General features: G+C 37.3%; 1 protein-coding gene and 1 long non-coding RNA gene across 2 annotated transcripts; both read left to right on the top strand.

The window, feature by feature from the left end:
* The first annotated feature begins 24,077 nt into the window (after positions 1-24,077).
* LOC138870386 (uncharacterized) lies at positions 24,078-27,719 on the top strand. The gene is made up of 3 exons (XM_070148186.1): positions 24,078-24,399; positions 25,045-25,407; positions 27,619-27,719. Exons 1-3 carry the CDS (start codon positions 24,078-24,080, stop codon positions 27,717-27,719), a joined length of 786 nt encoding a protein of 261 aa, XP_070004287.1.
* A 35,143-nt stretch (positions 27,720-62,862) lies between these two features.
* On the top strand, positions 62,863-67,323 carry LOC104244553 (uncharacterized). The gene is made up of 3 exons (XR_011400517.1): positions 62,863-63,077; positions 64,661-64,728; positions 65,268-67,323. It is a non-coding gene; the product is annotated as an uncharacterized lncRNA (long non-coding RNA).
* Positions 67,324-72,089: the final 4,766 nt, after the last annotated feature.

The raw sequence follows: 72,089 nt of genomic DNA, 5'->3' as shown, positions 1-72,089 counted from the left end.
ATACTAGACTAAAAGGTCGGGGAAATGCCAGTTTCCGAGCTATGCCACAAAAGAAGAGGGATATCCCCAGCAGAAAGGGATTATCCCCAGCAAATAATATCATCCCCAACAAGTTGTGGAGCGCAGAGCAAGGAAGGAGAAAAGGAAAAGCCATCCCAGTAGGAGTATCACAACCAACCACCACGTTTTAAACTAACAAATTTTGTTTGATTTGAAACAGGTAAAGGAAATGGCATTGATGACAGAAATGCATGCCATAAGGGAGACTGTCAAACTGGGGCAGAAAATTTTCCTTTCATTTGGAAAATTTTCTGGAAGTCAGGTACCCATTCGAGGAAGAATAAAGATAGCACCAGTCTCAAGGGAAGTGGTGTTTGAACCAGTGTTGCCCCAACATAATAAGTTTAAATGGAGGAAGTATTCCCCAGCAGACAGAATAAAGGGATGACACTTGTGCTCAGAAAAGCAAAAAGCCATTATCATCCCCAGCAGCTTCCAGAAGAATGAAGCATCGACTTGAAGGGATAAAATTCCCCAGCAGCGTTATCCTCAACAACGTTATCCCGAGAAGATAACACTTTTATCCCCAGTAGTGTTGAAAAAAAAAATTGAATTTGAAGGAGGGGAAGAAAGGAGACTTCCCCAGTAGTATTATCCCCAGCAATTAGGCGTCCACCTGGAGAACAGAATGGTGATTTGTTGGTTGAAGTTGGGAGCCCGCCCATATAACAGAGGAATACATTCAGTCTTTTCATTTCAAAAAAAAAAGAGAAAAAGAAAGAAAAAAAACAACCGAAAAAAAGAAAAAGGGGGAAGTAGTTTGCAGAGGAATGAAACATCTTACTCAAAAGGAAGTAATTTTGGAAGGAGTAAGATAACATATTTACTCAGCAGAGTTATCCACAGCAGTGTTATCCCCAGTGGATCATCGAGATGTAGAAGCATCCTCGACAGAGTTTCGGGCAACCCAGAGTGGGTAAGGAAGAAAAGGAAAAGTCATCCCCAGCAAAATAATCTCCAGTAGTTTCGAGGGAAGACAACACAGGTAAGTAAATAATTCAGGAAGAAGGAAATGGTTCACGCATAGGAGACGCACTTCCTAAGTGAAGATTTCATTAATAGGAGATGCATTTCCTCCTAAGTTTGTTTTTACCCATAGGAGAGGCATTTCCTCCTAAGTTTAGTTTTTACCCATAGGAGAGGCATTTCCTCCTAAGTTTAGTTTCACCCATAGGAGATGCATTTCCTCCTAAGTTTAGTTTCACCCATAGGAGACGCATTTCCTCCTAAGTTTAGTTTCACCCATAGGAGAGGCATTTCCTCCTAAGTTTAGTTTCACCCATATGAGAGACATTTCCTCCTAAGTTTATTTTTACCCATAGGAGACGCATTTCCTCCTACGTTTAGTTTTACCCATAGGAGATGCATTTCCTCCTAAGTTTGTTTTAATTTCACCCATAGGAGATGCATTTCATCCTAAGTTTGTTTTAGTTTCACCCCATAGGAGATGCATTTTCTCCTAAGTTTAGTCTTACCCATAGGAGAGGCATTTTCTCCTAAGTTTATTTTACCCATAGGAGAGGCATTTCCTCCTAAGTTGTTGTTGAAATCAGGAGTCCGCCTGGAGAACAGAGACATACATTTCAAGCATTGAAGTTGGGAGCCCGCCCAGATAATAGAGGCATACATTTCAGTCCATACATTTCAAGCATTGAAGTTGGGAGCCCGCCCAGATAACAGAGGCATACATTTCAGTCTTTACATTTCAAGCATTGAAGTTGGGAGCCCGCCCAGATAACAGAGGCTTACATTTCAGTCTTTACATTTCAAGCATTGAAGTTGGGAGCCCGCCCAGATAATAGAGGCATACATTTCAGTCTTTACATTTCAAGCGTTGAAGTTGGGAGCCCGCCCAGATAACAGAGGAATACATTTCAGTCTTTTCATTTCAAGTGTTGAAGTTGGGAGTCCGCCCATATAACAGAGGCATACATTTCAGTCCATACATTTCAAGCATTGAAGTTGGGAGCCCGCCCAGATAACAGAGGCATACATTTCAGTCCATACATTTCTAGCATTGAAGTTGGGAGCCCGCCCAGATAACAGAGGCATACATTTCAGTCTTTACATTTCAAGCATTGAAGTTGGGAGCCCGCCCAGATAATAGAGGCATACATTTCAGTCTTTACATTTCAAGCGTTGAAGTTGGGAGCCCGCCCAGATAACAGAGGAATACATTTCAGTCTTTTCATTTCAAGTGTTGAAGTTGGGAGCCCGCCCATATAACAGAGGAATACATTTCAGTCTTTTCATTTCAAGTATTGAAGTTGGGAGCCCGCCCAGATAACAGAGGCATACATTTCAGTTTTTCATTTCAAGTATTGAAATTGGGAGCCCGCCCATACAACAGAGGCATACATTTCAAGATCAAGTCAGAGGACAATAAAACAGAGGGTTACAATAGGAATCCCCAGCAGGAAACAATAAAAATCCCCGGCACCGGGAAGCAGAAGGTTGCTACAAGAGGTCCCAGCACAAACTCAAGTGCATGTGTCAAAAAGAAGAAAAGCACCGGAAAAAATGCAAACAGACAAGAAAGCAAGGCAACAAGAAAAATTGCAGTCTAGCCTAGCTTCTTGTTTTCTTTTAAGCACGGTGTAACAAGGAGATCGGTAAGCAGTAGTAATAGCATGCAACAACAGTAACATTGCAGTCCCATGGTAGTCCCAGCTACCAAAACTTCCCGAACTACATTAACCTGATTCCCCTTTAGCCAGGGATATGTAGGAAACCTTTGAAGCAAAGGTTCGGTTAAATCTTTTTCAAAAAAAATGCTTCACACGGAGTACTCGGATGGGTAAAAATAGCTCGCTTTATCTTTGCACGAAAACCCTTCGTGTATCCGGGCAAAGAGGGGCAGCTGTAAGCACGTGATTTTTGCCCTATATGAGAATCACTCCCAAAAAATTCAAATAAAATGATTTTCCTTGGTGTGCAATTTTGTGAGATTTTGTGATATTTTTGGATAATTATTTGTATTTGTCTGTGTTTGCTTATTTGTTAAATTAATAAAAATACAAAAATATGTCGCATTTTGCATGTAGGATTTAATTCTACAATTGTTAGTAATTAAATTAGTTTTACAAAAATTAAAAATTACAAAAAAATATGCATCTTTTGCATTTTTAGCATTTAATGTCCAAATGAACAATTTTATGCTTAATTATTACTTAATTGTGCGTTAATTGTTATTGGTAGTTAATTTGCACTTTTATAACTTAATTTAGTTCTTAATAATAATTTAAGTATTTTTATAATTTAGTTTTAGAAAATAAAAGAAGAAAAGAGAACAAAAATACAAAGAAAAATCGGATTGGGCCACTTCTTCAATTTTCAAACCATATGCCCAAATAATTGCCCAATCTTCCCCATGACCCAGTCCACTTCAGACCGGGTTGACCCGGTCCGCCCCACTAACCCATTAACCCAACACCCCTTCTTCATTTTTGTCCTAACACAAAACAAAAAAAGGAAAAACAAGACAAAAAACCCTAAAAACTAAAAAAAGCCATCCGCCTCCCTAAAGCTTGGCTTTTTCTTCCCCAAGTTCAAAAACACACAACCATGGCAGCCTTTCCACCTCTTCACGCCCAGAACAAGCTCCAACACCATCGTCGCTGCCTCGTCGAGCTCGAGCATGAGCTCGCATGGTCGTTGGTTGCCATGTCTTCATCTTCTCCGTCAACCTTCTCCAAAACGACCTGTTTATCCTCCTCCGCGTCACTGTTTCTGCTTCACCTCTAGCTGCTACTGCTTCTGTTTCAAACTCGACGACCATGGCTTCTTCAGTTGGTGCTGCTGCTCTTTCTTCTTCCTCGACCTCACCTTCGTCATCTTCTCCGACATTGTTGCGTCGACCATTGTTGCTGCGTCAACTTCCCCCCCGTTGCTGCGTCTTCACGTTCCAACAGAACCAGTCGACCAAACGATCACAATCCCATCCAAACACCCAGCTCCACCATGTCGACGAACAGTTCGTCGACCACTGCTCCGACACGTCGCTACTGCTGCCCGTGTCCAGCTGCGACGAACAGCCATGGCTGCTCCAAACAGATGTTGATTTCTCCAGCTTCGGCGTGGACATGGCTACCATCGCATCGCCTCAATGTCGGGCAGCTGTCCGTCGACCTCCCCGTCGACTTTGTCGCCGCTGCTTCTCCTTTTCCTCCATTGATGCTGCATCGAACCTCCATTGCTACTGTTCGACGTTGATTCAGTCAATTTCTTAAAGTCGAGTTCGTCGTTGAGTTAGTCGTTGAGTCCGGACATATTTATTCCCATTTGAGGTTCGTCGAAACAGTCCATACAATCTCCGGTTAGTAGTTTTTGAGTTTTATTTTATCCGTATTTTGTTTTAATATTTTCGAATCTAAAATCGGTAAATGTTTGTTTTGTTCATGTCTATGGTTAGATATTTGATTTTTGGTTTTGTTCATGTTCATATGTTTTGTTAAATTAATTTTCAGATTTCAAATGGAAGTTAATTAGGTGTTTTTCATGTTTATTTCATGTTTGTATTATTGTTTAGGTAAATGTTGTTAGTTTAATGTTAGTTAGATACAAATTGAAGTTTAATTAATTGTTTCTTCAATTTGTTTCATGTATTTTATGTATTTTCCAGAAATTGTTAATATTGTTAAGTTCAAGTTTAAATTCATAATTGTTTCTTCTTAGGTTTTGTTTTGTTATTTGCCTAAAAGAATTTAGTTGTAATAGGGAAGTATGTTGGTTTTAATCATTTGAATCCGTCGTTTTTATTTTTAGATTTAATTCATGTTCATATTATGTTTGGTTGATCTTGAATCCGAAATTTGTATAGTTTGATTTCTTGTTTATCATTTATGATTATTTCTTGAATTTGTTTCATAATCTTGTTTAAGTTTAATATAGGAATTGTTGTTGTAATGTTGTTAGAGTTGATTTTAAGTTCAATATTATTGAATTTAGAAATATAAATATACTTGTTTGATTGTTGTTGTTGAATCTGAAAATAGGTTTGTTTGTTGCTAAAAATATTGTTCAATCAAATTTTAGTTGTTCTTTGTTGTTCAATCATGTTCATGTGATTTGTTGTTGAAATGTTGAAGAAATCATGTTCATGAGATTTGTTGTTTGAATTTATGTAGAAATTGGTCATATTGACTATATTTTGGTTGAGTTTGATTAATTGATTTGTTATAGCTGTTGGGGTAATTTGGTAAATCGTAGTACGTTTGGGGGTAAAATAGTAATTGCAATAAGGTCGGAGGGGTAGTTTAGGAATTGTACATTTTGTAATTTTTTATGTGAAGCATGGGGGACAAAATGTATTGGGGTGGGTTGTGATATAGTTGTTTAATATAAAGGGGGACAAGACAAAATTTAGTGGGGAGGAATCTTGTATTTGTTTAGTGAAAGCATGGGGGACAAAATATAATGTGGTGGGGTGATATATTTATTTAATGTAATGGGGATGAGTGGGAAGATAATGGGTTTGGTAGAGAAAATGGGTTGATTTTAATTGATTAAAAGATTTATGGGATGAGATATAAGTAGAAGTCTTGAAATCAGATTTTAGAGAGAACAGAGATATAGAAAAAGAGGAGAAAAAATACGGACAGAGAATAAGAGAAAAAAAAAGTTGAATATTTAAGAGAGAAAAATTCCGAAAAATATTCAAACTTTCAAATAAAAAAAAACTAAAAAATCTTCTGCTTTCTTTCATTGTTTGAAATCAACATTAATTGTTGTTGTTTCATAAAAGTTGGAAGCATTTGTTTTGGGATTACTACTCCACCGGTCTGTTACTGTTGCTGGGCAGTTGTTGCTGTGTTGTACTGTTATTACTGCTGCTGATTCTCATATTCATTTTCTTTTGCTTCCAATATCAGGTACACAACTGACACGCTGGTTATTGTAATCCGAAATATGAAGCATGAATACATATGAAGAATGAAATTTTGAAGTTTTAATTTCGTTTTTCTTTATTCCTTTTGTTGATTGTATTTAAGCTATTTCATGTATTACTAAATAATAATTGGAATAAGAAAAAATAACATAAGTTAGTCTTTAATGAATCAGTTCGGCAAAACAGGTTAATTCACTAGTTATGAAGGTTTCAAGATTATCAACAGTAGGTTAATCATGAATAACTAGCTAAATTTAGCTAAGACATGAATTTAAATTAAATTTCGTAAATTAGGCATTAAGGCATTTGAGTTCAGGCAAGATTAGAAACTTCGTTTAAGTCTAAAAGACTTTCTAAAAAGCTTTAGTAATTATGGTTAAAATCTAGTTTCAAATGGTCGTGAATAATTAATCTCAATAGTTTTTTTATAACAATGCTGAGTTTTAATCTAGCTGTATTTGATTCTTTTAAATATTAGTTGTCAAATTTTTATTTTATTTATAATTTCGAATTTTTTTAAATAAAATTCCTTTTCATCAATATTTGTATTAATCTAGCAATTAGTATGTCATGCTTTCTTAAATAAATAAAATAAAAGATAGTAATTAATTAGGATTTTTTTTTCTTTATTTTAGAGACTAATTTTTATAGAAAAATGTAGTCGCTTTAAGATTTGTCCATTTAAAATAAATGAGATGAGCCTCGCTTAATAAAATGTATAGATTGCGGGGCCCTCAATAAATGTACATTTAATTGCTTAGAATTCGGGAGGAGCCGTTTTAGCAAATTTCACGGCCCTACCCAAAAATAATGATACGCTAGTCGCTTTAGGCGCGTATTTAACAATGTTATTTTCTTAAATACGGGTGTGCATTTATGTAACCCAAATCCAAATCTCAACGGAGTCGAAATGTGTCGATAACCACGAGTGCATTGATTGCGACGTGGTTTGAAATACGTTTTCACAATGTTGCAATTCTTCGTAAAATAATAACAATAAATAAAAAAATAATAAAAGCGGCTAAAGGATAAAATTTGCACATAAGTTTATAATACGTATTATATCAGATAATCAAGCCGAATATAACAGTTGAGCGACCGTGCTAGAAACACGGAACTCGGGAATGCCTAACACCTTCTCCCGGGTTAACAGAATTCTTTATCCGGATTTCTGGTATGCAGACTATAATATGGAGTCATTCTTTTCCTCGATTCGGGATTAAAATTGGTGACTTGGGACACCCTAAATCTCCCAAGTGGCGACTCTGAAATAAATAAACAAATCCCGTTTCGACTGTCCTTTAATTGGAAAAAACCTATGTGCCCCCGCGGGCGGAAAAAGGAGTTGTGACAGCTCAGAGCTACTCTGCTGGGGATATGGAACCCAGAACCACTGGTTCAGGGTTAGAAATTCGAGCTTAGATAAATTGTTATATTTGGCTTTATCTGATTTTTACATGTTTGAGCCTAATGTGCTAAATGCTGCTTTTACCGCTTTGATATTATTTGACTGTATATATAAACTGTGTTGAACCCTTCTCTCTTCACCTCCGGGGATGTGCTTACTGGTTGAGACTCCCTATTCTGTTAGTGTTATACCCTGAAATAAAAAAGAGGCTCGGACAAGTTACGAAGCCGGATGGCCTTTTTGTTCCCGGTAAGTTGCCCCCTCCTCGACTTGAGTTGTCCGCTCGGGTACACAGTCTAGAACACCGACTCAGGTTTTGAACATAAAATAACATGACTTCATGCCGGATCCCTAGTAGGAACGATTATTTGCATCATGTTGCATTTGACTTAGGGGACTCAATACAGGGGTTGGGTCTGTCTAGGGCTAGCAACCTGAAATGAAAAAGACCATCTTGATGCATCCTATGTGCTACATGTTGCATTCATATGTGCTACATGTTGCATTCCTTCAAGCATTTAGCACATTAGGCTCAAACATGTAAAAATCAGATAAAGCCAAATATAACAATTTATCTAAGCTCGAATTTCTAACCCTGAACCAGTGGTTCTGGGTTCCATATCCCCAGCAGAGTCGCCAGAGCTGTCACACCTCCTTTTTCCGCCCCGCGGGGGCACAGGGGTTTTTTCCAATTAAAGGACAGTCGAAACGGGATTTGTTTATATATTTCAGAGTCGCCATTTGGGAGATTTAGGGTGTCCCAAGTCACCAATTTTAATCCTGAATCGAGGAAAAGAATGACTCTGTATTACAGTCTGCGAACCAGAAATCCGGATAAGGAATTCTGTTAACCCGGGAGAAGGTGTTAGGCATTCCCGAGTTCCGTGGTTCTAGCACGGTCGCTCAACTGTTATATTCGGCTTGATTATCTGATATAATACGTATTATAAACTTATGTGCAAATTTTATCCTTTAGCCGCTTTTATTATTTTTTATTTATTGTTATTATTTTACGAAGAATTGCAACATTGTGAAAACGTATTTCAAACCACGTCGCAATCAATGCACCCGTGGTTATCGACACATTTCGACTCCGTTGAGATTTGGATTTGGGTTACATAAATGCACACCCGTATTTAAGAAAATAACATTGTTAAATACGCGCCTAAAGCGACTAGCGTATCATTATTTTTGGGTAGGGCCGTGAAATTTGCTAAAACGGCTCCTCCCGAATTCTAAGCAATTAAATGTACATTTATTGAGGGCCCCGCAATCTATACATTTTATTAAGCGAGGCTCATCTCATTTATTTTAAATGGACAAATCTTAAAGCGACTACATTTTTCTATAAAAATTAGTCTCTAAAATAAAGAAAAAAAATCCTAATTAATTACTAGCTTTTATTTTATTTATTTAAGAAAGCATGACATACTAATTGCTAGATTAATACAAATATTGATGAAAAGGAATTTTATTTAAAAAAAATCGAAATTATAAATAAAATAAAAATTTGACAACTAATATTTAAAAGAATCAAATACAGCTAGATTAAAACTCAGCATTGTTATAAAAAAACTATTGAGATTAATTATTCACGACCATTTGAAACTAGATTTTAACCATAATTACTAAAGCTTTTTAGAAAGTCTTTTAGACTTAAACGAAGTTTCTAATCTTGCCTGAACTCAAATGCCTTAATGCCTAATTTACGAAATTTAATTTAAATTCATGTCTTAGCTAAATTTAGCTAGTTATTCATGATTAACCTACTGTTGATAATCTTGAAACCTTCATAACTAGTGAATTAACCTGTTTTGCCGAACTGATTCATTAAAGACTAACTTATGTTATTTTTTCTTATTCCAATTATTATTTAGTAATACATGAAATAGCTTAAATACAATCAACAAAAGGAATAAAGAAAAACGAAATTAAAACTTCAAAATTTCATTCTTCATATGTATTCATGCTTCATATTTCGGATTACAATAACCAGCGTGTCAGTTGTGTACCTGATATTGGAAGCAAAAGAAAATGAAGATGAGAATCAGCAGCAGTAATAACAGTACAACACAGCAACAACTGCCCAGCAACAGTAACAGACCGGTGGAGTAGTAATCCCAAAACAAATGCTTCCAACTTTTATGAAACAACAACAATTAATGTTGATTTCAAACAATGAAAGAAAGCAGAAGATTTTTTAGTTTTTTTATTTGAAAGTTTGAATATTTTTCGAAATTTTTCTCTCTCTAAATATTCAACTTTTTTTTTCTCTTATTCTCTGTCTGTTTTTTTTCTCCTCTTTTTCTCTATCTATGTCCTCTCTAAAATCTGATTTCAAGACTTCTACTTATATCCCATCCCAAAAATCTTTTAATCAATTAAAATCAACCCATTTTCTCTACCAAACCCATTATCTTCTCACTCATCCCCATTACATTAAATACATATATCATCTCACCCCATTATATTTTGTCCCACATGCTTTCACTAAACAAATACAAGATTCCTCCCCACTAAATTTTGTCTTGTCCCCCCTTTATATTAAACAACTATATCACAACCCACCCCAATACATTTTGTCCCCATGCTTCACATAAAAAATTACAAAATGTACAATTCCTAAACTACCCCTCAGACCTTATTGCAATTACTATTTTACCCCCAAACGTACTGCGATTTACCAAATTACCCCAACAGCTATAACAAATCAATTAATCAAACTCAACCAAAATATAGTCAATATGACCAATTTCTACATAAATTCAAACAACAAATCTCATGAACATGATTTCTTCAACATTTCAACAACAAATCACATGAACATGATTGAACAACAAAGAACAACTAAAATTTGATTGAACAATATTTTTAGCAACAAACAAACCTATTTTCAGATTCAACAACAACAATCAAACAAGTATATTTAGATTTCTAAATTCAATAATATTGAACTTAAAATCAACTCTAACAACATTACAACAACAATTCCTATATTAAACTTAAACAAGATTATGAAACAAATTCAAGAAATAATCATAAATGATAAACAAGAAATCAAACTATACAAATTTCGGATTCAAGATCAACCAAACATAATATGAACATGAATTAAATCTAAAAATAAAAACGACGGATTCAAATGATTAAAACCAACATACTTCCCTATTACAACTAAATTCTTTTAGGCAAATAACAAAACAAAACCTAAGAAGAAACAATTATGAATTTAAACTTGAACTTAACAATATTAACAATTTCTGGAAAATACATAAAATACATGAAACAAATTGAAGAAATAATTAATTAAACTTCAATTTGTATCTAACTAACATTAAACTAACAACATTTACCTAAACAATAATACAAACATGAAATAAACATGAAAAACAACTAATTAACTTCCATTTGAAATCTGAAAATTAATTTAACAAAACATATGAACATGAACAAAACCAAAAATCAAATATCTAACCATAGACATGAACAAAACAAACATTTGCCGATTTGAGATTCGAAAATATTAAAACAAAATACGGACAAAATAAAACTCAAAAACTACTAACCGGAGATTGTATGGACTGTTTCGACGAACCTCAAATGGGAATAAATCTGTCCGAACTCAACGACTAACTCAACGACGAACTCGACTTTAAGAAATTGACTGAATCAACGTCGAACAGTAGCAATGGAGGTTCGACGCAGCATCAATGGAGGAAAAGGAGAAGCAGCGGCGACAAAGTCGATGGGGAGGTCGACGGACAGCTGCCCGACATTGAGGCGATGCGATGGTAGCCATGTCCACGCCGAAGCTGGAGAAATCAACATCCATTTGGAGCAGCCATGGCTGCTCGTCGCAGCTGGACATGGGCAGCAGTAGCGACGTGTCGGAGCAGTGGTCGACGAACTGTTCGTCAACATGGTGGAGCTGGGTGTTTGGACGGGATTGTGGTTGTTTGGTCGACTGGTTCTGTTGGAACGTGAAGACGCAGCAATGGGGGGGAAGTCGACGCAGCAACAATGGTCGACGCAACAATGGCGGAGAAGATGACGAAGGTGAGGTCGAGGAAGAAGAAAGAGCAGCAGCACCAACTGAAGAAGCCATGGTCGTCAAGTTTGAAACAGAAGCAGTAGCAGCTGGAGGTGAAGCAGAAACAGTGACGCGGAGGAGGATAAACAGGTCGATTTGGAGAAGGTTGACGGAGAAGATGAAGACATGGCGACCAACGACCATGCGAGCTCATGCTCGAGCTCGACGAGGCAGCGACGATGGTGTTGGAGCTTGTTCTGGGCGTGAGGAGGTGGAAAGGCTGCCATGGTTGTGTGTTTTTGAGCTTGGGGAAGAAGAAGCCAAGCTTTAGGGAGGCGGATGGCTTTTTTTAGTTTTTAGGGTTTTTTGTCTTGTTTTTCCTTTTTTTGTTTTGTGTTAGGACAAAAATGAAGAAGGTGTGTTGGGTTAATGGGTTAGTGGGGCGGACCGGGTCAACCCGGTCTGAAGTGGACTGGGTCATGGGGAAGATTGGGCAATTATTTGGGCCTATGGTTTGAAAATTGAAGAAGTGGCCCAATCCGATTTTTCTTTGTATTTTTGTTCTCTTTTCTTCTTTTATTTTCTAAAACTAAATTATAAAAATACTTAAATTATTATTAAGAACTAAATTAAGTTATAAAAGCGCAAATTAACTCCCAATAACAATTAACGCACAATTAAGTAATAATTAAGCATAAAATTGTTCATTTGGACATTAAATGCTAAAAATGCAAAAGATGCCTATTTTTGTAATTTTTAATTTTTGTAAAACTAATTTAATTACTAACAATTGTAGAATTAAATCCTACATGCAAAATGCGACATATTTTTGTATTTTTATTAATTTAACAAATAAGCAAACACAGACAAATACAAATAATTATCCAAAAATATCACAAAATCTCACAAAATTGCACACCAAGGAAAATCATTTTATTTGAATTTTTTGGGAGTGATTCTCATATAGGGCAAAAATCACATGCTTACAGCTGCCCCTCTTTGCCCGGATACACGAAGGGTTTTCGTGCAAAGATAAAGTGAGCGATTTTTGCCCATCCGAGTACTCCGTGTGAAGCATTTTTTTGAAAAAGATTTAACCGAACCTTTGCTTCAAAGGTTTCCTACATATCCCTGGCTAAAGGGGAATCAGGTTAATGTAGTTCGGGAAGTTTTGGTAGCTGGGACTACCATGAGACTGCAATGTTACTGTTGTTGCATGCTATTACTACTGCTTACCGATCTCCTTGTTACACCGTGCTTAAAAGAAAACAAGAAGCTAGGCTAGACTGCAATTTTTCTTGTTGCCTTGATTTCTTGTCTGCTTGCATTTTTTCCGGTGCTTTTCTTCTTTTTGAGACATGCACTTGAGTTTGTGCTGGGACCTCTTGTAGCAACCTTCTGCTTCCCAGTGCTGGGGATTTTTATTGTTTCCTGCTGGGGATTCCTATTGTAACTCTCTGTTTTATTATCCTCTGACTTGATCTTGAAATGTATGTCTCTGTTGTATGGGCGGGCTCCCAATTTCAATACTTGAAATGAAAAACTGAAATGTATGCCTCTGTTATCTGGGCGGGCTCCCAACTTCAATACTTGAAATGAAAAGACTGAAATGTATTCCTCTGTTATATGGGCGGGCTCCCAACTTCAATACTTGAAATGAAAAGACTGAAATGTATTCCTCTGTTATCTGGGCGGGCTCCCAACTTCAACGCTTGAAATGTAAAGACTAAAATGTATGCCTCTGTTATCTGGGCGGGCTCCCAACTTCAATGCTTGAAATGTAAAGACTGAAATGTATGCCTCTGTTATCTGGGCGGGCTCCCAACTTCAATGCTTGAAATGTATGGACTGAAATGTATGCCTCTGTTATCTAGGCGGGCTCCCAACTTCAATGCTTGAAATGTATGGACTGAAATGTATGCCTCTGTTATATGGGCGGGCTCCCAACTTCAACACTTGAAATGAAAAAACTGAAATGTATTCCTCTGTTATCTGGGCGGGCTCCCAACTTCAACGCTTGAAATGTAAAGACTGAAATGTATGCCTCTGTTATCTGGGCGGGCTCCCAACTTCAACGCTTGAAATGTAAAGACTGAAATGTATGCCTCTGTTATCTGGGCGGGCTCCCAACTTCAATGCTTGAAATGTAAAGACTGAAATGTATGCCTCTGTTATCTGGGCGGGCTCCCAACTTCAATGCTTGAAATGTAAAGACTGAAATGTATGCCTCTCTCTTCAGGCGGGCTCCTGACGTCATACTTGAAAAGTATGTCTCTGTTCTCCAGGCGGACTCCTGATTTCAACAACAACTTAGGAGGAAATGCCTCTCCTATGGGTAAAATAAACTTAGGAGGAAATGCCTCTCCTATGGGTAAGACTAAACTTAGGAGGAAATGCATCTCCTATGGGGTGAAACTAAAAGAAACTTAGGAGGAAATGCATCTCCTATGGGTAAAATAAACTTAGGAGGAAATGCCTCTCCTATGGGTAAAACAAACTTAGGAGGAAATGCCTCTCCTATGGGTGAAACTAAACTTAGGCTCCTATGGGTGAAACTAAACTTAGGAGGAAATGCCTCTCCTATGGGTGAAACTATACTTAGGAGGAAATGCCTCTCCTATGGGTGAAACTAAACTTAGGAGGAAATGTGTCTCCTATGGGTGAAACTAAACTTAGGAGGAAATGCGTCTCCTATGGGTAAAAGTAAACTTAGGAGGAAATGCATCTCCTATGGGTGAAACTAAACTTAGGAGGAAATGCCTCTCCTATGGGTAAAAACTAAACTTAGGAGGAAATGCCTCTCCTATGGGTAAAAACAAACTTAGGAGGAAATGCATCTCCTATTAATGAAATCTTCACTTAGGAAGTGCGTCTCCTATGCGTGAACCATTTCCTTCTTCCTGAATTATTTACTTACCTGTGTTGTCTTCCCTCGAAATTACTGGAGATTATTTTGCTGGGGATGACTTTTCCTTTTCTTCCTTACCCACTCTGGGTTGCCCGAAACTCTGTCGAGGATGCTTCTACATCTCGATGATCCACTGGGGATAACACTGCTGTGGATAACTCTGCTGAGTAAATATGTTATCTTACTCCTTCCAAAATTACTTCCTTTTGAGTAAGATGTTTCATTCCTCTGCAAACTACTTCCCCCTTTTTCTTTTTTTCGGTTGTTTTTTTTTCTTTCTTTTTCTCTTTTTTTTTTGAAATGAAAAGACTGAATGTATTCCTCTGTTATATGGGCGGGCTCCCAACTTCAACCAACAAATCACCATTCTGTTCTCCAGGTGGACGCCTGATTGCTGGGGATAATACTACTAGGGAAGTCTCCTTTCTTCCCTTCCTTCAAATTCAATTTTGTTTTTTTTTCAACACTGCTGGGGATAAAAGTGTTATCTTCTCGGGATAACGTTGTTGAGGATAACGCAGTTGGGGAATATTATCCCTTCAAGTCGATGCTTCATTCTTCTGGAAGCTGCTGGGGATGATAATGGCTTTTTGCTTTTCTGAGCACAAGTGTCATCCCTTTATTCTGTCTACTGGGGAATACTTCCTCCATTTAAACTTATTATGTTGGGGCAACACTGGTTCAAACACCACTTCCCTTGAGACTGGTGCTATCTTTATTCTTCCTCGAATGGGTACCTGACTTCCAGAAAATTTTCCAAATGAAAGGAAAATTTTCTGCCCCAGTTTGACAGTCTCCCTTATGGCATGCATTTCTGTCATCAATGCCATTTCCTTTACCTGTTTCAAATCAAACAAAATTTGTTAGTTTAAAACGTGGTGGTTGGTTGTGATACTCCTACTGGGATGGCTTTTCCTTTTCTCCTTCCTTGCTCTGCGCTCCACAACTTGTTGGGGATGATATTATTTGCTGGGGATAATCCCTTTCTGCTGGGGATATCCCTCTTCTTTTGTGGCATAGCTCGGAAACTGGCATTTTCCCGACCTTTTAGTCTAGTATGAATTTCCCCAAATCATGCTCACTGCTCTCCTTGCTTTGTTCAACGGGCCTTGGCCTTGAGGTTTATAACCTTTGATTTCGGCAAGGGTATCCCTCTTGACACTTGTCAATCCTTTTGTCAATTCCCTTTTGCTGGGGATATCTTTTTTTGACACTGGCCTCGCGTTTGTTCCTCGCTGACTATACCACTTGGATGTACTAGTCAGATCTTATCTTGCATAATTGGAAAGCTGATGGCATATTTTGAAGTCAATTCACACTTGTTCTGACCAGCCAGACTCTATTGGGGAGTTTTTCGATGAAAGGAAAAAGATAAAAAGGGAAAAGAATAAAAGACAAATGAAAAAGATGACTCTGTAACAAAAGAAACTATAAATAAAAACCTATCAAACGCAGACACCGACTCTAATGGTCATGGCATGCATTTGTGGCCTATCTTTCGTCGTCAATCGTCTTCAAGACCTTCAATTGGCAATTACCCATATGATTCTCAATCTTATTCGACTTGTAGTGCCCGAAGGGTTTTCACTATCAAGTCTCTCTCATTTTGGTTTTTCTCTAAGCTTTCATCGCCTTATGGTGTCCGTGACGATTTTCACCGATAAGACTCTCTCATTTGTATCACTTTCCAGCTGGGGATTTGGAGTGTTGCCGATATGACTCTCTCTGCTGGAGATTAGAGTCCTTTCTGCTGTGGAACATAATGTTATGTTCGCCGGTAAGACTCTCATTTGTCTGACTTGGCATCTTTTGCAGACTGGTCAGAAGGTCTTTCTTTGGACCGTAATGTGGGTTTTTGGACAGGCTAGAAAAAAAGGGTATTAAAGGCTCAAAAACAAATCAAATTTGGGGTTCAAAATTACAACCTTCGAAATCATATTTGTTTACAACAAGCGCAACCCTTGCCCCAGTTTCTTGCTTGGGGATTATTTATTATTATATTTTTTTTATTACACCATGTGCATTGTGACCATTGTGGCCATTATGCACCATATGACCGAGCCGTGAAGCGTCTACGTATCATCTTTGAGGAATCAGGCCAAACGTAGTTCCCAATTCCTCTGTTTTCATTTGACTTTCTTTTGTTTTTTTATTGTTATCATTTTTCTCTTCTTTTTTTTCGTTTTTTTTTTGATTTTTTTTCTTTACCTTCCAGGCTCGTACTTCCTAGTCGTTGCTATTGATTCCGAACGAGGGGTATGAAAGAAAATAAATAAGGCTCAAAGGGGGGTAACGAAGGATAAAGTGTTTAGATAGCAGAACAAAATGCCTTCATCATTCCAATCTTCAAAACATGCCAAGTGCAAACAACACAATTGATCATAGATTTATAGTCTCTTCCGATGGTGCTGGACTTGACAAATATGTTAAACACTTGCTTTTTTATTTGTCATTTCTAAAGCACCGTTGGGCGACACTCTCACTCTCATGAACGACCCTCATGCCAATTTGGCGAATCTTGCATTTAACGATTTTCTTTATGTTTTACTTGTCCCAGTTCCACATGACTCAGGCTTCAAATAATCTCAAACCGTTCTTATTTCCTTTAAATGCTTTGATCACCTTCCCAGGGTTTTATGATTAACTTTTAAGATTAGGCCCAAACTGGGTGCGCATGTCATGTCCCTAGAATCGGCATTGAACAAAAATGATAAAAGGACTAAACAAAAAGATGACTGGAAATAACAAAAGACCGGCTTTGTATTAGAATACCGGCGAGATGGTTTGAATAATAAAACAAACAAAACAACCAGAATAAAATCCTAACACAGCCTCGACAAAACTTAAACAAACTGATATGACAAAATTGGAAAGATAGGAAGGTTTGACACAAGAAAATATTCGGATTACAACCCTAAGAATAATCCGGACAACAAAAATGACAACAAAATAAGCCACCACCAGCTTCCCTTTTGCTAACCAAGGAACGGAGCGTCTTCCCATTTTATCAAACTTGGCATCGTAGCCACTGAGCTTCGCATCAGTATTGCCTAGACCATTACCAACTTCAATATCATCAACCTTAGTCAACAAGACCCCAATAGGATTCAAGTGCTTCTGTTATCAGGCCTAATCCCAGCAGAGTGTGTATCATGAGGTGCAAGTAAAGGATTCTGGGTGTCATTGTCTGGCTTACCACAAACCAACCACCTTAACTTTATTTGGGAAACAAACAAGTTAGAATGGACTCCGTCGGTCCTCATTAACAACATCTTTTTTTTCGTTTTTTTTTCTTCTTTTTTTCGATCTTTCATTTTTTTTTTCTTTTTTTTCTTTCTTTTTTCATTTTTCCTTTTTTCGATTTTTTTCCAAATTTTTTTTCATTTCATTTTTTTCTTTTTCTTTTTTTCTTTTTTTTTGTTGTGGTCGAATCTTATGGAGATTGCCTACGTATCATGACCCCGCATGAATCAGACCTTGCGTAGTTCGGACCAAAACAATACTAAACACATTTTTTTTCAATTTTCATATTAAAATAAACTGGGTTTCAAAGGTTTGAAGATGACCCACAAACTCGAAAATCAAACAACCCACATATTCTAATCAAAAGATTTACAAACTCAAAACAAAACGCTAGCTCCCTTTCTCCGTTTGACAAATGCATCCAAACGGCTATTTTTGCAAATGTGGCCACTTCAAAATCTCACATGAATTTTGAGGCCAGAGAGGATTATTTTATGACACTTTACAAACTTGTCCGTTCTTTTACGAAAATAGACTTTCGATAACTGAAAGATACTCTAAGGCTATTTCGGCAAGAACGGTTTAAGACGCGGCCGAAGCTGGCTCGGCTTATTTTTTGACAAAAAAATCCAAACGGTATTCACCTGACCGTTGACTTTTTTTTCTTTTCAAATTAAAATAAAAACCTGGTGTTGCAAACACGACCTTTCAGCGCCTCGGGGACGAAGATTTATAGGGCTGTGTGGGTCAACTAGACCAAAAATCCTAAACATGACCCAAAAGGTGGCTGTTTATGCAAAGTCAGCCTTCCGGTGTCCCTTTCGGGAACATTCGGCTATTTATGACAAAATAGCATCACCTGATTTATTCGTGACGGAATTAAAATTTTGACATTTTCTTTTTGCTTATTTATTTGTTTTTGGCTATTTTAGCAAAAGAAGGGGGTTGGACCCGATGAGGGTTGCCTACGTATCTCACATCCGGTGAGAATCAAACCCGCGTAGTTCGGGCAGATTGGATACGTGTGAGAATAAAAAAAATAACTAATTCAGAGAAAACATATCTTTTTTTTCTTTTGTTTTTTCTTAAAAGGTGATGAAACATGTAAAATCTTTTGGATTTTCTTTTTTTTTTATTTTTTTTATTTTTGATTTTTCAAAAATGATAAAAAGTGCAAAGATTTTTTTTTTGAATTTTTCATTTTTTTTAAATTTATTTTTTTAAATAAAAATGTATCAAAACATAACCGGGCCCTATTTGCTTTATCTTCGCACTTCACCCTCTCTTTTTCCTTTTTTCCTTTTCATTCACTCTCAATTATCATTGGTCCGCCAAATGACCCTTTTACCCCTGAAGGAATGCAACATGTAGCACATAGGATGCATCAAGATGGTCTTTTTCATTTCAGGTTGCTAGCCCTAGACAGACCCAACCCCTGTGTTGAGTCCCCTAAGTCAAATGCAACATGATGCAAATAATCGTTCCTACTAGGGATCCGGCATGAAGTCATGTTATTTTATGTTCAAAACCTGAGTCGGTGTTCTAGACTGTGTACCCGAGCGGACAACTCAAGTCGAGGAGGGGGCAACTTACCGGGAACCAAAAGGCCATCCGACTTCGTAACTTGTCCGACCTCTTTCTTATTTCAGGGTATAACACTAACAGAATAGGGAGTCTCAACCAGTAAGCACATCCCCGGAGGTGAAGAGAGAAGGGTTCGGCACAGTTTATATATACAGTCAAATAATATCAAAGCGGTAAAAGCAGCATTTAGCACATTAGGCTCAAACATGTAAAAATCAGATAAAGGCAAATATAACAATTTATCTAAGCTCGAATTTCTAACCCTGAACCAGTGGTTCTGGGTTCCATATCCCCAGCAGAGTCGCCAGAGCTGTCACACCTCCTTTTTCCGCCCCGCGGGGGCACATGGGTTTTTTCCAATTAAAGGACAGTCGAAACGGGATTTGTTTATTTATTTCAGAGTCGCCACTTGGGAGATTTAGGGTGTCCCAAGTCACCAATTTTAATCCCGAATCGAGGAAAAGAATGACTCTGTATTACAGTCCGCGAACCAGAAATCCGGATAAGGAATTCTGTTAACCCGGGAGAAGGTGTTAGGCATTCCCGAGTTCCGTGGTTCTAGCACGGTCGCTCAACTGTTATATTCGGCTTGATTATCTGATATAATACGTATTATAAACTTATGTGCAAATTTTATCCTTTAGCCGCTTTTATTATTTTTTATTTATTGTTATTATTTTACGAAGAATTGCAACATTGTGAAAACGTATTTCAAACCACGTCGCAATCAATGCACCCGTGGTTATCGACACATTTCGACTCCGTTGAGATTTGGATTTGGGTTACATAAATGCACACCCGTATTTAAGAAAATAACATTGTTAAATACGCGCCTAAAGCGACTAGCGTATCATTATTTTTGGGTAGGGCCGTGAAATTTGCTAAAACGGCTCCTCCCGAATTCTAAGCAATTAAATGTACATTTATTGAGGGCCCCGCAATCTATACATTTTATTAAGCGAGGCTCATCTCATTTATTTTAAATGGACAAATCTTAAAGCGACTACATTTTTCTATAAAAATTAGTCTCTAAAATAAAGAAAAAAAAATCCTAATTAATTACTAGTTTTATTTTATTTATTTAAGAAAGCATGACATACTAATTGCTAGATTAATACAAATATTGATGAAAAGGAATTTTATTTAAAAAAAATTCGAAATTATAAATAAAATAAAAATTTGACAACTAATATTTAAAAGAATCAAATACAGCTAGATTAAAACTCAGCATTGTTATAAAAAAAACTATTGAGATTAATTATTCACGACCATTTGAAACTAGATTTTAACCATAATTACTAAAGCTTTTTAGAAAGTCTTTTAGACTTAAACGAAGTTTCTAATCTTGCCTGAACTCAAATGCCTTAATGCCTAATTTACGAAATTTAATTTAAATTCATGTCTTAGCTAAATTTAGCTAGTTATTCATGATTAACCTACTGTTGATAATCTTGAAACCTTCATAACTAGTGAATTAACCTGTTTTGCCGAACTGATTCATTAAAGACTAACTTATGTTATTTTTTCTTATTCCAATTATTATTTAGTAATACATGAAATAGCTTAAATACAATCAACAAAAGGAATAAAGAAAAACGAAATTAAAACTTCAAAATTTCATTCTTCATATGTATTCATGCTTCATATTTCGGATTACAATAACCAGCGTGTCAGTTGTGTACCTGATATTGGAAGGAAAAGAAAATGAAGATGAGAATCAACAGCAGTAATAACAGTACAACACAGCAACAACTGCCCAGCAACAGTAACAGACCGGTGGAGTAGTAATCCCAAAACAAATGCTTCCAACTTTTATGAAACAACAACAATTAATGTTGATTTCAAACAATGAAAGAAAGCAGAATATTTTTTAGTTTTTTTTTATTTGAAAGTTTGAATATTTTTCGGAATTTTTCTCTCTTAAATATTCAACTTTTTTTTTCTCTTATTCTCTGTCCGTTTTTTTCTCCTCTTTTTCTCTATCTCTGTCCTCTCTAAAATCTGATTTCAAGACTTCTACTTATATCCCATCCCATAAATCTTTTAATCAATTAAAATCAACCCATTTTCTCTACCAAACCCATTATCTTCCCACTCTTCCCCATTACATTAAATAAATATATCACCCCACCCCATTATATTTTGTCCCCCATGCTTTCACTAAACAAATACAAGATTCCTCCCCATTAAATTTTGTCTTGTCCCTCCTTTATATTAAACAACTATATCACAACCCACTCTAATACATTTTGTCCCCCATGCTTCACATAAAAAATTACAAAATGTACAATTCCTAAACTACCCCTCCGACCTTATTGCAATTACTATTTTACCCCCAAACGTACTGCGATTTACCAAATTACCCCAACAGCTATAACAAATCAATTAATCAAACTCAACCAAAATATAGTCAATATGACCAATTTCTACATAAATTCAAACAACAAATCTCATGAACATGATTTCTTCAACATTTCAACAACAAATCACATGAACATGATTGAACAACAAAGAACAACTAAAATTTGATTGAACAATATTTTTAGCAACAAACAAACCTATTTTCAGATTCAACAACAACAATCAAACAAGTATATTTAGATTTCTAAATTCAATAATATTGAACTTAAAATCAACTCTAACAACATTACAACAAACAATTCCTATATTAAACTTAAACAAGATTATGAAACAAATTCAAGAAATAATCATAAATGATAAACAAGAAATCAAACTATACAAATTTCGGATTCAAGATCAACCAAACATAATATGAACATGAATTAAATCTAAAAATAAAAACGACGGATTCAAATGATTAAAACCAACATACTTCCCTATTACAACTAAATTCTTTTAGGCAAATAACAAAACAAAACCTAAGAAGAAACAATTATGAATTTAAACTTGAACTTAACAATATTAACAATTTCTGGAAAATACATAAAATACATGAAACAAATTGAAGAAACAATTAATTAAACTTCAATTTGTATCTAACTAACATTAAACTAACAACATTTACCTAAACAATAATACAAACATGAAATAAACATGAAAAACAACTAATTAACTTCCATTTGAAATCTGAAAATTAATTTAACAAAACATATGAACATGAACAAAACCAAAAATCAAATATCTAACCATAGACATGAACAAAACAAACATTTGCCGATTTTAGATTCGAAAATATTAAAACAAAATACGGACAAAATAAAACTCAAAAACTACTAACCGGAGATTGTATGGACTGTTTCGACGAACCTCAAATGGGAATAAATCTGTCATGACTCAACGACTAACTCAACGACGAACTCGACTTTAAGAAATTGACTGAATCAACGTCGAACAGTAGCAATGGAGGTTCGACGCAGCATCAATGGAGGAAAAGGAGAAGCAGCGGCGACAAAGTCGACGGGGAGGTCGACGGACAGCTGCCCGACATTGAGGCGATGCGATGGTAGCCATGTCTATGCCGAAGCTGGAGCAATCAACATCCGTTTGGAGCAGCCATGGCTGCTCGTCGCAGCTAGACACGGGCAGCAGTAGCGACATGTCGGAGCAGTGGTCGACGAACTGTTCGTCGATATGGTGGAGCTGGGTGTTTGGACGGGATTGTGGTCGTTTGGTCGACTGGTTCTGTTGGAACGTGAAGATGCAGCAACGGGGGGGAAGTCGATGCAGCAACAATGGTCGACGCAACAATGGCGGAGAAGATGACGAAGGTGAGGTCGAGGAAGTAGAAAGAGCAACAGCACCAACTGAAGAAGCCATGGTCGTCGAGTTTGAAACAGAAGCAGTAGCAGCTGGAGGTGAAGCAGAAACAGTGACGCGGAGGAGGATAAATAGGTCGTTTTGGAGAAGGTTGACGGAGAAGATGAAGACATGGCGACCAACGACCATGCGAGCTCATGCTCGAGCTCGACGAGGCAGCGACGATGGTGTTGGAGCTTGTTCTGGGCGTGAGGAGGTGGAAAGGCTGCCATGGTTGTGTGTTTTTGAGCTTGGGGAAGAAGAAGCCAAGCTTTAGGGAGGCGGATGGCTTTTTCTAGTTTTTAGGGTTTTTTGTCTTGTTTTTCCTTTTTTTGTTTTGTGTTAGGACAAAAATGAAGAAGGGGTGTTGGGTTAATGGGTTAGTGGGGCGGAACGGGTCGACCCGGTCTGAAGTGGACTGGGTCATGGGGAAGATTGGGCAATTATTTGGGCCTATGGTTTGAAAATTGAAGAAGTGGCCCAATCCGATTTTTCTTTGTATTTTTGTTCTCTTTTCTTCTTTTATTTTCTAAAACTAAATTATAAAAATACTTAAATTATTATTAAGAACTAAATTAAGTTATAAAAGCGCAAATTAACTCCCAATAACAATTAACGCACAATTAAGTAATAATTAAGCATAAAATTGTTCATTTGGACATTAAATGCTAAAAATGCAAAAGATGCCTATTTTTGTAATTTTTAATTTTTGTAAAACTAATTTAATTACTAACAATTGTAGAATTAAATCCTACATGCAAAATGCGACATATTTTTGTATTTTTATTAATTTAACAAATAAGCAAACACAGACAAATACAAATAATTATCCAAAAATATCACAAAATCTCACAAAATTGCACACCAAGGAAAATCATTTTATTTGAATTTTTTGGGAGTGATTCTCTTATAGGGCAAAAATCACATGCTTACAGGAGCTTGGAGAAGTAGTGGGGACGCAAACACTATGTGGTCGACGACGGCTGATTGTATAAGGAAGGCGGCGAGAGAGGTGTTAGGGATATCTTCGGGCCGCACCGGTGGCCACAAAGGAGACTGGTGGTGGAAGGCAGTTGTCCAAGATAAAGTGGAAGCAAAGAAGGCAGCGTACCTGCAGTTCGTAGGGAGCTCTGGAGAGGAGGAGAAGAGGGCGAACAGTGAGAGATATAAGGTAGCTAGGAAGGAGGCGAAGATAGCAGTAATGGAGGCTAAGACGACAGCTTTTGCTCGTCTGTATGAGGAACTAGGGAACAAAGGAAGGGAGAAGAAGTTATTCCAACTCGCTAAGGTTAGAGAGAGGACGACTCGGGATCTGGACCAAGTGAGGTGCATAAAAGATGATGACGGCAAAGTTTTGATGGGGGATGACCAGATTAAGAGGAGATATCAGACCTACTTTCATAAACTTCTAAATGAAGAAGGGGATCAGGATATTGTGCTAGGTGAATTGACGAATGCCAGCAACCCCCATGAATTAAGTTATTGTAGGGACCTTGAGGTCGATGAGGTCATGGAGGCAATGCGTAAGATGAGGAGGGGCAGAGCTACCGGGCCAGACAAAATTCCGGTTGAACTTTGGAGGTGTATGGGTAGAGCAGGCTTGCAATGGCTTACTGGGTTGTTTAATGTTATATTCAAGACTAATAAGATGCCTGAAGAGTGGAGGTGGAGTACAATGGTTCCGCTGTATAAGAACAAAGGCGATGTTCAGAGCTGTAACAACTATAGGGGTATCAAATTATTGAGTCATACCATGAAAGTCTGGGAGAGAGTGGTAGAAATGAGAGTGCGAAGGACGATGTCTATTTCAGATAACCAGTTCGGATTCATGCCGGGTCAATCTACCACAAAAGCTATCCACCTTATTAGGAGGATGATGGAACAATACAGGGATAAGAAGAAGGATCTCCACATAGTGTTTATCGATCTAGAGAAAGCGTATGACAGGGTTCCTAGGGAGGTCCTATGGAGATGCCTAGAGGTTAAAGGGGTCCCGGTTGACTACATTAGGGTGATTAAAGACATGTATGATGGAGCTAAGACTCAGGTTAGGACAGTAGGAGGCGACTCCGACCATTTTCCGGTTGTTATGGGGTTGCACCAAGGGTCTGCGTTCAGCCCTTTCCTATTTTCCCTGGTGATGGATACCATAACACATCATATTCAAGGGGAGGTGCCATGGTGCATGCTATTTGCTGATGACATAGTCCTGATTGACGAGACACGACGCGGTGTCAACAAGAGGCTAGAGGTTTGGAGACATGCCCTTGAGTCTAAAGGTTTTAGGCTGAGCAGGACGAAGACGGAATACCTCGAGTGCAAATTTGGGGCCGAGTTGACGGAAGCAGGAGTGGAAGTGAGGCTCGACTCTCAAGTTATCCCTAAGAGGGGTAGTTTCAAGTACCTTGGGTCAGTTATTCAGGGGACCGAGGATATCGACGAGGATGTCATACATTGTATACGGGTGGGGTGGATGAAGTGGAGGTTAGCAACGGGAGTCTTGTGTGACAAGAAAGTGCCACCGTTAAAAGGTAAGTTTTATAAAGCAGTGGTTAGGCCTGCTATGTTGTATGGGACCGAGTGTTGGCCGGTTAAAAATTCACACACCCAGAAGATGAAAGTAGTAGAGATGAGGATGCTGAGGTGGATGTGCGAGCATACAAAGATGGACAAGATTAGGAATGAAGATATTCGAAAGAAGGTGGGTGTGGCCCCCATGGAGGACAAGATGCGGGAAGACTCAGATGGTTCGGGCACATTCAGAGGAGGAGCACTGATGCACCAGTGAGGAGGTGTAAGCGACTGACTGTGGTGGGCACGAGGAGAGGTAGAGGGAGACCTAAGAAATATTGGGGGGAGGTGATCAGGCAGGACATGGCACGACTTAGGATTTCTAAGGACATGGCCCTTGACAGAGAATTGTGGAGGTCGAGCATTAAGGTTGTAGGTTAGGGGGAAGTTTGTGAATATTACTACAGTGCACTAGAGGGAGACTAGCCATTTAGGATTTAGACTTAGGATGCTACTGACCAGCTACTGATGCAGGGCTGTATCTGTTGGATATTAGTATACCTTACATCCTTTTTGTATTTCCTATATTTCTTATATTGTTATTATTTTGTTATTTTATGTTATGTATTTTATGTTATTTACTATGAGTCTATTGATAGTACTAATATATTATCTCGTGTTGCTCTCTTGAGCCGAGGGTCTCCTGGAAACAGCCTCTCTGCCCCTCGGGGTAGGGGTAAGGTCTGCGTACATATTATCCTCCCCAGACCCCACTTGTGGGATTATACTGGGATATTGTTGTTGTTGTTGTTTTCTTTGTCTGTTTGTTTGTATTAGTTTGATTTACCTTGTTTACACCTGATTAGCGTTGAAAACCCTAATTTTCGGAGTTTATTTGAGATTCTAAATTCGCTTGTTTGTTTCACTTGTTTATCGCCTCTGAACTCGACTAATTTTCGAAAACCCTAGTTATTTGGGGCCTATTCGAGTCCCTTGAGTTTATTCGTGCAATTCGTCTGTCTGAAGTTACTCAGCCTGATTCTTTTTGTTTCAGCATCTCTCTTCCTTATGTGATTCCTTTTTGTTCTGAGTTCCGACTATCTGTCAAACTCGACTGTTTTTCAGAAAGGTTTTTACTTGATTCTTCGCATGCTTCTAATCTTTTCCTCTACTACTAAATGACTGAAACCTGACCTACGTGACTATCATGCTATGAATGCTTGCTCTATACTATTACTGTATGCTGTTCCTTCTCGCCATAGCTTGGCCTCACATTCTTATTACTTGTGCACTTCATTTATATACTGAGTCCCTTCTGTGATTCATTTTCAAACTCGTGATTTATTTTCAAAACTTTTCCTTATAAAATTTTGATTTTTTACTCGCCCGTTAAGGGTTAATTGATTCTCTCTCTTTGTTTGGCCTTACCAGATCCTTTCCAAAATAAGTATATTCCTGTATTTAGACTTAATCCCTTACTATATGGTTTTACTGCTCCTTTTATGGTAACAATCATTCTTCTTACAAATTGATCTTCTTTCCTTATATTAATCCTGAGTCCGTTTGAGCAGAAATCCCTTGATTAAAAGGGAATACATGTGTTAATTGATTCTGACTGTATTTATTTCCATGTTTGTGTTGAAACCTTATTTGTTACCTTATTCTCTACTCGTTTTCAAAACTATAAATACCTGTACCTTTTCTCTTTCAAAAAAAAAAAAAGTTCGAACACACAGCATAAGTCACCACTTCTTCTCTCAAATACACTTAGGTTTTCTAAAAAAACATTCGAGTTTTCTCTAAACTCATAAGCTCTCTTCTCTGATTGTGTTTTGGCTGCAAGTATCCTGCTTTTCTTTATGCTTACTTTTCTGCAACTGGTATGTCTTTTCTTGTTTAAATTCTGCCCCCTCTCTTATGTGTTTATGCTTCAGTCTTTTCTTTGTTTATTTTACTGCTTCCTGCAAGCTCGTTATTCCTGCTCCTATATGAATCCCCATCCCTGAACCCTTTGTCTGCTGAGTTATGGTTCAGAAAACATGACAACCCTTGACATTGTTGTTCATGTATATGGACTGAACTCCCTGAGTCCTAAGCTCTTTCAATTCCCATTCCTTTTCACCCTTATATGTATTTTGAGCTTGAGACCTTGGTCTGACAGTGTCCTAATCACTACCCAGACCATAGTTTGACCTTCAATAAGTCTGTGCTCTTATTTGTTGGCTGAACAGGCTTGGTCAGGGGTGTGCCATCCTACCTTGTGGCTAGGCATGACCACCAACCTGCCATGGCATTCCCTAACCCCCTCTCTTGCACTTACACTCATTCTTAGAACCTAAGTTCTGCCCCTCTCTTGTGAGCCTTGCTTTGGGATCCATGAGCTCCCTCTGAACTTGGACACCTGAGGGATGGCTCTTCCACACTGCACTGTAACTCTTTCTAATTAACATCTTGGGTGTAAGCACTGCCTGGAGTTCCTGAAACTCCTTGGATCTCTGAAACACCCTAGATAAGAGAAACCTTTAGAAATCTGGATCTCGAAAGTGGTTCAATCTCATATTGTTAGATACTAAGTCTGAATTAGGCTGATCGGATATAGCTGTAATTTTTGATGTATTTTTTATTTCTGTCTTATTTTTTACTGGTCTGTAATAATTTGTATAAACTCATGGGATTTTAGTGAAAAGGGGAGGGGGTTAATTTTCATGCACAAAAGGGTAGAAATCATGTCTATAGATTTAATTTCTACACTGCGCAATTTCACACGTAGAGACCATGCCTATAGGATTTAACTTCTAAACTTTCTGCAACTATGCATATAGATACCGTGCTCATAGGGGTTTACATTTCTGAACATAATGATACCATTAGGCAAACTGTAGGCTTAATTATAAAGCTGCATATAGATACCATGTTTGTAAGACTCCTATTAAAAAGTGTTAAAATCAGTTAACGTATAGAAAGCATGCCTATAGGAACTTCGAGTCGGAACTGTCTCATTTGTTCAAAACAGCACCAACCGTTTAAATTAATATAAACTGGCATTCTTCTGTGATTTTCTGAACCTCGTAAGTTAACAAACATTTTCTAAACCAAACTGGCATTTTCTGAAACTCACTTTTTCTGACAAGGTTCGTGAAACTCTTTTTTTTCCAACTAGTTTGCATGTCTTCTAAAGCTCCTTTATTTTCTTTTAAATCTTTTTCAAAACAGTACATTATTTTTCTGAAACTCGTTTCACTCTGATAAAAAACTAGTAACTCTTCATAACCAGCTCACTTTTTGAAATCGTTAGTTCTATCCAACACATAGCTGAAAGTAGACTAGTCCTTAAGAACTGCATTCGAGCGAGCCAAATGCGGACTTCCTGTCTAAAAGTATGTGTTGAACTAGTCTGCTTATCGCTTTAATTTTAAAGACCAAACCAGTACATGCAAGACATGCTAAACTCTATGGCTTATCTGACTTAAGGAAGTTTACTTGAGCCTTACTTGCTTATCTGCTTCCCCTTTTACTTGCATTATGTGTTTTGATTGACGCCTAGTGTTTTGTCCTTTGAAAGCTCTCAAAAGGCCCCAAATCCCTTTCTCTTTAGGATTAGTAGTCCTAAATGTCTCCGGGACTGATAGGATTGGGACGAGTACTAGCATGCAATAAGTAACGAAACTTTCCGCACTTTAATACCTTAACGGGGTAGGATAGGTAGAATATGGATATGATGACCGGTGCGCTAATATCACGTGCGACCCCTCTTCTGAGGAGTGATTGCTGGATATTGCATTGATGTGATTCATATTATTTGTAAACCCAGGACCCCTCTCCCCTTTACTTGTTAATTTTTAAGTTTTCTTTTAAATTAATTTTCCAAACTCTCTACTCCTTCAACTCTTAAACTTGTTTGCAAAACTATGTGAAAAATCCTTTTCTTTTCTACTTATCTGCTTAAAGTCACAATTGTAGCATGGCCGGGAACCACACCAGTGGATCTTGAGGGGTGCCTAACACCTTCCCCTCGAGATAATTTCTAGCCCTTACCCAACCTCTGGTTCTTCATCTCAATTTTTTCTTAAAGTGTCCTAATGCATTATAATCATTTGGTGGTGACTCTTCAACTTCTAAACCCAATTCTCGAAAGGAAATATAGTTATCCTCCCAAATGTCGTATACCCGATTTCGACTCTTAGAAAAAGGGGGCGTCAACAATGTGCACCCGAGTTTAGGAAAATAATATTATTAAACTGACGCGCCTAAAGATGTTTCGCGTTGCAACTTTGCGAGGGCCATGGAAATTAAACTAAATGGCACGCCTCGATTTCTAAGGATTAAAAGTCAATTAAGCGAGGGCCATGCATTGTGAAAATTGCTACGTGGATGAAGTGTACAATTTGATCGATGTAAATTTCTGAGATGAACTACTAAAAATCAAGGGATTATCTCAACTCAAAACACCACACAACCTAATTATCTATACTAGCAGTCTACTTTATTAGTGCAATCAGTTATTCCCACATTTATTAATTTGGTTCCTTCTCACTTAAACTTACAGGATTAACACTTAACAATTTCCACCACATCAACTAAGAAATAAATACTAATATAACTAATAATAAAGAAAACTACTATAAACTGAACCCCTTTTGATTAATGAGGCATATACGTCTTTAACAAACCGAAGACGTGATTTTCTCATATTTACTAAGCAAATGACACATATGGAGAAAGTTTATTTTTTTTTGTTTGTAGTTGCAAATGGTATTGATAGGAACCAAGCAAAATAAATCAAAACGATGAAACATTTAAACAAAATTAGACCAAACAAAGCATTTATCCAAGACGAAACAATAGATTAAAGGGAGCGAACCTTTGATTTGGGAATTCTGTCAATAAGCTGAGAAAGTAAAATTTCTTCCCAGAATGGGTACAACACAAAAATCGCTCTTCCAAAATGAAACGAAAACTCAGCAACACCATACGGACCGGAAGAAAACTCGAACGAAATCTACGAACCAGACTCGAAGCTCCCTAGAACCGCGACAAGATTCAACGACGGACCTCGCATCGGCACCTCGAACTAAAATAACGTCACTACAATAGCAATGACGACACGGGAGCAACAGTCGACGCAACACACATGAAGAACTCACCAGAAAACTAACTCCGGCCAAACTCAACACAAAACGTCACAAAATCCAGCACTGGAGAGATCTCTACTCGTCTGACGTAGAAGTACAACACACTAGTTCAATTGAAACCCGTTTTTTAGAACTAACATCAGAGATTGGAAGTGAAGAAAGCTGAACATTTTTTGTTTTTGACTGTGTGTGTGGAAGTTGACAATATTCATTAAGTCTCGCCAGTTTTTATGGTGTTTCCGGCCAGTTTTCATGGTGTTTTAGGCAACGGAGAAAGAGTCTCGAGTAGCTGGGTTAGGGGTTCCTGGGGTGTCCTTCTCTGATTTCTATGGCTGAAGGGTGGTTATGGTCGTTGGTGTCAAGGTCAAGTGCAGCTATTGTTGGGTTCAGTGTTGAAGAGTGAAGGAAACGCTGATGGGGCGTGAGGCAGATGGAGTACCGGAGGGATCATTTTTTTTGGGTGTTACGCGGCTGTCGGCTCAGGTCGTCGTGAAGAAGACAAATACGAGAGTATGGGGTCTGTGCATTTCTCCGGCGTGCATGGGTCGTGTATGGGTGTTGCTGCGTATGTGAAGAAGAAGACCTTGGGGGTCTTTGTATCTTGTTGCGCAACTTTTTTTCCTGTGTATATCCATTCTTCTTCTTTAGTCTTAACCTTGTTTTTATAGTGTAGAGTCTAGGTCTAGATAGTTGTAGGGTTTTTAGGTTAAGGGGTATGGGCCTGGAAATTATGGGCTAGGTCCAAAATTAGGCCTAAAAATGGGTTGCTCGAACCCAAGTTCTATTCTTTCCGAGATTAAAAATACGGGCCCATTTATTAATTAATCCTACTATTCAAATAATTATTAAAATAAAACAAACCTATTTTGGCATTTTCAAATATCATATTAAAATAAAAATCCGATACTATTTTTATATATTTTTTAGGATTTTTTTTAAGATTAAAATGACTACAAAACATTAATGAACCTATTTTTGTGATTTTTTTTGTTTTCTTGTAATAAAATAAAGTAAAAGAGTCAAAATTACTTAAAATATCTATATTATGCCTAAATTAAATATTTGCGCGCTAAAATATGAAAAATCTTGGGGAGGGTCAAAAATTACATGTCTACACTCTATACCTCTTGGTAGTTTGAGTGATTTTGCCCTAATTGACTTTCTCAAGACCAATTGGGTATGATAATTTGTGCAAGCGATTTAGGTTCAAGTCGGGTATTACTATCTCTAGGTTTAATACTTTAATTGGGGCTATCAATCTCTTGAATACGCCCCAATTCCTTGTTGGACTAATTTTCCTAGACTCAAGCTCTCTTTCTCAAGAAGAGCCCAAGTCAAAAAGTCACAAATTAGTGTTTGCAACCACTAATTCAACATGGAAAACAAAAATTAGTTCAAATATCAAACACCCATAGACATTCAAGCCTTAAAACTCAAGACCCATCAAATACCTGCATTAGGGTTGAGCCACAACCCTACCTAATGGGTCTAGCTACTCATAATAATAGAAAAAAACTAATAAATAGATGAACAATAACCCATAAGATTTAATTACAAACTAAGATAAAGAAACTTCAGTGTTAAAGTAGCTACAAATTGCTCAAAATAGTCAAAAACCTCTGTTCATGAGCCCAGCTCAAAGTTAGATTACAAAAGATGACCTAAAAATAGGAAAAGAAAGTATTTATACTAGGCCAAATTTTCTGGACAAAAATACCCCTAGGGGTAGTGCGGTCCGCACAAAATGCACCGCGGACCGCAGTGAGGCTTCTGGGCTTGAATAATCGTTCTCTGAATCTGGCCACCGCAGGCCGCATAAAATGCACCGCGACCGCAATGGCTTCAACTGTGGTCTGCACAAAAAGGACCGCGGACCGCATTGGCCTTTATCTCCAAATTTCCAACTCTCTGAACCCCATCTTTGCGAACCGCACAAAATGGGTCACGACCACAAAGAGACCACTACGACCGCACTAAATCCTTCGCGGTCCGCACTGCCTTAGGCTCCAAAAGTGCACCTCTCTGAATCTCCTCACTGCAGACTGCACTAAATGGCTTGCGGCCACAGTGGGCCTGTTGCAGCTGTGCTTTGACTTGTTCTTGGTTCTTGTGCATGTTTTACTCCGTTTTGAGCTGGTTTTGACTAATTGTCACCTTTATGACCAAACCCTGCAAACAAGTACAACATGTAAGCCTTTGAGACTATTTTGTATACATTTTTAATCAAAACTCAAGTAAGAAGGAGTGTAAAATGAACTATAATTCCTAGTTATCAGTCATCCAGATAGACGGCCACCAAAGAAATAGAGGAACCAGCCTTCTTATAAAAGAGGGAATAGTCATTTAGAGAGTGAGTGAAACCTTTAAATTCAGCGCAGTTGTCAACCTAGCACACCATTACCTTGAGGCTTGACGAAGCCCATATAAGGACTTCCTAAGTTGACAACTATGTTAGGTACAAGAGGTAGTAGCCCAGCAGGAAACTTCATATACACTTCTTCGTGTAAATCACCATGTAGAAAAGCGTTATTGACATCCAACTGATGCAACCCCTAATTTTTCCTTACTGCCAAGGCTACGATACATCGGATGGTGGTCAATTTGACCACAAGGGAGAAAGTCTTTATGAAATCGATCCATTCCCTTTATATGTCCCCTCGAATGACCAACCGAGATTTTAATCTCTCCAGGCTACCATCAAATTTGAGTTTCACATTGTAAACCCATTTACAAGGTAGTGTCTTCCGACCTTGTGGTAAAGGAACTACTTCCCAGGTCTCATTGGTGATTAAAACATCAATTTCTTTGGCCATAATTTCTTGCTAGTCTGGATGCATGACTGCCTAAGAATAGGAAGAAGGCTCTCGAATGAGGGAAGAGAAGTGAACAGTTTTTGGTTAGGGAAAGATAATACACTAAAAGAAAACTGCATAGGAGAAATAGGAGAAAGAAAACAAGGAGTGAAAACATCAGTTAAATGAACTACACCACAAATATAGTCACCTAGGTAAGCAGGTGTCTTGTGATCCCTCAGGACCTGCGCAAGGTAGTCTTAACAATAGGAGGTGTTGATTGTAGTGAAGAAGGAGAGTAGTCAGAAATAGTAGGGGAAGTAGATGAAAGAGAAGAAGAAGAAAGAGGGAATAAACCGTGAGGATAAAGTGGAAGAAGAATATTGGATAGGTGAATTAGGAGAGCAACGAGTAGGATTTATAGGAGAAGGAATAGGAGAAGGAGAATCATCTGAATGAACATCCAGGGGTGAGAGAGGCATAGAACAATCAGAGAAAGACTCTATAAGAAATAGAGGACGGTGAAACTTATTCTGTGGAGTAGAAAATGGGAAAATTGATTCATGAAAGACCACATTTCTGAAAATAAAAATGTTTCTGGTTTGTAGGTCTAACAACTTATATCCCTTCTTTCCAAAAAGGTATCCAATGTGTCACACCTCCTTTTTCTACCCCGAAAAGGGGGTATAAAGGGAGTTTTTCCAATTAAAGTGACAATAATCGAAACGGGATTATTTATATTTATTCAGAGTTTCCACTTGGGTTAACCCGAAAGAAGGTAAGGAATTCTATTAATCCGAAAGAAGGTGTTAGGCATTCTCAGGTTCTGTGGTTTTAACACGATCGCTTAACTATTAATATTTGGCCTAATTATCTGATTTATTACACAATTTAAACCTATGTACAATTTTAACTTTCAAACCACTTTTAATTATTTATGGAATTATTCTCGAACAAGTTACGATTGTCGTACACTTGTTTGTTTGGTACACATTGCGAATCGTGTCATGGGAACCGTACCCACGATCTACAACATGTTTAATTTTATTAGCATTATTAGAAGTTGTGGTCGGGTCACATAAATGTACCCCCCGGATTTGAAAATCATAACTACGTTACGGAAACTGTACCCGTAGTCATGATGATAGAAATACTTCCAAACCAGCACATAACTTCATTTTAACTAACATCCTAGAAAGGGATAACCAATCCTTAAGGCTACTCATATAATCTATGACAAACTTTAGCCTAAAACGACTTTGCTTGGTATAAAATCAAACTAACTAATTAAACTCAAACCATATTTATTGCCATTGATTACATGAACTGTGATTTAGATGACTATTCACGGACAGAATTACGAGCCAGAAAACATAAACTGATAAACCTTTTTAAACAGATTCTAGATCAATAATGAGATAAACAAAATAAATCATATTGCATTCATGATCATCGAAAGTTATTAGCAAGAATATGCAAATAAAATTTAAATAGATAATAAGGTGAGAAATGAACCTCAATACTGAAAATTGATTATTTCACGGTTTGAAAATGCTAAGCAAAGGAACGAATAGGGCCGCGAACAAGATCTAAATTGGAAAACCTCGCCGGAAACCTCATCGAATCTCTGACCGGACTGCCTTGCCTCTCGGACGGCAACTTCTAGGATCGAACACCCGTTTCAACTCCACTCCATTTCGGAAGCCAAGACCAAAAGAACAGCTAGAATTTTCATTATATATATTTCGAGTTTGAAATCAAAACTGAAGCTAAAATCAATTGAAATCTTTTCTTTAATATAGATGAACTAAGATGAAATCAGAAAAAATGAAAATCAGAATCAAAAGCCAACCCCCCCCCCCAAATCCCCTGTTCTATTTTCGTCACTCCCTCTCAATCTCTGTCTTTGCAACACTGTCCCATTCCTCCTCTTTTTTATTCTATTTTTCATTTCCTTTTTTTAGGGGCGATGTCGGCGGCAATGCTAGGAGATGGCAGAGGCGGGTGGGTGTTGGAGAAGGGGATTGCCTAGTCCTTTAGACCTGCTTCTGGCGGGTTTGGGTGGAGATGAAGAAGGGAGGCGAGATGTGACTGGCTTTGTGAGGTGGTGGGGATGGGTGTCACTGTTTAGGGATGCTAGGGCTAGGAAGAAGTGCTGAAAGTTGCTGGTTCTTTTGGCTGAAGAAGAAGGGACACCGCTAGGTCTTGTTTTTGTGGAGTCCGGCGCTTGAATGGGGTGTTTAAGGTTGTGCGGCTGTGTTGTTGGTGTTGAGGGGGCGGAGGCCGGCGGTTTGGGGCTGCTGCGGCTGGTTTTAGTTAAGGGGTATTGTTTGGTTGTGTGTGAAGGCTGAACAAGATGAAGGTCTTCAAGGGTACAGCTGGGAGCTCTTTGGTGTCTCTAGGGTTAAGTCTTTCTAGGTTTTGTGTCTAAGGAAGAAGGAGGGGTCCTAGGGTTTCAAATCCTATAAAAAACGGCTGAAGCCTCTTTTGTGTGTAGTCTAGGTTTTTTTTAATGTCTAGGTCTTGAAAATGTATGTTAGGGTGTATAAGAAGAAGGGGAAGTGGGTCTTAGGGTTTGGGCTTTAAAATTGGGCCATCTCTTTGGACCTCTTCAATTAAGACCAAACAACATAGCTTCAAATTTCATACTCTTTCTTTTAAAACAAGACTAAAAATACTACACTATTTACTAATTAATCCTACTTAAGTAAAATAACTATTAAAATAAAATTAACCGTTAAAACAAATCTTTTTTTTGGTATTTTCAAATATCATACTAAAATTTAAAAACGGAAAAATCATTATAAAATTAAAATAATATTCCTGAAGATAAAGTGGAACTATTTTTGTATTTTTGTATTTTATGTAAAGTAGATAAATTAAAAGTAACTAGATAAAATATTAATTAGAAAATATTTTTGTAATTTTTATTTTTGTGATAAAATAAAGTAAAAGAGTCAAAATTATTTAGAACAGCGATACTAAACCTAAGCTAAATATTTTACACTAAATGTGTAAAATCTTGGGGAGGATTAAAAATTACATGTCTACACAATGAATACACAAGCAGTTGCTCTAGGATCCAGTTTTCCCCTATGATGAGGTAAGGTAGAGGCAAAATATAAGCACCCAAAGAATTTGAGTAACCTATAATTAGGAGTCTTCTGAAACAAAATCTTATAGGGAGTTTTATAATGGAGTAATTTGGAGGGAAACCTATTGATGAGAAAAGTTGTTGTTAGTAAATATTCTCCCCAAAAAAGCAATAGGGACCTTTGAAAGGAAAAGAAGGGCTCTACAGATTTCCAATAAGTATTTGTATTTTCGTTCAACAATGCCACTTTGTTGAGGGGTACCAACACATGAGATTTGATGTAAAAAACTCTTAGAAGTAAAATAGGTAGTGAATGCAACATTGCTTCCTAGTTCAAATACATTATCAGACCTTATTGTCTTGACTTTGGTATTAAATTGCTTTTCAACCATAGAAATAAAAGATTGAAGCACTGTAAAAGTATTACTTTTAGTGCTTAGCAAATATGTCCAAGTACCCTTACTATGGTCATCAACAATAGTAAGAAAGTACTTAAAATTATCATGTGTGGGCGTTTTATAGGGGCCCCAAGTGTCTATGTGGATAAGCTCAAAAATGTTAAATGTAGAAGTTGTGCTTTTTGGAAATGGTAATTTGTGTTGTCGAGCTATAGGACAAATTGTGCAAGAAAAACCATTCTATGTAAAATTATGTTGTGTGCAACTAGGGATATGCCTCATAGCAGAAATAGGTAAATGACCATGTCTTACATGTCATAAAATATCACAAGAAACCACAAAATTATCTATAGAATGTGAAACATCATATGCACTAATAGTGTTTATAATGAAAGATGGAATGACTGATTCAATTTTATTTCTATGTACAGGAAATCAAAAAATAATATGTGGAGTAAAGAAAATATAGTCTAGCTTTGACATCACCAAACCCAGAGGCCTCCTCAAGGGAAGGCCCTGCAAGAAACAGAAAGAATCAGAGAAGGTAAGAATGGATTTAAATTGTATGCATAATATGTGAACAGATATGAGATTGAATTAAAAATCTGGACCTAGTAGGACAGTGTTCAGAGTCAATTTAGGGTGTACAGTAACTTGTCCTGCATGTGTTACTTTGACCCTTTGAGAATTAGGAAGGTTTACATTCACAAGAATAGGAAGGACTTTATTGTGTCTAAGAATGCTGGGATCAAATGTCATATGTTCAGAAGCTCTAGAGTCAATGATCCAAAATTGACTCTTAGCGTTCTTAGAAATGATGATAGGAGTAGGTAGAGATGTACCAGCACTATTGGCATTCCCATTGACCTCAGAATTTGTTGCTACTTGTTGCCCGATTTTGACTTGTTGAAGTAGTTCCATTAGTTGTGTAAATTGTTCTTGTTTAATACCAATTGTTGCTTCTGTCTCATTGTTGTGAAATTGTCGTACACCTTTATGTAAGAAAGTTGCATGACCTTGAATAGGATTTTGTAGCTTTCTTTGCCTGTTGTTATTTCTAAAATTCTGCTTTTGGGGATAGCCATGGATTTTAAAATTATTTTCAATACTGTGTCCTGATTTTTTTAATAGTTACAGAATAATCCTTTCCTGTATTCCTGATTATTACTAGAGCTATTTCCACCAAAAGAGTTTCCATCTTGAGAACTATTTCCACCAGAAGAGTTCCCAGCCTGACTAACAAAATTATTAAACTTTTCTTGTGGCTTGTTAAATTTCTATATTGTAGCAGCAAAAGAACTGGAATCACTAGGATAGTGTCCTATAGACTGAATGCCATTTTGTCTCTCCTCATGAAGCAGTAGATAATAGGCTTTGTCGATTGTTGGTGAAGGTTGCATCATAATGTTTCCTCTTACCGTAGTATATTTCTCATTTATTTCTATTAGGAACTGCACTAATTTTTTCCTTTCTTCAAGGGCATAGTTCTTCTCAAGTGAACCGCATTTACAATCCACACAAGCATAAACAATTTGAGCATCAAGTAATTCTATCTCATCCTATATAGCCTTGATTTTGTTGAAGTAAGTAGCAATATTATTTGAACCTTGCACTGTTTCTCATAACTATTTAGTAATTCAAAAGATTGAGCTAAATTTGATTGTCCATACCTTTCCTCCAGTTGTTTTCACAAAATTCTAACTGATTTGGATGAATTACACTAGGTCTGAGGTCAAGGAGTTTAGGACCCAAGCAAACACCAAATCATTACATCGAATCCAATACTTCAAATAAGGTGAATCATACTTCGACATGCTTAAGCTTCCATCGATGAAGCAAAAATTATTTTTGGCTGATAGTGCAATCAAAATGGATTTTATCCAAGCGCCATATCCAGATCTATCACACTGAGGTGAAACCAAAGCTAGCCCAGGCGAATCAGAAGCATGAAGATATTAATGATGATCAATATTGACATTTGCTGGTACTGCCATTTTCAGTGATCAACCAACAGAAATCGAATAAACAAAACCTAGAAATCTAAAGAGAAATTATAGAACAAAAATTTCAAATTGAAACTAGATTAGATAAAAAAATTCAGTATTGATCTTAGTGTTGCATTGAGATCAAAAATTCAGATCGAAACTAGATGAGATTGGAATTGAGAATTGAGCCGGATCACTCTAATGCTCTGATACCATGTTGAAATTCTAGAAAGAGAATTTTAGCAAATTGTTGAAACTGTATTTTTCAATCTGAGAAAATAAAGTGTATTGTACAAACTATGCATAATATCCACGTGTATCTTCCACTTACTAACTAACCTCTAACTACTTTTGTACACGTGTGTAAAAAGGTATAAAGAAAATACATAAATTGTGACATCCAACTGTCATTGAGTTAACTAAAAACAACGGGTGAGATGGTTGAACTAAATGGAGAGTGTTGCACTTGATCATGACACGTAGAGAGCTAAATAGGAAGCCTCAAACTCGGTATCTCAAAACCATTAGAAGTAAAACCTAGCCGCCATCAACCTGGATCCAACACTTGGAGTTTGGTTGATTAAAATCTGGAAATGCAATGTCTCCAGCACTATATTATAAGTGTGACGCCCTTACTATGAAGTTAAAATAGCAAAATGTCCAAATAAAGGTGAACGGCATTTATGCCCCTTAATAAAAAGTTATTCCTATACTCCACATCTTTATACAAAGTTAAAAAAAAAAAATTAAATTAGAAAAAAGAACTTCTATTTATTACTCTTGAAACTTTGAAGCAAAGAATTTGAAGAGTTGCAACAAAATCACGCTCCAAACTGAAAAGTTTTTCTGTGTGGCCACACTCTTAATTGCTATTTAATAATAGTGGAAAGTTGAATCTCTTTCACTTCTTGCTATTATCATGTTCTCCTAAAAATGCACAAAAATACGTACATTAGAATAGTTACACAAGAAGAGTCAAAAAAGCAACAAGAATAGTTACACATGAAGTTCAAATAACCTAAATGTTAGAGCAAACGAAGAGATATTATGTTGATATATCATTTATGTAATTTAATTAGGAGCTACTAGAAAAAGCTAAAGGTCTATAGTATCTAAGAAAAAATGGATTGCACGTATGGTGCTCCGGCTTATATGATTGCAGTCGTGAATACTAGAATTTTGCTACACAGTGTATCCTAATATGATGTCAATGGAGTTGGATTTAGGAGCCAAGATTCTATTTGAGATGTAAAAGACCTATGTAAATTTACATATAGCTTTTTTAGTTTTTGTTTGCTCTCGGGCTTAATTTTATTATACATAATTTTTTTAATCATTTTCACTCAGATATATAGCATATGATGCCTATAATAGTTGACATGAGAATTTTACCATTTTCTTAGTTAGAATTCTTACTGGCAGGGAACCAATTTTAAAACGTTTATGTGAAAATGAAATCAAATTTTGGATTTGTATAGCATATTGTTTGACAATAAATAGAAATTTAAGACCATAAAATTTAGAGTAAACAGCAACTTGAACAGTAATGGATCACCTATGAGATTCAACTTGGTCACACATTTTTCTAATTGACATTGCACTTTTGAAGCTTCAATTTTTTGTTTAAACTACTATTTATGTTGTTTAATATTTTTTATATTAATTGACATGAGATACACGTGCATAACATGTATTCATAAACTAGTCTAAAATAAGTGCCATTTTGACAAACAAAGAAAGAAACAATGAAGAGAGTAATTGAAGAAACTTCATTGACTTTCACATTATTTTCTTAACGAGTGAAATAAAAATAAATCGAAAGTTGGAACATATCAGTGTGATATGATTTGTTACATGACCATCTTAACCTAACACATTTTAATTCAAGTAAATTCTGATAGGTTGAGTCACGACCGTCTATCAATTTAAAACCCACTCAAATTTAATCAAACTCATTCATTGTCACCTCAATTAAAAGGAATGCAAAAATAGCAATTGAGGGTAGGATACGTCAGCTTTGGATGAGCCGTTTTCAACTCCCATGATCCTCCGCAAAATCTAACCCACACAATAAAGATGTGAAACACATTAGATAAGACGTGGGCTGATCTTGTCCACAACGTGTCACCTTGTGATTTGTCTATTAGTTAGACTATCGACTTATCAACTCTGACTCTCCATCATTCGTCTAGAGAAAATAACACCCGATGTGCCGCGCAAAAATGTAGGAAATATTTTAATTCAGACTCAATGCATGTAAAATTAGAAGGGCATGACATTCTTTTATATTAATCAGCTGTATCATTTAATTATTAGAAATTAATACTTATTTTTCGTCTAATTAATTCTTTATATGTAAATAACCATGATATGTATGTTAGATTGTGTTCTTTGAATGTGTGTAGTAACCCTAGCTGCGATAGGCAATGAATGTGCTTTAGAAGACATTTCTCTAGCATGTACTAAAGACAATGCTATAGGTCTCGTACCCTAGCTTGCTACTGTTGTTGTTGTAATTATTATTCATATAAGTATCTTTTCCCTTAAAAAAATCATGATTTGGCATATAATTCAGATTCAAATAACCTCTTTTGTTCTCCCCTCAAAAATATTGTGTCTGTTTGATTTGTGCTATTCCCTGATCGTCAAAAGCACCCCTAGTTTACGTTCTTAAAGGAGTTTCGTATTTGTCTTGGCAAACGTACTAACACCAAAACTTTTTTTACTTAGATAAGTTGAAGGAGTGACTCAAACTCAATCTAGCTTATAGCAAAGATTGATTTTATGATCCATACACATATTTTTTAGTTATATTAAATTTTTTATTTTATATGCGAAGTTTGAATCATTAAGAAAAAGTAAACTTTTAAAATTATCCTATTAAAGTTTCCATGAGATTTTTAGACAATAGAAGCATGTCATTAAATTTAAAATAAGAAATTCAAAGAAATAATTTTAAATATAGAAAATTATTACTCTTTTTAAAACAGATTAATTAAATAATGTCTTGCAAAATAAAAGAATAGAGTGTTTGCCTATCAAAATAAATTCATATAATAGACTCAATGTAACGTAACTAATAACTATTTCTAAACCTTGCTCATAATGAAAGTTTATAGCATTTCAACTACCTTTTAAATGAGTTTAGAAGGAAAATGAACGAAAATTCGAAAGTCTAATAGTCTGTTTGGCCAAGTAGAAAAAGTAGCTTCTCCCTAAAAGCAGAAGTTCAAGCAGTTTTGACTTTTCTTTTTACCAAAAATACCCTTAACAAAATATAGTATATGCCAAAATAACCTTACTTATTTTAAACCTAATATTTAGGCTATTGATGTATAAGTATTTTTTTCTTATTTTTAGGATAATTTTCTAATGTATAGTGACTTCGGGGGTGAATGCTTTTATATTTGTTTGAATAATTTTTAATATATTTAGATCATCTTAAAGGAATTAAAGTATTTTTTAATTTTATTTTCATATTTTACTTAAATAAAATAAAAAAATTTAATTATTGTCTTTAGTAACAAAATTTTGAGATTGTTTACTTACTTATAATATTAACTATTAAGTAAATCTATTAATGTCCTTATTCGGAATTTCATATGCCAAACACAAATTACTGCTTAAAAGTTCTTTAAGATTAATTAGCCAATAAAAACTGTTTATCTACCGAAGTAATTTTTCGAAAAGTACTTTTTAAAAAAGCACATTTCAAATAATATGAATTTCCAGCTCAGGCTATAAATATGACTATAATCTGTAGATTGGAAAAAAAAATATGACTGTAATCTAAGGCCACAAAAAGAAAAGATCTAAGGCCAAAAATATAGGGCGGAGAATGGTTGCCGCGTACTTATTCTAAACACTGACCGACGTGCGGGTCCCACTTTTACACAGCCGTCCAATTCTTTTCACTTTCTATAAAATCCCCCTTACCAATTTCCCTGTCACCCCAAACATTAAAATTTTCTCTGCCCTAACTACTCTCTGCTTGAAAATCTCTTAAAATCAGAATTCTCACCACCCATTTAACCAAACAATATGAAGAGGAAATCTGCTGTATTTTTAGCATTCGTTGCAGCAGCTTCTGCCACTGCTATCTCTACTAGTGGTTCCACGTCTTCATCCAAAGTTCGAATTTCTCGTAATCAGGTAAATTTCCCTTCTTCTCTTCTCCTTTTAATTTGAGTCTTCATTCGCTTTATATTTCCTCTTTTCTGTCATGTTTGGCATAACTTTATTACACTATAGAGCCCTTTGGCCATGAAATTTATTTCACTTTTTTTCAAATTTTTCACGAATTTCGAAAATTTGAAACACTCCAAAAGATTTTTTTTAAATTTTTTATTCAGATCACTCGTACAAATTTAAAAACAATCCAAAATTATATTCATGTCCAAACACAACTCTAATTTTCAAGTACCATTTTGACTTAGAATTTTTTTTTCACTTTTTTTCGAATTTTTACAATTTTTATGTCCAAACGCCCACTATATTTGTATAAATGCCACTGTATTCACCGCCAGCTTGTATAATTTCAGAAAAATATGTACTTTTACTAAGTTGACAATTGGCATCCGTTTAGTCATAGATTTTGGCTACGTTTTTTCAATTTTTCTTGAAAATACTGCTCGTTCATGGAACATGATCAGTTTTTGATATATTTTTGATTTTTTTTTTCAAGTTCCCAATAATTGATTTTGGACAGTTTTTGGGTGTAATATTTTCCCACCCTCACAAAACTTCAATTTTTTTCAAATTTAAATTCATGTCCAAATACAACTTCTAACTTTCAAAAATTATTTTCAACACAATTTCAAAAATTCCTTTTTCAAATTTCAATTAAATCTATATCCAAACGTGAGCTTAATATCAAGAAATAGTAGTGGCTGCAATTGTATAGTGTACCCAATTGCTTGATATTTTAGATCAGTATCTGCTTATTTTCGTTTTGCTTGCATTTTCTTCTTTTCATTTCGGTGAAGGGTGACAAAGTTTAATTCTTATTCTTTTTTTGTTTAATAATATTTTTCAGGATAATAGTTGGAAGAAAAAGGATGAAAATTCTTCAATGCCTAAGACAGTGCAGCCATCATCAGATAAATTTGAACCGAGGTTTGATGGATTAAGGTTTATAGAAACTCTGGTCACCGCTCACAGATAATCTTTATTTTCGGCCAATTATTGAGTTTTGGAGGCAAATTTTTGACAAATTGATAGGATATAAAAGAAAAAAAAAGAGATTGTGTAATACCCATTGTTTCCCTCTTTAATTCTTCGTCATTTTATTGGGTTTAATATTTGATCAATCAGAGAATTATAGGCTCCGAACAAAAGAGGAGAATTGCGGACTCATTTAAGAGCTCTATTTACTGGATTAATATTAGAATCCAGAAGCAGACTTCTGCGGTATTTACTTAGTTGTTTTTTTTGGTCGGAGAGTTGATTTGTGAATTGGTCAGTATTTTGGTGAATGGAATTTTATTAGCTATTTCTTTACCTCCTTTTATAGATTAATATTTACGCATGATTATTAAACTTTGTCTGTTATATCGGTAATGTTATAAATATGATTTTAAAAAAGGACAATCCGATAGCACTAATCTTTCTCTACGTGCGAGTTGGAATTACTTGTCATTGCCACATAAGAAATTTCCTTTTTCAAAATATAAAGAAGAAATGAATGATGTTTGGACCATTTACAAACTATCTTTTGGTACTTTCTGAACTCTGAAGAACTTCTCTTTCTCTTTAGAAAAAAATTCTTTTCAAAAAACGTGCAAAGTTTTTCCAAAGATCTTCAGGACATTGTGAACTCAAATAGGAGCGACGTCAAAATATCATATATCAAAACCATATATTAATAGTTATTCAAAGTGAATTATAGAATGCCCTTAAGAGCAATGGCGAAGACAGGATTTTCGCTAAGGGGGTCAAAAAAGAAAAAAGTTACAAAAAATTGTAGCTAGTGAGAATTGAACCAATAACCTTAAATTTTTTTTAAAATTGAACCAATGACCTTAATTTGTTTTTTAACCCCCTTGACCACCAACATATGCTTTTGGACTATGTCAAGGGGATTCAAAGCATAATATATAGAGATAAAAAGTAAATTTTGTCTTATATATAAAGTATACTTTTTCGACGGGTTCATATGAACCCCTTTAAGGGTACAATGTTTTTGACACCTTGCTTTTTCTGCTTAACAATTGTCAAAAACAAAACTGATCAAAGTACCCTGCGATTCATCTAGTAATATTTTAAAGGATTCTTCTTGGAAAAATCTTATGGGTGTGTTCGTTGTTAGTGCAGAATTTTATTAGTAATTGACACAGGCTATAAACTTCTGTTGAGAGGTCTTCGTCAACATTGGACTTCCTTTATAAAGCAGTGGATACAAAACAAATTTGATTTCACCATACAAAAAGTTTAACCTTTGCAATTTTAGAAAGACTCACTCGCCACTACTTGCCTTGAAATCAAAACCACATATTCAACAACCATATTACAGCAACTTTCCGAATATTCAACATCGATCCTTAATTAATGCTCTTTTCTATTTGATTTTATGACAGGTGATATGTTTCTTTTAGTCCATTATTGTATGCTTTGGACCACTAGTCTTGCCCTAAAAGCTTTCACAAATTCCCAATTTTACTACTATACGACGCAACACTCCATTACCACAATAGAAATGCAGATGCTATTTTGTCAAAACACATCCTCCTCACTGATTGAAAATGACGTGCCAGTCTCTTGCTATTAAGTACCGTCAAATTTCTTTATAACAACCTCGTTTGTTCCAAATATTTTTATTTGTTATAGTGAAGTGCTGTTATAGAGAACATATTTTATAACATATCATGGATATTGGTTCATAAAGAAACTTGATTTTTACAGTGAATGATTGTTATATAGGAATGTTATAGAAATGTCTGACTGTAATAAGTTCTTCGCACTATACGTATACAGTCAAATAACTTGCAAGGTAATACATGCAAATCTTTGTAATAAATATTAATTGCAACTTAGGCTTGATAAAAAGATAACTAATTTGAGGTAGTTATAATATGTTAAAACTATACTAAATGTGTAAAATCCTTATTAACTGACTCCTTAATCAAGTCGCATTTCCAGCTATATTAGCAAAGTAGAAATAATTATCTTTTTCTATTCATTACTTAAAACGATTATACTTCATATTTGGTGGCTCGTCGACTCATTGGATATCAGGTCAGGAATAGATTATTGGGTCGAAACATAACTTAAAAGGTCAAACTCTTTAGCTATTCTAACCCAAACTCTCTATGTTCTAATTGTGACATAGTTTAACTCGATGCGAAATTTAAGAGAACAAAAATATTTCAAATTTTGTCATAAATATGCCATAATATTTGTGTGGTTATAAAAATTCCTCATTAAACCTTAATGAGAAATTTAAAATTAAATTATTTTAAAATAACAAAATATATTATTTTTAAAATGGACCATTAAGAAAATAATGTCATATAAACTGAAACGGAGAGAGTACCTCCTTTTTCTAACCCCCCCAACCCCACACCAAATATAGCAAAAAAAAAAAACAAATAAAAGTGGAGAATCTGATATAAGGGCAAGAAGGAGAAGGAAACTAGCTAGCTAGTTGGGGAAAATTTGAAAAATCTATAGAAAGAATGACTTCAATACAAGTCCGACCCTAGAGTTGGAAGTTCATGATATGTATTGAAATAGTTAGCTCTGTTAGTGTGTAATAAGCCAGCTAATGTACATCTGTTGTTAGAGTTAGTTAAATACTGTTAGCGGTAGTTAGTGTCGCATGATAGTCACGTGCGTATGAATCTATAAAAGCAGCTCACATGTACTCATTCAAGCTATGAGAAAAAACCTTCTTCTTTTCCATTCTTATCGACTGCTTCCAGAATATTCTTCCATGCATGAGCTCTATGTCAAACACCATTGTCTTTGTAAATCAACTCTCAATTGTCCTTAATTTTGACATAGTATTAGAGCAGCGATCGTGAGGAATCTACTCCGGCACAAAGTTCTGGTGAAATCGAGCAAGTTTTCAAAGTGAATTCTGCAGACATTGCTGGAAATGAGGTAAGCTCACTTGACCCTGCTCATTCGCTATTTCTCCAAGCAGGAGACACTCCAGGGCTGGTTTTAATCCTAATTAAGCTCACAGGGCCAGAGAATTATGCCCTGTGAAGTAGGGAAATGAAATTGGCTCTGCGAGGAAATGGTAAGCTAGGATTTGTAGATGGATCTTGTGTGAAAAGTAGATACAGAGGTGAACTAGCTGAATAATGGGAAAAATGTAACGCAATAGTATTGTCATGGATTGGGAGTACAGTTTCGACTGAGTTGGTGCCAAGTATTGTGTATGCATCATATGCGAGAAAAGTCTGGAATGATTTTCAGGAGAGGTTTGATAGATCAGAACTCACCAGAATTTATCACCTTTGAACTACAATTGCAACAATGAGGCAGGGCACGGACTCTGTGACTAGCTACTACACAAAAAAATGAAAGACCTATGGGATGAATTGGATATTTTGGCCCACTATCTTCCTATGATTGTGAAGAGTCTAGGCCATATGTAGAACACCTAAAGTCACAACGTGTCATGCAGTTTCTCATGGGCCTAAATGAGAGCTATGGCAATGTGAGAAGCAACATCCTTGCTAGAAGACTAGTTGTGATTGGGAATGAGGCTTATGCTATTGTTACTGAGGAAGAAAGCCAGAGATCACTAGGCCTCGTGGACACTCATAGGGATCCACTAACCATTCTTGCAGGAAGGACACAAGGTTAAGTTGAAGACTGCAAGATTGGTGTGTGAACATTGTGGTTACAAGGGGCACTTAGAGGAGAATTGCTATTAAATTATTGGATATCCTCCAGATTTGAAAAGCAGGAAGAAGACATGTTAGTTTGATGGAAACTCAGGACAATCAAGTGGGGAGAGCACAACCTGGTAGAGGCTTCAGACCTTATGTCAATAATGTAGCTGTAGAAAGTCAAATGCATGGACACTTCTTCACTGAGGAGGAGTATTCACAGCTGATGAGTTTGCTGAACAAGCCACCACCAACTAATTGCAAAACAAATATAGTAGAAGGTACTGTTTTATTGCTATCTACTACATATGCTTGTGAGTGGATAATTGATTCCGGAGCTTCACATTACATTATACCAAGCAAGGAGTTATTAGAAGAGTTAAGGAATTTAGAGAAGCAACATGATAGTAGAGTAAAAGCACCAACAGGAAATAAATCATCCATAGCAAGTGCATGCAGTACAGTGATCTTAGGAAGTCAAAAACTCACAAATGTATTACATGTACAACACTTTAAGTTCAATCTTCTCCCAGTCTCAAAGCTGACCAAGGAATTACTATGTTCAGCCACTTTTTTCCTAATTTTCGTGTGTTTAAGGGACTCTACAATGGTAAAGTAATGGGGATTGGTAGAGAAAATAGTAACTTTTCGATTCTACAAAGAGGGTGGAAGCCTATTGTAGGTGTAGAAATAATAAGGAATGATGAAAATGGAGCAAAATTATGACACTTAAGACTAGGTCATCCATCAACAATTGCAATGCAACACATACCTACTCTAAAGAATAAAGCCAATGGCATAGTGCAGGAATACTGCCTAGTATGACCAATGGTAAAACAAGTCAGGTTAAACTTTCCTAATAGTAGAAGTAAGCCCAGTACTGTTTTTCAGCTGATGCATGTTGATATCTGGGGCCTTATAGAAAGCCCACATTTGATAGAAAGTAGTATTTTGTAACTATAGTTGATGATTACAGTAGGTTCACTTGGGTTAGTCTGATTCAGTCTAAGTGTGAAGTCTCAATTGTACTTAAAGATTTTTAGGAAATATTAAGAAATTAGTTTGATATCACTATAAAAACACTAAGATCCGACAACAGAACAATTTTTTTTACCTCTCAATGTAATGAATTTATTCTCTTCTCTTAGTATAATTCATCAAAGAAGATGTTCCTACACACCACAATAGAATAGAATAGTAGAAAGGAAACATAGGCATATATTGGAAGTTGCAAGGGCCATGAAGATTCACAGTTCCATCCCAGTCAAATTCTAGGGAGAATGTGTAAAGAGTGAAGTCTACTTGATCAATAAGTTACCTACTGCTGTGCTAGATGGGAAGTCACCCTATAAACTACTTCATGGCAAAGAACCTAAACTAGACCATTTGAAGGTATTTGGTTGTTTATGTTATGAAAGCAATCTACCTAGAGATGACAAGTTAGCCCCAAGAGAAAGCAATATTGATAGGGTACTCTTAAACTAAGAAGGGGTACAGACTGTTTGATCTGGACTCAAAAACCTTCTTTGTTAGCAGATATGTCAGCTTTAGAGAAGGGATTTTCCCCTTTAGGTCAATGCAAGTTGAAAAGGAAGAAGAGGTGTTGTTCATGCCAATGACAGACATGACAAGCGCTGGTTGACATACACAAGATTATAGTGTATATGAGGATCAACCTCTCACAGTTCAGCAAGTAGATAACTCTGCAGGATTGGAGGAAGCAGCAGAACCAGTTTCCAACGCTGACCATGAGACACAGACATTAGACATTACAAACACAGAAGACTATGCCACCACTTCACTGCCTAATACACCTGTAGATTCTATTGAGCCTATGCAGGGTACAAGACCAGTTGAAGAAGTCAGTATTAGTGAACAAGTACGGATAGTGGCAGGGGAAATAGAGTAACCAAGCCACCTATTTGGCTTAAAGATTATGTCACTACGACAGCAAAGCCCACTATGTGCTCATACTCCATTGACAATTATGTGGAGTATGATCACTTGCCTACAACCTATCAAGAATATCTCGGTCTATTCTCAGCTCCTACAGAGCCAAAAACCTTCAAGGGGGCATCCAAAGACCAAAAATGGATTGAAGCTATGCAATAAGAAGTTAATGCATTAGAGCAAAATCAGACTTGGGAGCTAGTAGACCTACCTAAAAGGAAGCAAACAGTTGGGTCAAAATGGGTGTATAAGATCATAAGTCAAATGGAGAGGTAGACAAGTATAAGGCAAAGCTTGTAGCTAAAGGCTACACTCAGCAAGAGAGATTGAATTATCATGAAACCTTTTCCCCAATTGCCAAGATAGTAACTGTCAGGACAGTGATTAGTGTTGCAGCCTCAAACAGTTGACCTCTATACCAACTGGATATCAATAATTCCTTCATACATGGAAATTTATTAGAGTAAGTCTACATAGATTTGCCTCAAGGGTTCCAAAGCCGGGGGAGTATAAAGTGTTCAAGCTTCTCAAATTATTATATGGTCTAGAGCAGGTATCCAGGCAATTGAACATAAAGCTGACTGATGCTCTTCAAGCAGCTAACTACATTTAGAGTCCCTATGATCACTCCTTATTTACCAGAAAAGAAGATGAGGATATAACTATCATCCTAGTATATATGGATGATCTACTTATTACTAGGAATAGTGGAAGGTTAGTTGATCAAGAAAAGCATATACTACATAAGAACTTCAAGGTAAAAGATTTAGGTTAGCTCAAATATTTCCTAGGGATTGAAGTTCTGAGATCTCATAATGGGATATTACTTATTCAAAGGAAATATACCCTTGAGTTGATATCTAATTTTGGCCTAAGAGGAGCCAAACTAGTGAATACACCTTTGGAAGTAAATGTCAAGTTCACCACAATAGACTATTATGCACATGTAGGAGGGATCACAGATCCTGTTCTTAGAGACATTGCCTCATATCAGAAGCTCATTGGGAAATTGATCTATCTCACTATTACCAGACTAGATATCAACTTTACTGTACAAGTCATTAGCCAACATGCAACAACCTAAGGTTTCACATTGGGAAGCAACACTCAGATTGGTAAGGTACTTGAAGGGGTCACCTAGTCAGAGTATTCTGCTGAAAAATAATCCACGCACACATTTAACTATATACTGTGATAATGATTGAGCAGCCTGACCAAACACTAGAAGATCTGCGACTGGGTACATTATAAAGATGGGAGATTCTCTTATATCATAGAAAAAAGCAACACATTGTGAGTAGAAGCTCAGCAGAGGCAGAATACGGAAGCATGGCAGCTGTAGTTTCAGAGGTGATTTGGTTAACTGGGCTGCTAGAAGAGCTGAATGTATCTGTCACTAAGCCTGTGAGGTTATTTTGTGATAGCAAGGCAGCTATCCAAATTGCATCCAACCCTATTTATTATGAAAGAACAAAACATGTAGAGATAGACTGTCATTTTGTTAGAGGCACCATTAAAGATGGTCTAATATTGCCTGAGCATGTCAATACCAAAGCTCAATTGGCAGATCTTCTAACAAAGGCTCTAGGAACTACTCAGCACTAGTGGCTTTTATCCAAGCTTGGAGTGCTCGATGTATTCTACCCTCCAGTTTGAGGGGGAGTATTGAAATAGTTAGTTGTGTTAGTATGCAATAAGCCAACTAATTTACATCTGCTGTTGAAGTTGGTTAAACACTGTTAGTGGTAGTTAGTGTCACGTGATAGTCACGTGCGTATGAGTTTATAAAAGCAGCTCACATGTACTCATTCAGTCTATCAGAAAAAAACTTCTTTTACCTCATTCTTATCGACTGCTTCCAGAAGATTCTTCCATGCGTATAGCTCTAGGTCACAACACCATTGTCGTTGTAGATCAGCTCTCGATTGTCCTTAGTTTTGACAATATGACTATGGCATCTGACTTTTGATAAGGAATATTTAATTACAAGATGACATGGTAGGTTAGATTAAATGAGAGAAAACATTAGATCTGGTTCTGCACTTAGAGATTATATTGTTCCTGCGCCTGAGTGAACACAGGGTTTTGGTATAGTTTCTAGAGCGCAAAATTATTTATCTGGATCCAATGTAAACATTAAAACAATGAACATGTGTCATTTATAATAATATTAAATAATATTTATTTGTACCTCAATTTATTACTTAATTGTAGTAAATCAATATAGTTTAGTGCACATTCTAAATAAGCTTTTCCCTAGTAAATTTGATCATGTGATTTGTACAAATAGGATCATTTGATACCATCATTTAAATTGTGACCCCGGTAAAAAATCTCTTGGAAAAATAGTCATTGATCAGAATTTTGAAACATTGGTCAGAGTTTCTTTGGAAAATCTTATGGTCATTCGTCAGAATTTTGATGGTTGCCATAATTTTTGAAGTTTTGTAATTGTTACAAAATTCTGATGGTTGCCATAATTTTTCAAGTTTTGTAATTGTCACAAAATTCTGATGGTTGCCATAATTTTGTGCAATTGGCTACAAAAAATTCTAACCGATCACTAGAAATTTTTTTGTATTGTGGGAAAATTCTGGTGATTGTCACTATTTCTTGTGCTTCAGAATTTTGATCAACGTACTTTAAAATTCTGAAGCGAAATTATTTTATCAAAAACTTTCTTACTAGGGTAAAAATATAAATGATGATTTTAAAAAGGTCGACAGTGTAATTTATGGAATTTGATCCATTGGATTTCATTGACACTACTTGGGCCCTTTACAGGTTTTGGCACTTCCCAGATGGTAGTGGACTTTGCTATTTAACGATAATTGGCGGCTCGATCCAAATTTATGTCGTAGATTACCCATTTTGTTTGCTGAAGCGAATATATATGTTTAATCACTGGATATTTGAAATATAGCCATTGGTACTTTGGTATAATTATGTGTTTATCTTTAAGGAAAAATGGTCATTTTTCATTAATATAAAATCTTGGCTGACAATTTCCCGTTTTTTTCTCCTACCTTTTTGAAGTGGTAAATGATACTATTAAAACTACCAAGGAGGTTAGTGTAATATATCATTCAAGCCTCTTAGATTTGCTATTTTTCGTTTGAATTAATTCATTTGAATTGATGCAACAATTTCTATGCTATTAATATAGTTTAATCAATTGAAATAGGTTATTTGCCATATTTTTAGATTACCATTAATCCAACCCTCTTTAGATGGTTATTGTGGATAACTTTTTTCAAATAAGATGCTACGTTTATTGTGTTTTGAGGTTATTGTGCTTCTCTCTTTTTTAATAACATCGCTTCCGATAGTGAAAAAAAAAAAGTTTAAAACTGTGAAAAGGATCTTATGCAGCTGGAAATAGGTTATGTTATAAAAAAATTGAAATATCTTATGCAGGATCAATAGTATGTCTTCCACGTAAATTCTTGGCACTGTATAATTTGTATTTTACTGGTGTAATATTAGAAGATTAAGGAAATGCTTCCTATAATATTAAATGGAAAGTTAATAACTACCCTTCAAGATAAGATAAGGCCTCGCTAATATCAAAGCGTTCTTATATAATGCTTCTTCGATTCTGTTTCAAACTATAATAATTGTATCACCATATGATCAATCAATTAGCTCAGTGTCCTTGAACATAATAATTCGAAGCGTTCTTCGAAACGAAGATAAGCATATATATATATATATATATCCTAAAAGTATATTTTTATACCGACGCACAAAGAAAATATTTTGTTGTGAATGAATAAGATATTGAGGAATTATCCATACGTAAAATCAGAACTATTGATACGGGTTTTTTCCACGGAAAAGGGAAATCTTGTGTTTCAATAGAAGTACAAGTGATTGGATTATTCAAGAATCGCTTGGAAAGCATAAGTAAAGCTGCAAGTTGCGGCAAGCTTAAGAATTGCTTGGAGAATGTTTGCAGAAATTAGGTAATTATTTTCCTAACAAAATTAACTAAAAGTTGATTTTATTTATTTATTATACAACTAATTCGAAAAGCAAAATATTCCGAGTTGCTTGAGTAATTCCAAAAACAGGATATTTTGCCTAACTTTTGCTAAATTCATAGGGTGTGTTATTGCTTTGTCTGTGCATTTGCAGAGTAGTTAGAACTTAGAAATAATTGACACATAATGCGGCGTGTAAACCACTAATTTGGTAGCAACATGGGCATCTATAAGCACACAAACTTAATTTGGTTCTGTATTTATGCCAAACTTTTTTGTTGATAACTATTGGTCATAATTAGGGCAGATTCAATATTTGAAATATTAAAAGTCTGAGTGATTGAGATTGCTAGTCCTAGAAGTTGATTGATATATCGTTCTCGGTCATTGTTAAGAGAAGAACATTGTGATAAATTGAACCCAGGTCTTGCATGAGGTGAAACGTGAGGATTACTCATAAGTCATACCATATACAATGAGACAGACAGATCTGGCCTCCCCCGATGTGGGGCTCAAACAACCCCTCCTTCACTGTCCAAGCCTTTTACTTGGAGCGTGAACAATATAATACGGGGAAGTATAGATATACTCGATTTTAGGAGTACCATAGAACTCATAACTACAGCATACAAAAATTCACAAATTTTACCCACTTCAAAGCACACTTAAGACAATCGTATCTGAAGTTATAAATATTGGATAGTGTAAAATTCAAAAAAGTGAAAGTGCAAAATTTAGACGATCGGGTCTGAAATTCTTCTGTCGCAGTGTAGACTTCAGACAATTATGATTGAAGTTCGACTGAATCAATGCAAACCTTAAATAATCACATCTGAAGTTCCCCATCACAATGCAAACTTCAGACAATCGCACCTGAAGTTCATCTAAATCAGTCCTAACTCCATGTGATTTCTGGAGAAAAAAAAATCGAAGTGCTGGGTCTACATGTTCTTCTATCACACTGAAGACTTCAGACAATTATGACAATAGTTCGCCTGAAGCAGTTTAAACTTCAGACAATCGCATTTGAAGTCCCCAAATTGTAGTCCAAACTTCATATTATCGCGTCTGAAGCAGTCCTAGCTTCAAATAATTTCCAAAAAAAATAGAAAAACCCTAGACCTAAGAGTAAAGGAAAAGCAACAACATGCATAAATAATTTTTCTTTCTTTCACTAATCCTCCACCACTCGTAATGGTTTTAACCAGCACCAAAAAGTTCCACCATAAGCTTTGCTGCTTCTATCCAAAAAGCACATCACCCGTAAACTACTTCCTTCCCCGACTGACCAAGCACCACAAAAAAGAACCAGTCACAGAATACCTTAAATCATTGCAAGAAAGAATGAGGAGATAAAAAATAAGGAGAAGAAGCAAAAGAAATAGTGTCTGAAATATCATTAAATCAGGTCAAGTTTTTTTTTTTTAATATGGGGACAAGTTTAATGATAGCGACCAAATAGAACATATACTCATGAAAATTTTACATATAACATGGGGGAGGGAAGGGGCCCAACATAGAAAAAAATATTTGCTATGAGTGTAGCTCTTATCTATCAATAATTAAAAGCAGAAGAAAATCTCCGATCATTAAGCAAAGTGGCATCATCACAATCTGCCACTTTAGCACTCTAAGACATTGCTCCAACTAATTAGGAACTAAAATTTTATTTGGAGTAAAACTGCCGTACAATTTTATTTGGAATAAAACTGTCGTACAAAATTCGGTAGAACTTTCAGAATATTTTATTTTTTTTAAGTATTATTAAATGATTTTACATGTGAAAACCGTTTAATCCACAAATATTAGTTAATAAATTTTTACTTTCCACTTGCCCTAAATTATCTCTGCAAAATCACGATAGTCATAGTGTCCTCAACTATCTAAACCACGATTGAAAGTCAAGATTGAAATCCACTATACTGGGTAACAACTGCTCAAAACTGCAAATTCCACTAATACACGGTATTTCAATTCTAATCTTCCTACTACTATCAAGATTTCAAGAGAACTTACGGCTTATGCAAAAGATGCATACTCACATTGATTTGATCAAGGATATAACAATTTCGAAGATGCAATGGAAGTTGAAAGTTCGGGTCGTCCGTCTATGGGAAGTACCAGATCGTTTTAATCCAGACACTACATTCTCGATTGAATTTGTTCGACAAGATGAAAAGGTATTTTAGATATGTTATTGCCTTGCTAATTTGTTTTGCTCTCTCTTTCTGAACTTGCTAATTCGTTTTGCTCTCTCTTCCAAAATCAATAGACAGATCTAATCCTATTTAAGTTGTGTAGTAAACCATTAAAACACACCAAAACTGTGATGACCCAAAATGTCATCACTTGTTTTGAAAGTAAATTTTATGTTTCGAGGCCTTAAAACCTCTTTTTGTCTCGCCTCATTTTGCGTGCGCAGTCCGGGCATGTATCCGAAAACCCATTATGTAAAAATTTATGAAAAATGATAGTTTTTGCTTTTAAATTTAATTTAAGTTGACTTCGGTCAACATTTTGGGTAAACGGATCCGGACCCGTGATTCAGCGGTCCTGGAGGATCTGTAGGAAAATATGGGACTTGAGCGTATGCTCAGAATTGAATTCTGAGGTCCTAAGCTCGAGAAATGAATTTTCGAAGAAAATTGTTTAACTGCAATTATAAGAGTTTTGGAAAATGTAAATTTGTTTGAATTTGATGGTATCGGGCTCGTATTTTAGTTCCAAAGTCCGGTACAAGTCTTATATGGTATTTAAGTTGTACGTGAAAAAGTTAGTAAGAAACGGACTTCATATGACGTGAATCGAACTCTTAGTTGTGAAATTTGAAACTTAAGTGTTCTTGAGATTTTCTTTGATTTTAATGCTAAATTCGTTGTTAAAGATGTTAATTTGGCGATTTGATCGCACGAGTAAGTCCATATGATATTTTTGAGTTAGTATGCATGTTTGGTTTGGAGCTCCGAGGGCTCGGGTCAATTTTGTATAGGTTTCAGGATATTTTTACACTTAGAAAAGTTGGAGGTTTTTCTGTTTCTGATGTGCTGAAGTTTTGTTCTTCGCGTTCGAGGAAGGACTCTCGCGAACGTGATGGGTAAGTTAGTCTGAAGTAAGATTCCTTCTACGCAAACGCGAGACACAGGTCGTGAATGCGAAGCTTGGGGGTGTTACCCTTTGCGAACGCGGACCTGCTATTGCGAACGTGAAGGCCTTTTTGGCTGGGACTGGGGGAAAGGGATTTTGTTCTACGCAAACGCAACCACTTGACCGCGAATGCGATGGCTCGAGGAGCCAAAGCTCCGCGAATGCGAGCCGTTCAATGCGAATGTGAGGGCATATAGGCCAAACCATTGGCGAACGCGACAGGCCTCTCGCGAACGCGAAGAAGGCCTGTCTAGTGAATTAAAAACAATAGCAAAACGGGAATTTAGCCCATAACTTCATATTTTATAAACTAGAGAGCATTTACGCGATTTTCAAGAGGCAAGTTCTTCCCCAAAGTTTTGGTATATGATTCTAAACCTTTTTCTTTCAATTTCCATTTGCATTTCATCAATCTTCATCCAGAAATCTAGGATTTTTATGGTAGAAATTGGGGATTTGGGTAGAGTTAGGGCTTTTTGAATAGTTGAATTTAGACCTCATTTTGGGGTAGGATTTCGAAACAAATTGCATATTTGGGCTCGTGGGTGAATGGGTGATTGGATTTTGGTCCGAACCTCGTGTTTTGAATAAGCGGGTCCGGGGTCGATTTTTGACTTTTTGGAAACAAATGATAGAAAACCTACAATTAAGCATTGGGTATGAATTCTTTAGAATTTATTGATGTTGTTAAATTATTTTGGACTAGGTACAAGTAATTTAGAGGCGAATTCTAAAGGAAAAGCGATGTTTGAGGCTTGAGTTGGCCGTGAAAGTTCGAGGTAAGTGTTTGGTCTAACCTTAGCTTGAGGGATTAGGAGTTGTGTCTTATTTTCTATGTGTTAATTATTGAGTAGGACGTATAGGTGTGGTGACGAGTATCTATACATCGGTGTCAAGCATGCCCGTGAGTCTTATACTATGATTGATGTGACTCTGCTTCGTATTGTTCATGCTTTATATGATGATTTCTATTGTTGAACAAGGCTTGTGAAAGTATTATTGGTAATTGAACATTGTAGAGCGTTGGCTCAAGTTGAGAATTAAGTTGTGAAGTAATTGTGAAAAATAGAAGAGGTTTATGATATTGTTTCCCTTGCCGGGATGTTATTGCATTTGATATTATCTACCTTGCCGGGATGTTATTACTCATGATATTGTTTCCCTTGCTAGGATATTATTGTTATGCTATTGTTCCTTGCCAGGATTTTATTGTAATATTATTGATTCCCTTGCCCAAATTGCTTGTGATTATTGCTTGAGTGAGGAAGAGTGTAAAGCACAAAGGGTGATGCCGTGCATGATTTTGAGAGTGTTAATGCACAAATGGTGATGCCGTGCCGATATTGTGAGATAAAATCATGAAGGGTGATGCCGTGCCGCACGATGTACAATGTTGTACCATGATATGGGTGATAATGTACGAAGGATAATTCCGTGTCATGATTATGTGAGGTAAAAGCACGAAGGGTGATGCCATGCCGATTCTATTGATTCTCATGGTGAGGATGAAAGTAAAATCATGAAAGGTGATGTCGTACACATGTTATTTGATTTCTTTATTCTTGTTGATAATTGATCTATGGCGTTCTTTACATTTCTCTATTGGTTTTGTGTTGTTACCTGATATATCATGCGGCATGTTTCCCCCTCCTATCTTTAACTGTAAATTTCTGTCTTTATTTTTCCGCTGTATATGATTTAACTGCACAGGTCTATTTGGTAGTCTTGTCCTAGCCTCGTCACTACTTCACCGAGGTTAGGCTCGACACTTACCAGCACATGGGGTCAGTTGTGCTGATACTACACTCTGCATTATGTGCAGATACTGGTACTGGAGCATTTGGACTACAGTGAGGTTGCTGCCTTCAGTCCATCGGCAGAGACCCGACGTAGTCCTGCAGACGTCCGCAGGCCTTGGCGTACCCTTCTATCATTTCCTTTCTGTTTTTACTTATTCAGAGACAGATTCGTGTATTTCTATTCATACTTTATTTGTAGAATTCGTAAATGGTCTATGACATTGTGACACCAAATTCTAGGTAGAGTTATATTTAGACTTCCGCAGTTTGTATTAAGTTAAACTATCACATTTCGTCTTTAGCATTGCTTTTGTTATTATTATTTTCGCTGCTTTTGATATGTTGTTTGAAATTGTTAAGAGATTAAAATTGAAAAGGGTAATTAAATCGGAATAGTTGGCTTGCCTAGTTTTCAATATTAGGCGCCATCATGACTCCCAGAGGTGGGAAATCTGGGTCATGACAAGTTGGTATCAGAGCTCTAGGTTGCTTAGGTCTCACAATTCATGGACAAGCTTAGTAGAGTCTGAGGGATCGGTACAGAGACGTCTATATTTATCCCCAGAGGCTACATAGTAAGGAAAAAACTACACATCTATTCTTCTCTGTCGTGTGATTTTGTTCTCTCACTGCTAAATTGAACCCTCTACTCTTGTTCTTTCATAAATGGCAAGGTCACGTACCGCTCCTTCAGCCGAGCGACAGCTCAGACCGGTGATGGATCAACTACATCTTCAGATGCCTTGTGGAGGTTGGATAGGTTCACCAAGCTCTTTACTACTACTTTTGGTGGTACATCTTCTGAGGATCCCCAAGATTATTTGGACAACTGTCATGAGGTTCTACGGAACATGGGGATAGTGGAGACCAATGGGGTCGACTTTACTGCTTTTCGACTGTCTGGATCAGCCAAGACTTGGTAGAGAGATTATTGTTTGGCTAGACCAGCTGGGTCACCGGCTTTGACTTGGGATTAATTCTCTCAGCTATTTTTGGAGAAGTTTCTTCTTGTCACTGAGAGGGAGAACTATTAGAGGCAGTTTGAGCGTCTCCAGTGGGGTTCTATGACTGCCACTCAGTACGAGACCAGATTTATTGACTTGGACCGTCATGCTCTTCTTATACTTCCCACTGAGAGAGAGAGAGAGAGAGTGAAGAGGTTTATTGAGAGACTCGTTCAGCCTATTCGATTGCATATGGCTAAGGAGACTTGGATCAAGATTTCTTTTCAGGATGCGGCCAATGTGGCCAGAAGAGTTGAGATGGTTCTATCATAGGAGAGTGGTCAGGGGTTTGACAAGAGGCCTTATCATTCGGGAAGGTTCAGTGATGCCTTATATGGAGGCAGGGATTCTTTTTGTAGGGGCCATCCTTCCAACCCGTTTCATTCAGCACTTCAGGCTTCTCACGGTGCACCAAGTGGCCGTGGTTCTCATATGCAGTATTCTGATCAGTTGCCCAGTGAACCACCAGCTCCTATCAGTGCATAGCCGCTCCAGAGTTTTCAAGGTGGTCATCCAGGCCGTCAGGGCCAGCAGTCTCAACAGCCGAGGACTTATTATACTTGAGGCGATACGAGGCATATTACTAGATTTTGCGCTCGAGCACCGAGCAACTCTCAACATCAGGGTTCCCATGCCATGGTTCAGGCACTGAGTGTTCCACCAGCCCGATCAGCCAGCTAGAGGTGGAGGTAGAGGTGCTAGAGGTGGAGGTAGAGGTATTAGAGGTGGAGGTAAGGTCGCTAGAGGTGGAGGCCAGCCGGCAGGAGGCCGTCCTAGAGATGTAGCGACCCGACTGGTCGTTTTACTTCTTAGAACCCCGTCCCCCTAAATAAAACTTCTCATGCTTGCTTGAACTAATTTATGACCTGTGGAGATGGTTGGTTCGGGATTTGGAAGAGTTTGGGTTGAAATAGGCTCATTTGATTCCTTAGGATTTTCTTAAAAGGCTAAGTTTGACCAAGTCAATATTTTTAACAAACGGACCCGGATTTGTATTTTGACGGTCCCGGAGGGTCCGTAGAAAAATATGGGACCTGGGCATATGCCCAGAATCGAATTCCGAGGTCTCTAGCCCGAGTAATGAACTTTTATTAGAAATTATTAAACTGAAATTCTAAGGATTTAAAGAAATTAACTAATGATTGATCATGTTGGTATCGGACCCGTATGTTGGTTTCGAAGCCCGATACAGGTCCAATATAACATTTAAGACTTGCCCGCAAAATTTGGTGTCAATCCGAATAGTATAAGTACGTTTCGACACGTTAGAAGTGGATTGAAGAACTTGAATTTCATAAGTTTGATTCAATTGGTTCTAGGGGGCGATTCTTAGATTTAGCATTGTTTCGAGCGTTCTCAAAGTTCGAGTGGGTCCTTTTCATGATTTCAAACTTATTGGTATGTTCGGGCGGGGCCCGGGAGCCCCGAGCGTCAATCGGACAAGGCTCGAGTGAAGTCGGAAAATTTGGGAAGGGATGAGGCTTCAGGTTGCTGTCATAACCGCACCTGCGGTTGGCCAGCCACAGGTGCGAGACTGCAGAAGCGGTCGCCCTCTCGTAGATGCGGCCAAGGCAGGCCAAGCCAATTCGCAGAAGCGGCTTCAAGACCGCAGAAGCAGTCCCAACTCGCTTGGTTAATTCCGCAGATGCGACCTTCCTCTTGCAGAAGCGGGACCACAGATGCGAAAATCACTGGAGTAGTGAGCTTCATTTAATACGGGCTCTAAGCCATTTTGGCCACTTTTCACTCACCCATTGGGCGATTTTGGAGCTCTTGTGAGAGGACTTTCACCTAGCATCTTGAGGTAAGTTTATCCTACCTATTTCTAGTTTAATACTTTAGTCTTAGGTAGATTAACACACAAGGGTTAAGGTAAAATCATGTTGTTAGAGCAAAACCTAGAGTTTTGATAAAAAGTTAGATTCAACCACGAAATTTGTTATGAAATGAATTAGAAATCATATATTATTGACCCTTAGGTTATAAAGAACAGTTTTCTTCGAAAAATTTCGGAATCCGGGCATGTGGGCCCAATGTCGGATTTTAGGAAACTTGTTTTTAATTTTGGGAAATTACTTAAATAGTTAGAATGCAATCTTGTGAGCTTGTATTCACTAGTTCCTACCTCATTTAACTAGTTTTGGATCGTTCGACTCTAAATTGAGAGTTCGGGCTCGCTCTTGGTATTGGAAGTACACTTTGGAGTGAGGTAAGTCTCCTTTCTAACCTTGTAAGAGGGAATCAACCCATAGGTGTAATAATTGAATAATTTGCCACTAAATACGAGGGCTACGTAAGCACTAGGTGATGAGGGTCCGTGCGTAGCTACTATTATGTTAATTGTCCGGGTAGTTTAGGACCCGTATCATGCAATATTTGTGAATGTTTATATATTTTCTTGCTAATGTGATCACTTAGGATATGCTAGAGAATTGGAAATGAATATAAGTGAACGTATGTACTTGTTGAACACTTGTATGAATTTATTTGAATATAAATGCGCTTTCATGTGTTTTTCCTGATGATAATTGATATTTGTGGATCGGGCCGATCGCCTCAGTAGAAATAGATGATCTATGGTTCGCACCATTCGACCCTCTGAGAGTGCACAGTTTCTTTTCTGTTGGATCGGGCTGTCAAGCTCGACATAATGTGCGCATGATATCTATGTGAAACCTTATTCATGACTTGCTTTGTTAAATGTTTTGAAATGTAAACGGCTAATTGTGATATTATTAAGGACATGACTTATTATTTCTTGCTACAAACTGTTAATTACTGTAGACATGTGATTTTTTGACCCTCCCCAAGATTTTATATATTTTAGCGTGTAAATATTTAGTTTAGGCCTAATATAGTTATTTCAACTAATTTTGACTCTATTTGCTTTATTTTATCACAAAAAAATAAAAATTACAAAAAAATATTTTCTCTTATTTAGCTAGTTAATATTTTTATCTAGTTACTTTTAATTTGTCTACTAAATTCAAAAATACAAAAATAATACTAGGAATATTATCTTAATTTTATAATAATTTTTCCATCTTTTAGTATGATATATTGAAAATACAAAAAAATAATTTTATTATAATGGTCAGTCTTATTTTAACAGTTATTTTATTTAAGTAGGACTGATTAATAAAAGAGGTCGCATTTTAATCTCGTTCGCTAGGAAAGAATAAAACTTGGGCTCGAGTAACCCATTTTTAGGCCTAATTTTGAACCTAGCCCATAATTCCAAAGCCCATACCCCTAACCTAATCCCTACCCCTATATAATAGTACCTAATGACTAAATAGAGAGGGAGATCCCTAGACTAATATAGAGAAAAACGACGGATCTAAAAAGGGGGCTCTCTTGATAACACACATGCACAAAATTGATTTTTGCTTTCCGATTTGCTGTTGTTCGCTGGGGTGTTTGCGGAGCTTTAAACGTGCTGATTTTCCGCTTCTTAGCTTCAAATTTTGGTTTGGTTTGCCTTGCTGCTTACCGCAAATTAGCCGATTCCATCAATTTCTCTGGCTTCAACTCCTATTTGGTTATGCTGTTTTCCTTTAAAACATCTAGTAAGTTCTATGATCTCCTTATATCTGTCTACACAAGTTAATAAATGAAATCTGATATATTTTGTCATACTATACTCGATTCAGTTTTTTCATTCTATATTTGTGTTGCTGATGTTTGTTTTATTTGTTGGTATGTTGCTTTGTAATAAATTCAGTGAGGTCATATTGTCATACTTGACCTGAAGTCATTTGTCATTAGAATTGGAAATTTGTTCCCATATTTTTTTTAGTTTAGTAATTGTTTTAATCATGCATTGAGTGGTATTCCAGATTCAGTTTAGCCCGTGAATTCGACCACTAGTTGGTCAAATTCATTTGCTAGAAAAATCTCTAGTTTAAATCAGGTGATTCGGAGCCCACTTCCACAAGCAGGAATGAACAAAAAAATTAAGATTTAGATTTTTTAAAAAGTAAAATAGTTAGATATCTAAATGCCTTATTTTGTTTGTTGGTTAATTTGCTTTCCTTCAGGCAGTGTTATGTTGTTCTCTAACGTTTAGATGCAACATATATGTTTATTAATGATTGAAATGTGTTGTGGAGTTGGGATTTTAGAAAAACATGATTGCAATTTGAGAGCTACATGTTCACTATTTATTTTATTGTTCTAATTGGGTAAGAGCATGCTTAGGCTATCATCGCGCGGGTAGGCAAACTTTTAGGTTCCCGTAACATAGTTACGAAGTCTAATTCCAAATTCGGGGGTGCATTTTATGTAACCCGTTTATAACAATTTCGAATAATAAAACCTTTTGAAATAATTTGAGGCGTGCCATGCCAAATAAAACCCCTAAATTCATGGCCCTCACTTAATTAATTTTAATCCTTTAGAAATCGAGGTGTGCCATTTAGTTGAATTTTCCATGGCCCTCACAAACTTGAAAGTGCGTAGTTGCTTTAAGCGCGTAATTTAATTTAACTTCCTTAAACTCGTGTGTGCATTTATGTGATCCAAATCCAAATCACAACGTTAAATAAAATGTGTCTCGGACTGCGGGTGCATTTCATGTGGCGTGGTCCAAAGACATGTTTTAGATGACGTTGAAATCTTCCTTAAAATAATTAAAAGCAGTTTAAAGCTAAAATGCACATAGGTCTAAAAGTGTTTTTAAAATCAAATAATTGAGCCAAATATAACAGTTGAGGGACCGTGCTAGAATCACGGAACTCGGGAATGCCTAACACCTTCTCCCGGGTTAACAGAATTCCTTACCCAGATTTCTGGTGCGCGGATTGTTAAACAGAGTCAATCTTTTCCTCGATTCGGGATTTGAACCGGTGATTTGGGACACCATAAAATTATCCCAACTGGCGACTCTGAATTTAATAAATAAATAATCCCGTTTCGATTATCACTTAAATTGGAAAAACTCCCTATATGCCCCTTCCGGGGGTGTAGGTAAAAAAAGAGGTGTGACAATTAGTTGTGACTTCCATGCTTAGCATAACACTTTATTATATTATTTGACCCTAGTAAGTATCAAATCGACCTCTCATTTATACTTCTTCGAGATTAGACGAGATACTTACTGGGTACATATTATTTGTGTACTCATACTACGCTTCTTTACTTAATTGTACAGGATCTGAGGCAGGTACATCTGGTTATCAGTCTGGTGCGCATCCCTGATCATAGTCCGAGACTTCCACGGTGAGCTGCTCCCTTCCCGCGCCGTTCTGCAGCCTGATAGAGTTTCTTTATTTTGGTTGTCTATTCTATTTCAGAAATAGGATAGATTTATTCTTTTGTATATTCTACTAGTTGCCCACAACTTGTGATACCAAGTCTTGGCACACACATTAATAGACTATTCTTTTGGGAACTATATAATTATTTTGGGTACATTACTGATTATCACTTATTTTAACCTCCAGTTTAGAAATTGTAGTACTTGTTTTTGGTAAAGTAAAGTGAGAACTTATTTATATTTCTACGTTGGCTTTCCTGACAATGGTGTTGGGATCCATCATAACCTATAATGGAAATGGGTCATGATAACATGGTATCAGAGTACTAGGTTTACGTAGGTCTCACAAGTCATGGTCGAACCTAATAGAGTCTTGCAGATCGGTACAGAGACGTCTGTATTTATCTTCGAGAGGCTATAGGGTGTTAGGAAACTATTCTTTATTCATTTCGTATCATGCAGTGGTTGGTATACTAAATTTCCCTCTTGTATTATCTCACAGATGGTGTGGACACGCACGGCTAATGTTCCAGACCCTGGAGGAGCTGCTTCCCCCGTTGCTAGAGGCCAAGCCAGAGGCCTGAGGAGGGCACCGACCCGAGGTAGGGGACGAGGGAGTCCCAGAGCTGTCCCAGTAGCACCACCAGTAGATCTTGCGGGAGATACTATTATTGAAGAGCATGGCGAGGTGCTCGCAGCTGAGCCTACCTCGGCGGACTTTATGATAGCACCAGGTTTCCAAGAGGTCATGGGCCGTATGCTGCGGTTCATGGACACCATGACTCAGGCTGGTTTATTTCCAGTGGATCCAACTACATCACAGGCAGGAGAGGGAGCACAGACCCCTACTGCTCAGGCTCTTGGTCATACAACTACAGTGTATCAGACTCCGGGTGCACTACCTGCGGATGGGGCTCGGCCAGTTGCTGTAGTGGTGCCCCAGCCTAGACCAGTTGTGGATGGTGACTCGCAGAAGTTATTGGATAGATGAACTAGACTTCACCCTCCTATCTTCGGGGCTGAGCGTCATGAGGATGCCCAGGATTTCATTAATAGGTGCAGGGACAGACTGCACAACATGATAATATTGGAGTCGCATGGGGTTGACTTCACTACTTTTCAGTTGAAGGACAGAGCCTGTGGATGGTGGCAGTAGTATGTTCTTGGCAGGCCAGCAGGTTCTCCTCCCATCACTTGAGGTCAGTTCACACAGTTATTCTTGGACAGGTATATTCCACCTTCTGAGAGGGAAGAGCTGTGGTATCAGTTTGAGCAGCTTCAGTAGGGTCAGATGTCCGTGACCGATTATGAGGTGAGGTTTTATGAGTTGTCTTGCCATGCACTTATGATACTTCCTACTGATGCAGAGAGGGTGTAGAGGTTCCTTGCAGGGTTTCATTATGGCATCAAGGCCAACATGTCCCGAGAGGTGGAGATGGGGACTCCTTATCAGTCAGTAGTGGAGATTGCTCGGAGGATTGGGGGCTACCGTCTGAGGGGTAGGGAGAAGACGCAGCAGGATAAGAAGTCTAGATTCTCCGGAGAGTTCAGAGGTTCCCCGACTAGGGGTAGAGGTCAGTTTGGGAGGGGTCAGCTTAGCAGACCCCCATATTCAGCACCACCACCTACTCGGGGTGCTCTATTGCGCTCCTATTTCAGCGCCATGCTAGAGAATTCTTATCACCCACTAGCTATTCAGGGTTCCTCCAGTGGGTATTCAGGTCCCCAGGGTTCTTCTGGTTCCTATTTCAGTGCTATGCCGGAGAGTTCATACCGTCCACCGGCTATCCAGGCTACTTCCAGCGGGTCTACAGGCCATCAGGGTCAGCCATCATGGCAGCAGGTCGTCGCATCGTGGGGTTGTTTTGAGTGCGGAGACCTTGGTCATATGAGGAGATACTGCCCCAGGCTTCGGGGCAAGGCAGTACCGTAGGGTCAATAGCCCATGATTTCAGCATCGGTTGCCCAGCCGTCTAGAGGTAGGGGCAGACTGGTAGAGGCCATCCTAGAGGTGGAGGCCAGACAGGGAGAGTTCAGCCAGCTACTGCTCAGTCAGGTGGAGGCCATACAGTCGACGCTCCAACCATATTCTATGCCCTTCTGGCTAGGCCAGATGCATTGGCCTCAAATGCTGTTATCACAGGTATTATTTTCATCTGCGGTAGAGATGCTTCAGTACTATTTGATCTAGGGTCTACCTATTCATATATATCATCTCTGTTTGCTCGTTTCCTAGTTATTTCTCTTGAGCCTTTGGGCACTCCTATTCATGTGTTCACTCCTGTGGGTGATTCTGTGCTTATGGATCAGATCTACCATTTTGGTGTGGTCACATTCCGTGGTTTCAAGACTAGAGCAGATCTCTTGTTGCTTGATATGATCGACTTTGAGATCATCCTGGGCATGGATTGGTTATCTCCATATCATGCCGTCCTAGATTGACATGCCAAGACTGTTACATTAGCAATGCCAGGGTTGTCAAGGTTGGAGTGGAAGGGTTCCACAGTTGATACATCTAGTCGGGTTATCTCTTTTCTGAAGGCTCGACATATGGTCGAGAAGGGGTGTTTGGCTTATCTAGCTTATGTTTGGGACACCACCGTAGAGTCTCCAACGATTGATTCAGTTCCAGTAGTTTGAGAGTTCACCGATGCGTTTCCTTCTGATCTTCTTGGCATGCCACCGAATCGCGATATTGATTTCTATATTGATTTGGCTCTAGGCACCCAACCTATATCTATTTCACCATACCGTATGGCTCCAAAAGAGTTGAAAGAGCAGCTTTAGCAAAGGGGTTTGTTAGACCCAGTGTATCACCTTGGGGTGCACCAGTGTTATTTGTGAAAAAGAAGGATACGACTATGCGGATATGCATTGATTACCTCCAGTTAAACAAAGTCACCATCAACAACAAGTATCCGTTGCCTCGTATCGATGATTTGTTTGACCAGTTGTAGAGTGCTAGGGTGTTCTCTAAGATCGACTTGAGGTCAGGGTATCATTAGTTGAAGATTCGGGACTCGGATATTCCGAAAACTGCATTCCGGATGAGATATAGCCATTATGAGTTTCTGGTGATGTCCTTTGGCTTGACTAATGCCCCAAAAGCATTCATGGACTTGATGAACAGGGTGTTCAGACCTTATATTGATTCCTTTGTCATCGTCTTCATTGACGATATCTTAATATACTCACGTAGCCTGGGGGGAGCACGAGCAACATTTGAGAGTAGTGCTTCAGACCTTGCGAGAGCAAAAGCTATATGCTAAGTTCTCCAAGTGTGAGTTTTGGCTAGAGTCAGTGGCATTATTGGGGCATGTTGTGTCAGGAGAGGGTATTAAGGTGGATCCCAAGAAGATTGAGGCATTCTAGAGTTGGCCACGTCCTACTTCAATGACCGAGATCAGGGGTTTCCTAGGGTTAGTAGGTTATTACAGGCGATTCGTGCAAGGATTTTCATCTATTACATCACCTCTGACTAGATTGACCCAGAGGGGTGCTCCTTTTTCGTTGGTTCGATGATTGTGAGGCAAGCTTTCAAAAGCTCAAGACAACTTTGTTTACAACACCAGTTCTTGTGTTACCTTCCGGTTCGGGGATGTATACGATATATTGCGATGCTTCACGTGTTGTATTGGGATGTGTATTGATGCATGAAGGGCGAGTTATTGCATATACTTTGCGTCAGTTGAAGATTCATGAGAAGAATTATCATGTGCACGATTTTGAGTTGGCCGCGATTGTTCATGCTCTTGAGATATAGAGGCATTATCTGTATGGGGTGTCATGTGAGGTTTATACTAATTACCGCAACTTATAGTATTTGTTCAAGCAGAGGGATCTCAATTGAGGCAGCGTAGATGGCTTGAATTACTGAAGGTTTATGACATCACCATTCTTTATCACCCGGGCAAGGCAAATGTGGTCGCGGATGCCTTAAGCAGAAAAGTAGAGAGTATGGGTAGCTTGGCATTCATTCTAGCAGAGGAGATGCCTCTAGCTTTGGACATTTAGTCCTTGGCTAACATACTTGTGAGGTTGGATATTTCAGAGCCCAGCCGAGTTCTTGCGTGTGTAGTTGCTCAGTCTTTATTATTGGGGCAGATCAAGTCCCGACAGTTCAATGATCGATATTTGGAGGTTCTCAGAGAGACAGTGCTATAGGGAGGTGCCAAGGAGGTTTCTATTGGCGAGGATGGTTTTTTGCGACTCCAGGGTCGACTATGTGTTCCTAATGTTGATGGTCTGAGGGGGAGGATAAATGTGTTTCGCTGAAGGTTGTCGATTTGGGATAAAATACGAGTCGAGCGATAATACTTGATATTTATGGACTAGTATCATACAAGGTACCATATGACCATGATAATATGATGTATAAAGTATATTAAAAATAAGTAGATATTTATGTAATTTGAGATAATTCTTAATTATGCGGGTAATTGGTTAATTACCGATCAACGAAACATTACCTAATTAACTAATAATTTGGATAAAGATTAAAATCACCCCCTCCCCCCCAAACCCCCACATGGTAGCAAGGCACTAACCAAACAAATGACTCTTGGTCATTTGTGATTAGGTGGCAACCTAATATATTGATTTCAAGACACTTCATTTCTAGGATTTTTACAAAAACAATTTCATTCTCAACCACTACAATCAGATTACTAAATTCCTTACACAACATGATAATCAACAATGTGAACTTTAGCACATTAGCAATATAATTTCTTACAAATTCCTACAAGTTCATACAAAGACACTACAACGTAATTTTCTCAACCAACGAGATTTCTTAGCACAATAGCAACGTGAAATTTCGCGGTTCTAAAGGAGTACAGTGTAATCTTTTCCAAAAACATCATACGGATTTTCCCCTACTCCAGGTATGTTAAGACTAAGTCATTCCTTCATTTTAGCATGATCCAGTAACTACATGTGTTTGATAACGAGATATAAAGAGAAGTTCATACTCCCGAATTTATATACATTATCCTAGTCTCATAAGTTACAGTATTCTCCCTTATTGGGACTTCATATTCAGTTGAGTATGATCTTCTTCTAGTCAAGAGAGCAGAGAGTCTATATATACAGTATTACAGTATTTTCACTACTATCGAGCTATAATCGATGAGTAGGCCCCTATCGGGCAACCTCTGATCAGATGGTAAGTTATATACTGAGCCTACTATGGTCGAGCGCCTATGAGCGAACCCAATTGGTCGAGATACAGAGCCTAGTATGGCCGAACACCTATGAGCGAGCCTACTATGGCAGAGCAGTTATATATATATATATATATATATATATATATATATACCGAGCCTTATAAGTCCGGACAACTATTTTACATACTATATTGAGAGAATTGGGTCAGTATCAGCAGGTGAGCACATGTATACATTATCTTTGACTCCTAGTTTTTATATTATCACTTTAGTTTCAGCTTTTAGCTATATTAATTCCTTGCATACTCAGTACATTATTTCGTACTGACGTTCTTTTTTTCTGGGGGCACTGCATTTTATGCGTGCAGGTTCAGACAGACAGACGGGTAGACCTCCTTAGTAGGTGTTGCCCGAGTTCAGGTTTATCGGTAAGCTTCACGTCCTTTGGAGTTGCCGGGTCTAGATGTTTTGTATACATCTTGTGTATACTATGGGCAGGTCGGGGCCCTCTTCCGATTACAATACACCCATCATTAGAGGCTTGTAGACATATCCTGTCAGTTAGTGCAGTATGTTGGGCTTGTAGGCCTTGTATGTATGTTTTGTTCGCTTGTCAGTTGTAGTAGTTATGACGGCCTTGCCGGCCCAGATTTATGTTAACATTTAGTCAGTGTTAGTCTCTACTCAGTTTTATATTTTGCTTCGCACATTATCTTGTAATGTCACCCATGGACAAAGTATGATATTACATGTTCAGAGTCTCTTAATCACAAGTGGTACACAAGGATAGGTGAGGCACCGGGTGCTGGTCTCGCCCCCAGGCTCGGGGCATAACAATACAAATCACAAAATACGTTCGGGGTTTCATACCCTCAACACAAAGTTTAGAAGAGTTACTTATCTCAAACTGTGTAATTCTTTACTTCGCTATTCCTTTGCCTCGCAAATCAGCCTCCAAACGCCTTGAACCTATTCAAAATTAATTCGATTAATTCAATGCATATTATAGGAACTAATTCCATATAAAAATACTAAGTTTCCAAAAAAATCCAAAATTAACTCAAAAATCATCAATGGGGCACACGTCTCGGAACCCAACGAAAGTTACCGAATATGAACGCGCATCCAACCACGAGTCCAACCATACAAATTTCACAAAATTCCAACATCAATTCAACCTCGAAATCTTCAAATCAATTTTTCAAATTCCTAAGCCCAAACCTTCAAATTTCACCCCAAAAACAAGTAATATAGTCAGGATATTCGATGATAATCCCATATTACTGACTAACAATGACCACAAGTGACTTATCTCAAGTTTTTCCCATGAATTCTTGCTCAACAATCACCCAAAAACAAAATTAAAGAATAGGGTATAGAACTTTACCTCTTTGATGAAGAACTTGAGGGATTTTTTGTTGGATTTCAAGGATTTGACAAGATTTTTGAGGAACAAGACACTTGAGCTTCTTCCTCTCTCTAGAATTGCTCTCCCCTCTCTCTAAAAGCACCAGAAAAATCCAAAATAACGAACCCCAAACGAGTTAAATTAAATTGGGGTCGGGTAAAAAAACCCATATTTGCAGTACCCCATCACGTGGGGCAGCGCGATAGTGAAAAATGTGTCTAGAAATCATTTTTTGGAGTGTTCTTGAAATTCCCACAGGCGCGGCGCGGTGGGCGCCGTGGTAGTGTAAAATTCTGCCAGGTTTTGGTAATTTAGTAATAACTTCTTGTAGAAGCGTCCAAATGACGAACGGTTTGAAGCGTTAGAAACTACACTTGAATACCTTTAATGAGATAGGTTTTTCATCACATAACCCTTTATATATGTATAGATATACGCTTCCAAAATTTGGTCTTGTATGTGCTCATTTGTAACTTTAGTCTATCATGTTATTTTTCAACTTGGCTTGGACGTAGACCTCTCCTTAGATCCTAAATCACTTATAATATGCCTCGTACACTTATTATCATATCCAATTAATATTGATCATATAAATAGTCCTCGTCTACAGAGAAAATAATATAATTAGCGTACGTTAACTTTCTTAATAGCGCTTAAGTACTTCGAAATTTTTCCAGGGTGTTACATTCTCCCCCACTTAGGATCATTCGTCCTCGAATGAGAAGCAGAGTCCGCCCCCAAATACATA

Source organism: Nicotiana sylvestris, chromosome 6, assembly GCF_000393655.2.
Source record: "Nicotiana sylvestris chromosome 6, ASM39365v2, whole genome shotgun sequence".
Taxonomy (NCBI): Eukaryota; Viridiplantae; Streptophyta; class Magnoliopsida; order Solanales; family Solanaceae; genus Nicotiana; species Nicotiana sylvestris.
The sequence above is the reverse complement of the archived record's forward strand: the minus strand, read 5'-3'. Positions and strand labels throughout refer to the sequence as shown.

Bases quoted from the DNA above. Each gene is read 5' to 3' on its own strand.
- LOC138870386 (XM_070148186.1), top strand. From the start codon at position 24,078: ATGGAGGCTAAGACGACAGCTTTTGCTCGTCTGTATGAGGAACTAGGG. The intron at 24,400-25,044 runs GTAAGATGAGGA...ATCATATTCAAG, and splicing joins TGAGGTCATGGAGGCAATGC to GGGAGGTGCCATGGTGCATG. The intron at 25,408-27,618 runs GTAAGTTTTATA...TTGGCTGAACAG, and splicing joins GAAAGTGCCACCGTTAAAAG to GCTTGGTCAGGGGTGTGCCA.